This window comes from Mesoplodon densirostris, chromosome 7 (genome assembly GCF_025265405.1).
Source record: "Mesoplodon densirostris isolate mMesDen1 chromosome 7, mMesDen1 primary haplotype, whole genome shotgun sequence".
In the NCBI taxonomy this organism is placed as follows: domain Eukaryota; kingdom Metazoa; phylum Chordata; class Mammalia; order Artiodactyla; family Ziphiidae; genus Mesoplodon; species Mesoplodon densirostris.
The window spans coordinates 4,939,358-5,009,007 of NC_082667.1; the positions used below are offsets into that span (position 1 = coordinate 4,939,358).

Consider the following 69,650-nt stretch of genomic DNA (forward strand, 5'->3'; position numbering starts at 1 on the left):
TTCTTTCCCAGGCTGTCATTTGGGGAGACAGCCTGGAGTCATTTAAACCGAGCGTGTGTCAGTCCCTCAAAGTGAAGCGGCGGGAGTTGGGGGCTTGGACAGCTGGGCATCCTCTCGGGCCTCCGGTTCTGCAGCTGACACCTGGGGAAAGGGCTTTCTGCAGAGCTGCTGACCTGTGCCAGTTTATATGCTAATTCCAGAAATGATTCTTCCTACATTAAATAAAAGCTGAGGAATGTTCCAAAGGTCTGAACAGATTGTACCATTAACAAACAGGGGAGCGGTGCGCGTGTGACCCCAGTTCAGCACAGACTTGCCTAAATTTAGGCCCACGTGCTCCTTCAGCTGACTTGGCCCAAACGAAACTGCTTCGGCATCTAAAGCATCCAAGTGCCCATCTTGACCTTGAGGTCCCCTTTCAAAGCAACCTTCTGAGAAAGCAAAGACTGCGAAACAGACCTGGAACAGCCCGCGCCACCAGAGAGCTTGACGGACTCCGAGGAAGTCAGTGGCATTCAGGAGGTGCAGGAGAGGGACCCCCCGATCCGAGGCAGGGCCGGCCCCCCACTCCCCTCCCCCCTGCACACTGCTTTCCTCTCTGTTCTTCCCACCTCCCCAAGGCCTTCCTGCTTCAGAGGCTGTGCACGTTCTCTTCCCCCTGCTCCACTCTCTTGACCAGTTTCCGCGACTCATCCCACTTTCAGGTCTCTTCCTCAGAGAAGCCCACCCTGACCACCAGAGGAGGCAAGTCCGTGGTTATACACTCAGTGAGAGCTGCATCTTCCCTCACACTTGTGATCCTCACAATTCTAGTGCAATTCTTATCTGTGTAATAACTTGTTCGGTGTCTTTGGTTACCATTCAGTGGTGAGAGAAGGGACCAGGTCTGTCGTGTATCCCCAGGGTCTAGAAGGTTGTTTGCCATAGAAAGCAGAGGGAGGGAGAGAGGGAGGGATAGATGGATGGATGATTAACTGAATGGACAGGTGGATGGATGGACATAATGATTGGGTGTTGGATGGATGACTGGATGGATGGATGACAGATGCATGAGTGGATGGTCCTCCCTGAGCCTCCATTTCCTCCTCTGTAAGAAGGGGAAGTGGCAAGGATTAAGTTTGGAAGCGTGCAGTGCCCATGCAGTGCCTGGTACACAGGAGATGGATGGATTGAGCTGAGACTCTGAAGGGACTGATGTTCTTCAGGGAAGCCCGGCCAGAGATTCCTTTAAACATGGCAGAGCCCTGTAAACAGAACCACCCTGGTCCCAGCACTGCCTCTCGGCTCCCGGTCTGTGCTGAGCCTGACCCTGCCTTTCAGTAAACAAGGAAATGGCCACCCCTCCCAGCTTTGGTTTCAGTTGTTTCTGGTGCCTGGTTAAAGGGATTGTCCTGACATCTCAGAAACGTTCTGGAGCCCAGGGTCACAAGGGGCCCCTGCGGACACTCACCTTCAGACTGCCCAGCTCACAGGCAACGGATGTCCCAGCCATCAGGGAGAGCATTAAAAATGTGCATCGGCCCCCATCCCTCCTCCACTCGAACACTGCAGGGGCTCCCTGTCTCCCTTTCCCACAAAGTCCCTGTGTCAGCCCGTGACCCCTCACACCCCAGAGTACCTCTGCCCCCCACGTAGCCTCCTTGGCGAGTCTGCACACACCAGGCAAGCTCCCCCCACCCCAGGGCCTTTGCATATGCTGCTCGCTCTGGCTCTTCCCCCAGATCTCCACCTTTCCTTCCTACAGGCCTCTGCTGAGATGGCCCTTCATCAGAGAGGCCTTCCCTGACCCACTGAAAACGGCAGCACCCCTGGCCTGGCCTGAATCTCCAACACTGTCGGACACAGCAGACACTTCCTCTGCTTCTCTCTGCCCACTCACCCCCTACTAGAACACCCGCAGAGGCAGGTGCTCCTGTCTGTCCTGTTGCCAGCTGTACCCGCAGCCCTGGTACCCAGGTGGATGGATGGGTGGGTGGAGGGATGGATAGATGGATGAGAAGTTATTCATTCACTCATTCATTGAATAATAATCAAACTAATAATAGTGGTGAGTAAGTGATGCCACATGGATCCATCGGCGATAGGGAAGTGCCTGGTCACGGGTTGGCGTGGGGTTCCTAGGTGGGTGCTCGGAGGGCAGCAGGGTGCCCCTCTCTCAGGAAGTGGGGCTAGGCTGAGACCCAAGAGGTGCACAAGAGGGTGCGTGTCAGCCAGAGGGAGTGTATGCCGTGTCCTGGGGCGGCAGTCCCAAGGGACCACAAAGCGGGGGCTCAGAACAGCAGAAACCAATTCCCTCCCAGTCTGGAGGCCAGAGTCTGAGATCAAGGTGTGGGCAGGCCATGCTCTGCCCCCTAGGGGAGGATCCTTCCTGCCTCTTCCAGCTTCTGGGGGCTTCTGGGGCTCCGGGCATCGCTGGGCTGTGGCCGCGTCCCTCCAGCCTCTGCTTCTTCCCCACGGGGCTCCTCTCCCTGCATCCTCCCCTCTTCTGTCTCCTCTGAGGATGCTTGAGGTCCCCTAACTTGGTTACATCTGCAGAGACACTTTTCCAAATATGGTCACATTCACAGGTTCCTGGGGGGCAGGGGGACTCAGGTACATCTTTCTGGGGTCACTACAAACATCCTGGACAAAAGCCCCAATGGGGGGCTTCCCTGGTGGCGCAGTGGTTGAGAGTCCGCCTGCCGATGCAGGGGACACGGGTTCGTGCCCCGGTCCGGGAAGATCCCACGTGCCGCGGAGCAGCTGGGCCCGTGAGCCATGGCCGCGGAGCCTGTGTGTCCGGAGCCTGTGCTCCGCAACGGGAGAGGCCACGACAGTGAGAGGCCCGCGTATCACAAAAAAAAAAGCCCCAATGGGGAAGGTGAGCGTGACCAGGTGTGACCCTCCCACAGGGCTGACGGGTGGGGACCGCAAGAACCCTGTCCCCTGGATGTGACCTGATGTGGAAGAAGCCGAGTTGCCCAGAGCAGCATCTGGGCAGGGGTCGCACCTGACATGTTCACCACAGCATCCCAGGTGGGTGCGGTGCTGATGTGGTGCTTAGCCAACCCCGGGCTCAGCAAACACTTGCAGTGTCAATGGCAGGGCCTTCCTTGAAGTTCCAGCACAAACACAGTATCCCAGGCCCTGAGGCACCCACTGTAAGGGGCCTGAGGACCCTCCCAAATGAGCTCTTGGCATGGGGGCCAGGGGTGCCCCCCGGGTGGTGTGCCCTGGGCTGCTCCCTGCGTCCCCGGGTCTTGGCTTCCCCAATATCGGAGATCTGAGGCAGAGGTCCCCAAAGGCCCTTCCTACGTTAAAGTTCTCCTGTTCCAAGAACGTGCGGGGCTTGCCTGTCTGGAAACCCACTCACCTGAGACACCACCCACCGCTCATCAGCTTCACTTAGCAGACAGCTCATCCCCTGGGCATCAGCCGCCAGGCCTCCCTGTACCCCCTCCCCAGCCACACATCCCCTCCTTCCCCTCCGCCTGGACCCGCCCTTTGAACCATCCATGGGGTCCCCCTTCTGCCGCCCAGGGGCTGCGGTCCTTGAAAATCCCTTCACCGCTGGCTGCCGTCCCCCCGTCTTTCTGTGGCCGGGCCCCTCATAGCCAGATGCTGTCGCTGTCCCATTGGTGAGCAAGGGCTGGCCCGGTAGCTGTGGCCTCCGAGTGGCCCCAGGCAGGATGATGGTGAGAAGGATGCCTGTGTCCACGGGCGGGGCGGGCAGGAGGCTCACACAGGCTCAGAGAACCGCCCAGGGGCACCTTCCCACAGAGGCCTCCCTTGGAGGCCAGGCCAGCCGGCCTCGGGGGAACTGGACAGTTTGGTTTGCTTTGTGGATCTGGATGGACTGGAAATGCACAGCTCTGCACGGGGTGTACCGAGCCGGGCGACCTGGAAATGCTTCAAAGGGCTGGGAGCTGGGCCGGGCGGCCAGTTCACACACCCATGGTCACTCATGCCACCTGCCAGCCGGTGGTCCCCCCAGACCCTGCACACAGGGCGGGGCCTCCGAGCGCCAGCTCGTCGGCCGTGGGACGCTCCCGACAGCCGAGCGCCGGCCTCTCTCAACGTCAGATATTAATCAAACACTTCCTGATAATGATCGATGCAGGCGGCTTGGCAGAGCGGCTCTGGCAGGGCTCCAGGCCCACCTCCAGCCACAGGAAAGTTGAGGATGGCAAAAGGGATCCTTGGCAAGGGACAGCACATTGTCCCAGGGCTGTGGGAAAGTGCTCCGTGCGCAAACGTTTCCTTAAAGCCAGCTTACAAGGAAACATTTGCGATGGCCTTATTAACCACTGCCAGCCTGGCTGAACGGGACACAAATAAACTAAGGCCCCATCCGCGGCCCAGACTCTGAGAGCCCGTAAGTGGCCCGATGGAGCCTCGCTGCCCCGGAGCAGGCGGTGGTATTTCTTTTGGTTTTCACACACGTTTCCAGGTTGCCGCCAGGGAAGCCCAGCCCCCTCCCACCCCAAGTGCACTAAAGCTCCAGAGGGCTCTGGCTGGCATAGGTGGGCAGTGGCTGCACACGGTGGGGGGCCTTGGGGCCGCCACACAGGAATGTCGGGGCCTGGCGCAGGTTCTGAACCTGCCAGATGGCCCTGCATCCAGGGACCCAGGCTGGTAGCCAAGGAGGAGCCCTGGGGCTGGGTCCACAGCCCTCCAGGCCTCTGCACAAAGCCATTTGTCAAAGGTGTTTCCCAAACGTCTCTCGAAGGAGCTGCCCTTTGAGAGGCTGGCTTGGGCTCAAGCCAGGCAGAGCCGTCTGGGGCTCTTGGCAAGAGTACCAGCCGTCCTGAGATCCAAAGCCCCTCTCCTGCTTGTCCCCGCTTCTCTGGGCCAGGTGAGCGAGCCGCAGGGCACCAGGGGCCGGCGAGGCAAGGGTTGTCTGACCCAGATGACCACACGGGGGTGGGGCCCCCCGGACCCATGCAACCCCCCATCACACAAGCTCCACGGCGGGGCCCCCTCAAACAGGAGCTTTCCCAGCACCCCACTCTGGGTGGGATCATTAGCTATTTGGCAGAGAGGCCCGGAGCGAGGGGGTGTGAAGCCAGAGGGAAGGGAGACCCTGCCGGCTGACGTGGCGTCGGCATCGAGAAGGAAAGACGGTCATGCAGGCAAGAGGGGTACCATAAAACCAACAAAAAGTGAACTCCTCTCCACGGGGCCCCGTTTCTGAACAAGGAGACTAGGTGCAAACAGATGCATGCTTTTCGCCATGCGGCAGGGGCGCTGGCAGCCTGGTGGTCACACTGCCCACATTTGTCTTCTGCTGGTGGACATGCACGGCCCAGTGTCCTAGCAGCCCAGCATCCGAGGAAAGACTCTGGGATGTCGCTGATTCCGAGAAAGCCTGCATTTCCCACTCCCAACATCACCTGTGCCACCCTTCTAGGACAACTCATCTCTAAAGGTGTCTGATAATTATAATAGTTTCCCAGGTTCGTCCTGTTGGCACTCACCATTAATAATGCCAATAAAACCTATGCTGGACCAAAGCATTCAGGAGAGAGACAAGGTACGCGAGACTCCCCTCGACCACCTCCAGGGGCCGGGACCCAAGCCACACACTCAGCGAGGCTGGTCTGTGCTGAGCGCCGACCCTGGGCCAGGCACTGGGGGCCGTGGCGAGGAGGGGGCTTCCTGCTGGTCTCTGGTCCATCCTCACTGCAGGCCGGCCAGGTGGGCACGATCGTTATCGCATCCTGCAGATAAGACAACCGAGGTACAAGGGGTTTGTGCAGCCACCGGGCGGCAGGACGGGACCCGTGGCCGTTCCCGAGGACGCTGCTCCTGGTCCCACAGTAACCGTCTCTTCTCTGTCCTCTCCATTTCCTTCAGAGAATCAGGCACTGACGTCAGTGTGGTGGTGACGTCAGCAGACCCATTTTACAGATACAGACACTGAGGCCAAGCAGGCTCAGTAACTCACCAAGACCAAACAGCTACCAAACGGCAAGGCCAGCATTGGAACCCAAACTGGGCACCAAACTCCAGCCCTGATTCCTGCAGCCCCTCCACGTTGAGTCCCCTTGTGCCTAGCATGCAGCCACTGGAAGTTCTGCTGGGTTCATTCACATCCCCCAACCCCGGAACCTCAGCACGTGACCTTATTTGAAAACAGGGCCTTGGTGGATGTAACTAAGATGAGCTCAGCTGGGTTAGGGTGGGCCCTAAAGCCAATGAGTAGCATCCTTATCAGAAGAGAGAACACAGGGCTTCCCTGGCAGCGCAGTGGTTGAGAGTCCGCTTGCCCATGCAGGGGACACTGGTTCATGCCCCGGTCCGGGAAGATCCTACATGCCGCAGAGCGGCTGGGCCCGTGAGCCATGGCCGCTGAGCCTGCGTGTCCGGAGCCTGTGCTCCGCAACGGGAGAGGCCACAGCAGTGAGAGGCCCACATACCGCAAACAAAAAAAGAAGAGGGAACACAGACAGAGGGACACTCACGTGAAAACAAGGCAGAGGTTAGGGGGATGCAGCCACAAGCCAAGGATTGCCGGTGGGGCCCCAGAAGCTAGAGAAGGCAGGGAGGATCATCCCTCAGCGCCCTCGGAGGGAGAGTGGCCACCACAACACCTTGACCTAGGACTTCCGGCCTCCAGGCTGTGAGAGGAGAAACCTCTGTTGTTTAAAGCCACCCAGTTGTGGTGCTTTGCTCCAGCCTCCCAGGAAGGCAGTACTTCACCCCAGCGCCCTGTGTTCCGGGAGGAGGAGTCATGCAGGTCAGCTTCCGCGCTGCCACATGACTTTTCTCTTCCTGCCACGTTACCAGTTGACTGGCGATGTGGGTGAGCTTGGTTCTGGAAAAAGAGAAACAGGTGCCAGAACTCTCCCCTAAGGAGCACGGGTCCCAGGCCATGAAGGATGGCTGATCCTCCCACCAGGACCCAGGAGGGGCCCTTCTCCAGCCTGGGTGGCCTCACCCCCATGCCCAGCCCCCCTCCCCCGCTGCGGTCCACCCGACAGGCAGGGGCAGAGATCCGTCCTGCACACCTTCGCGGCCATGTGGTCAAGCAGTCACTGCCCTTTAGCTATGCGGCAGAATTACATACCCAGTGGAAAGCGGGGCCATCCGGTCCCAAGCGCCCCCAAACACGTTCCTCATGTCTCAAAACAGTGCCAAAGGCATCTGATCAGGGTGAGAGCCGTCCCAGAGCGGGGTCTCCCAGCCCTGCGAAACCCTCCTTGAGGCCCCAGTGCCGGCCGGTCTCCTGCCCCTGCCAGCGTGCGTCGGGCTCTGGAAGGGACTCGGCCCGTTTCCCTCAAGCCCCTCACCCCACGACACCTCTGGACGCCTCTGACGGTAACAGTACCCCCCTCCTTCTGAGCTAAAATCAGTCTCACTGGGGTGACCTCTAACCCTGGACAATCCCCAACATAAGCAGCCAACACTTTGGTTTCCGGAAGCAGCCAGCCAGGCACACACAGTGGGTGGGGTGTGGATGTTGGGGGGAGGTGTTCTGGAATGTTCTCAGCCCCAGTTCCCTCCTCTATAAGACAGAAATGAGGACGCATGAGCCTCTGGGGGCAAAGAGGGACGCCCTTGGCAGGCACCCGTGTGCCCTGATGCTGGCCGAGCCCCCAGAGGTTTATTTAACCGTTTTTCCAAGGATGTGAGCTCGGGTCCCTTTCACTCCCCTCCGTGTTGATTTCCCTGGAGCACAGATGGCGAGCCAGAACCTCTTCCAGCCTCTGGGGCTGGACAGAGAAGAGTTGGGATCTGTCCCCTTGTTTCCTCGTGGTCCATCGTCCTAGCTACATCCTGGTACCTCCCAGGCACCACGGAGCCACGCCTCCAGGGCCTGGGCCCACCTCACGGAGCCCCATCTTTCGCTCCAGGGGGCAGGAACAGGAGTTGGGCCAGAGACAGTCAGCCCCCAGGGGTCTCTGGGCCCAGAGTAGACAGACTTGAGTCCCTCTGCCAACCAGGTGTGACTCGGCCCCGGTGCAGGTGACAACAAGCCTCTCCAGCGAGAGGCACAGCAGATCCCACATCTGAGCACAGGAAACACAGCCCTGGCAGACGACCAGGGACCTCCCCCCGCCTGACCCCGCCTGACCCCACCCGGGCCAAGTGGCCACACCTCCCACAGTGGGGGACCCGGGCAGGACAACGGGGTGCAAGGAGGGGGCTTCGTCCTCTCACCTCACCTCTCCCCCCTCCACCCAGCCCTGCGGCTGCTCAGAAGTGAGATGGGGCATCCCTGAGGGCGGGGCACGGGGTCAGGCCGCCATTCATTCATTCAGTCATCAGATGCTTACACAGCACCCACTACGTGCCTAGCAGTATTCTGGGCACCGGGGACTTGGCAGAGGATACAGTAAAGTCCTCGCCCTTGTGGAGTTTACATTCCGGTAAGGAAGGCAAACAACAGACAGATACCACACTCAAGACACTGTGGGGAAGGGTCCCACTGAAGAGACCTGGGGAGGCGGGGGGAGCCCACCCGAGACCCAGGATCCTGGGAAATATGGCTGCACGGACCGAGCATCCATAGAAGCGCGAGGTCTTTCCAGCCACGACAGAGGGCCCCTCACTGCCCACCCCCAGCACCCAGACTCTCCCTGCAGGCAGTTGAGGCAGACACCTCCGCTGCCCCTGCGGGGGAGACGGGGCTCCACGGTGCCACCGGAGCGGCCGGCAGGCGGGCCCGGCACCGGGGTCACTCCAGACCCACCCAGAAGGGTTCCTGCAGCCAGAGAGGCCTGGGCCACCACCCTGCGGCCAGACGGCACCACCCGCCGAGCGTGGTCACGCCATGCCCCCACTTTCAGGCCGGATTGCCCTCCGTCGCATAGCCTGCAATTCAGCAGGTGTTTACTGTCAGCCCAGACACATCACTGCCACCACCCGGGTCCCCTGGCGTCCCTCAGACCAGCTACAGCAGTGACAAGTGAGCCCTAAAGGAGGTAGTGCCCGCCAGAGGACGTTCCCAGCACGGGCCTGGGAGCCAGGAAGGCTGCAGGAGGAGGAGACCCTTTGCAGAGAAGGAGAGAGGGAAAGTTCCAGGCTGGGGCACCTGGCCCCGGGCTGAGCGGGGCGGCACTGGAGTTGGGGTGGGGCTGGGGGTGGTCTAGGCCAGGCCTCCGGGGACCCCCGTCGCTGGAGCTCTGCTGCCCTCTTCTGGCCAATTCTGGTACTGCGTACATGCCAGGGAGCGTCTCCGGGCGTGTCCTACCTGGCCCTCTACCGGGCCCTGCCTCTGGATGCCCAGGGCCTCTGTCTCCAACCCCGACCTGTATGCAAATCACCTGTGGGACCCCCAGCCCACTGCCAGCAGGGGCAGCAGGAAGAAACTGCATTTCCTGTCACCTGAGTGTCTGGTGGATTGACAAGGTGCCCGCTCCAGGCTCACAGGCAGCCCTTCCGTCCTATCTCGCACACCGGGCAACTAAGGCCAGAGGAGAGAAGGGGCCCCATCACAGAGCAGGGTCTTACTGGGCTGGGGTCAAGCCCTGGCCTGTGTGACCTCCAAGCCAGATGGTCACCTGTGCTCTGCCGTGGGTCAGCAAATCTCCCACTCAGTCAGTGGGCCTCCTGGGAGGTCCCCTAGACCCTGTGGCTTATGGGGCCACACTAGGATGGCTGGTAGCCCACGGGTGGCTGAAACGCCCACCTCCATCGCGCAGCCGCAGGCCTGACACGTGGACCCATGCCTTAGAGCCCAGGGCAGGCTGTTTGGATTATTCCCGTGGTACCTGGACCCCAAAAGTCACAACGTGCATCTTCTTCCCGGCTCACCCAGGCTCACCCTTGGGGCCAGACCCAGGCTGCTTGGGCCTAGATATGTCCCAGAAGCTTCTTTGGGTCACCTCACTAAGAACAGCAGGGAACAGGACAGTGCATCATCTGTTTTGCCTTTTTCCCCTTGAGCACTGGCCCCACTGGATGGGTCTGGGCCACCTGGAGCCTGTGATCTGAGGTCTCAACGAGCTTAGCAAAAAAGAAAAGCTGCAGCCGCTTCGCACACTGTCAGGGGCTGTGTCAGTGACCTGGGGTGGCCGTGACGAGGTATCACGAGCGGCGCTTTGGGGGCTCCTACCAAAGGCTCTAGGGGAGGGTCCTTCCTCCAGGGGCTCCAGGCATCCCTGTGCTTGTGGCCACGTCCCTCCAGCCTTGCTTCCGTGACCACGTGGCCACGTGGCCTCTCCTCCGTGTGTCACTGTGTCCTCTCCTCTTCTTGTACAGACACCTCATCCTGTTCAGGGTCCACCTTCAATCCAGGGTGACTTCATCTCAAGATCCTTAATACAATCACATCTGCAAAGACCATTTCCATATAAGCACACCTTACCAGGTACCAGGGGTAAGGACTTGGACATATATTTTGGGAGAGGTCACCATTGATTTCCCTACAGTGGTGCCAGGGAAGGGAACACCCCCAGTGGCTCCCAGAGTCCTGCCCCTAGCCAGCAGGAAGAGCATCCCCTAGGAACTGGTTAGAAATGCAAATTCCCAGGCCGATCTCCCCAGGCCTGCTGAATCAGAAACTCCAGGGTGGAGCCCAGCAGGCTGTGTTCCGTAAGCCCTCCAGGCATCCTGAGATGTGCTCAAGTTTGGGTACCACCTAAATGATACCAGAAAACATCCGTTCCTGCCTCACTAACCCATACGCACAAGAGTCCTGCTTGGGGTTGCACTGGGTGCCACGTTTACTGGGACTCATTTTACTTATTGGGATTGAGGAGACATGAGACATCTCGTTCCCAGGCCCACACCCACCTGTGACTTAGGGGTGAGGTCAGTGGTGGAACAGAGAGACAGGGCAGTAGGAACTGGGGAGGGGGTTCATTCCTGTGGGGGGACCAGAGAGGCCTCCTGGCAGAGGGGGCTGGGACAGCCCCCCCAGCCACGGCCGACATCAGAACTGAGCTACTTTCATCATCCTAATTCAGCGACCACGGGGAAGAATCCTGCCACGGTTCCGCCTGTGAGCGTGCGTGGGAAAAATCAAACTCTGAGGGCTTCCCTGGTGGCGCAGTGGTTAAGAATCCTCCTGCCAATGCAGGGGACGCGGGTTCAATCCCTGGTCCGGGAAGATCCCACGTGCCGCGGAGCAACTAAGCCCGTGTGCCACAGCTACTGAAGCCCGCGTGCCTAGAGCCCGTGCTCCACAACAAGAGAAGCCACCACAATGAGAAGCCCGCGCAGTGCAACGAAGAGTAGCCCCCACTCACCGCAACTGGAGAAAACCCGTGCGCAGCAACAAAGATAAATAAATAAATTTATTTTTTAAAAAAATCAAACCCCATTGTGTCATTCCCTTCTATATGAACACAGGCCACAGGCCAGGGTGACGGTAGGACCACCGGCCCGTCATCAGCAGAAATCACAGGCACATTCCTCACTGTGGCCACTGTTGCCCATGTCCCAAAACAGGCTGTGGGTCTGCTCTGTCCCACGTGTGGGTCTGTTGCTGTTTTGTTGACAACTTTTCAATATCATTTCCTTGCACCCGTGATTTTTAGGTTATGTTTTTGGCGGGTGCCCAAGGGCCACTGGCGTCACGAGGGCTATAGGCTTTAACCCTCTGTCCAATCTAGAACTTTCCAGTTCATTTTAAAGCAGTTTGCCCCTCCTTTTTCCACAATCAGGACATAGTATGGAGGGAAGGGTGGGCATTCAGTCCTTTCTTCAAACATCTCTCACGTTCCCGCCATCCAGAGGAAAGACCCACCAGCCCAAGACTTTCTGGGTTTGCCTCTGTGCAGACACACCAGCGGGGGATGCTACAGATGATGTCTCCACCTGCACCCGAAAGGCATGACATCCCAAGGCCGGAGCCCTTTGGACGTAAAAAGTATCGACAAAGGAGAGGGATAAAAACCATCTCCCAGATTCTTAAGCCCCCTTGTCCACTTGAGACTAGAAAGCGCCCAGAGGGGGGAGTAGGTAGGATTTGCACCGCTGTGCTGCACCCCTTCCCCACATCGGACACCACCACACCTGTACTGGGCTCAGGGTCCCCTGGAGGGCTGCACCCCACAACTGGGGACCAAGCACCGAGGCCAAAGCAGCACGGCAGCACCCGCAGACTCCAGTCAGTGGGGCCAGGACCACCTGAGGCTTCCCGGGGCCAGGTGTGGGTGATGCGGGAAGGGGAGAGGATGCTGGGATGGAGCCGTTTGAAGATCTGTCCAAAGGGACCTCTGGGAGGACAAGGGTCTCCAGCGGCGAGTGACACCCCCAGGGATAGGCATGGCACCTGTCACAAGAGGCACTGGACGGGTAGGAGGGACCCAGCAGAGCCCCAAGGAGTCAGCTCTGAACTTGTAGCACCTTCATCCACCCGGGAAACCGTGTCCTTCACCTGGAGCCTCCTCTCCCCTGAGCCCCACTGCAGGGCGGGGCCTCCATCCGCAAATCAGGGAGGAAGAGCCGGGGCGGGAGAAAGCAGTGACCACGACGTACCAGAGCTCCAGCACGGACTGCGGGACGTGGCCAGTGGAGCTGGGAGCACCCCAGCCTCCTCCCTCCCCCTTCCCTCTGCTGTGCACTTCTCCAGGCGATGCTGTGGGGCAGGAGAAAGCAGGGCACGCGAGCCTGTGCTCGTCCACATCCTCGGACACAAGGTCCTCCGTGCCTCCCTCCCTTGAACGGTGGGACACCTGTGTGGACTTCGGAAACTATCAGAGCCAGAGTTTTACTTTCTTCTTGGTTTTTTTTTCTGGTTGGTTGGTTGGTTGGTTTTTTCTTTTTCTTTTTTTTTTTTTTTTTTTGGCCGTACCACGTGGCATGTGGGATCTTCCCCGACCAGGGATCAAACCCGTGCCCCCTGTAATGGAAGCACGGAGTCTGAACCACTGGACCGCCAGGGAAGTCCTATTTCTTTTTTGTTTTACGTTAAGAACCTGTGAAATTTTGGAAAGGCTAAATTGACCATGTGCCCTGGGTGTGCCTCACGACCCCGTCTGTGTCCAGGGCTGGACCCTGTCTTTCTCCTAAGTGAGAAAGGGAGCTCGTGAAAGCTCACAGGTGGGGCGGGTGAAACTCCCAGACAGAGGGAGCCCACTGGCCTCAGTGACCCAGCCCAGGGGCCTGGACTCTGTCCCCAGGTGGAGGAGGTGGGGCTGACGGGGCCTCTGAGGATGCTCCTAAACAGCCAAGTACAGGTGATACACTAGGTATCACCGGGTACCCGGCACTGGGTGGGGGGAAGGGAGGGGGATCCCCAACGGAAGGTTCAGCCCTTCCAGGTGGGGCCCACCCAGAGACCCTCCTTGCCTCAGCCACTGCCAAGCTCAGGGTGACAAGGTGCTCACCGAGTGGCCCGTTGACAGCTGAGGACATGAGTACAGAGAAGCCAGTGGTCCACTAAGACCCACAGTCATTGTGGTGGAGCCAAGGGCTGGAAACCCAGGAGCCAACACATGGGGAATTCATGGCCACAGCCATGGGGACAGCAGGCTGAGAGAGCACCTGGCCTCCCAGACAGCCCTGAGCTCATACTCTGCCTTGCCGCCTGTGGGCTTGGGCCCCTGAATCTCTTGTGCCTCAGTTTCCCCACTTGCAAGATGAGGACAATGACCCCCACCTACGAAGAGCTCAGAAGTGCTATTTGCACGTCTGAAGTGCAAATACTGCACCTGAGCCAGCACAAGGGCTTCCTAGACGTCATTTCTCCAGCCGCCTACCCATCTCCTTTTCCAGTGAGGGAACCAGTGCCCAGGAAGGCCAGCCACGCATCCCGGCGTGCAGAAGGCAGGATGCAGACCCAGACCTAGATTTCAGGTGCCCTGGGCTACTTTGGATAGTGGCTAAGATGGGAGAAAGTCACAAGAAGCCCAGCCTGCACCCTGAAGGTCACCTCATCGTGCGTGCCACCTCCCACCTCCTGTGGTGACACATGGAGCTCACCAAGGCCTCAGTGACTCTGCCAGTCCCGCAAGTTACACCTGACACTCCAGCACGTGCTCTGTGAATTCTCCCACTGATGCACAGGGGGACGGAAACAGAGACAAGCCTGGGCCAGGAGAGAAGGCAACGCCATCACCAGCTGTGTGGCCATGAGCAAGTTACCCAACCTCTCTGTTGCCTCAGTTTCCCCACCTGTCAGGGGTGCCACAGCTGGGGACTTCTCAGGATTAAACTAGCCAGTGTAAAGTGCTCAGAAAAGCACCCGCAGAGAGCAAGCACTCAAACCGTGGTTTTTATTGTGACTAATTATCACTGTAACTATTATTCTCCCGAGGGTTCCCTTAAGGGAAATAAAATGCTGACACCTTCTGTGTGCGCTGCTTCACAGACTTGAAAGGAGGTGTTTTCACATCCTTACCTTGTGGGGCCCCCACGAGGAGCCCTGAAACATGCAGATGACAAAACCAAGGCTAGGGAGGCTGCTGTGGGTAGGGGCTCATTTCCCTTTTCCCAGAGGCTGCCAGGAAGCTCGGAGCTGGCCTGCAGCAGCAGAAGGTCCTCAGGTGTGTTTGCAGTCCCTTCTCTTCCTCCTGGCCCCGCCTCTTCTGTGTTCACCCCCTTTCACTTCTCTCTCCCACTTCTCTTGTTGGCTGCCAGCTTGAGTGTGGCTGCCCAGGCTCCCTGCTGTTCCGTTTGTGTTCTGGTATATAGCGGCCCCCAGGACATATTTGTAGAGCAAATGCTAGTGTTTGACGCAGGACTCCTTGTGTCCTCTCCTGCATTAGATGGTGTGAATAGCTGCGGATTCTTTCACGCACAGATGTTGGCTGCGCGCCAGCTACACACTAAGCACCGCAGGCCTTGGGGACAGAGGAGGGAAACACCCCACTGTGGGCAGGGGGAGTGCAGGGGGACAGCGTGAGAACACAGGACTGTGGACCTGGGAGCGGGTGGCTGGACCCCCATCTCTCCCCACTTCTAGCCCGGGGGCCCTTGGTGCTGTCCCAGCCCACTACACCCAGCCCACCCGAGACTGGGCAGGGCCCTCAGGGTCCAGCCGGCTCTCCACGGCCAGTCACGCCGTTAGGGCACAGACCCTGAGCCGAGGATGGGCGGCACCGTCTGCCTGGACCCTGCTGACCAAGACGTGCGTCCTGCTGAGCTGACATCTTTCCCTGAATCCTCTTCCCAGAGCAGACAGTTTGGGCAATTCTGACCCCCCAGAAAGGGGTCCTTTCTGTCATAGCCCCCTCCCAAAACGTTACTTTTAAAAAATTTACCAACAGCAGCTATGTGTGCTCGTTACATACGTGCTAAAAGAAAGCAAACAAGGGAAGGGGTGGGAAGTTCTCTACCCGTGGCCTCTGGACTGGCAGCAGCATCACCTGGGAACTATTAGGAATGCAGGTTCCCAGGCCCCAAGATGCTGTGTGGTTGGGGCCCAGGACTGGTGTTAACAAGCCCTCCTCCATGGGGATTCTGAGGCTCCCGCAGGTCAGAGCCAACGGCAGAGACTCCTGCTGGACGCTCAGCCCTCAGCCGGCGCCAGGCTTCAGCAATGGGTGCGGCTGTAGAACGGCCTCGGCCGTGAATTCTGGTGTCAGCAGCTCCCGTATCCCCACACATCTTCCTGACCATTAACTGCAATGAAAAAGCAAAGGCCAGGCAGGTCTGGCTCACCTGTCGACAGGTGTTGCAGGGCCCAGGCACGGATTAGCCAACTGCTGTTGGACCCAGGGCAGCAGCCGGGCCGCCCAGGTCCCACAGGTGTGGGCCAGCCACCCTGGGGCGGCTCCGATTGTTTCCCAGGAGAATAGCTCAGCCAAACGTGAGCAGAGGGCCGGGTGGACACAGCATCTGCCGGCCACTTTGATGTGACGGGCGTTGTGAGCCCCACGCCCCCTTCTTTGGTTTTCAAGAGTGGCACAGCGGGCCTGCCTTCCACTTTTTTGTTTTAAGCGAGGAATTGTTCTCACGTTTTAATAAGAACCACCAATTATCAGCAAGGCAGGAAACCAAACCCTGGCTGTTTTGGTGAAAGACAAGGTTCGGAGGAGACCACGTGAAAGACCCACACCCGCCTGCTGGGACTCTGCTCCAAGGTTCCACCGACAGATCGGGCCCCGGGCCTGGACCCTGCCCGGCTGCCAGGGCTGGGAGACGGCACGTGGGAGGGGGCCCGGGAAGGGACCTCGGTGGCCGCTGTTGCTCCCACGAGGAACCTGGGCCTGCGGGGCTGGCAGAAACCCCACACATAGATGCTGCTGGCTGCCTCTAGGGCGCACAGAACCCCCCAGCCTGCCCCATGCCCCCGCTGCTGCCCACTGCCCTCGTCCAGGGGGCCACGCCTGTCCCCCACTCAAAGCCAAGGCTACAGCCACTCCCCTTCTCACCCCTGCGTCCCTGGATCTTCCCCATAGTCCACACAATTTCTCCCACGTAAATAACCGACGTTGTCTGGACCCCCCTGCCTTCCAACCATCGCTCCCATGTCTCTGCTCCCCTTGGCAACAAAACTCCCAGGGGGAGCTGCCCATACCCTGTGTCTTCAACTCCCCTTCTCTTGTGCTCTTCCGTTAGTATATTTTAATATATTACAGTTTGGTATGGACAAAAGAATATACAGTAAGTCCCCTACATACGAACGAGTTCCATTACGAGAGCGCATTCGTAAGTCCAGTTTGTTCGTTAAGTCCAACAAAGTTAGCCTAGGTACCCAACTAACACAGTCGACTATATACCGCTACTTTTACACTTGCTTCTGGACATCCTGGGCTTGACATAAAAATACTGTACTACTGTACTCTATACAGTAAAGTACACAAAAGCACAGCCACTTGTAGAGGATGCATGCACGTGACAACGTACACCAGACACATGAACTTATGTGATTGGACATATGAACGCACATTCGCATCTTTGAAAGTTGGCAACTTGAAGGTTCACTAGTAGGGGACTTACTGTATGTAAATGTGTGTCCATTAGAAAGTTAATGACACACCCGTGTCACCCAGATGGTCCTTCTCACCCTGCCCCCCTGCCCCCGTCTTCCCAGCGCTGACCCCTCTGCTGGATTACAGGCTGCCCCTGTGTTTCACTTTTAAGTAATCCTACTGCCAATGTGTACATGCCCACACTATAGGGTTTAACTGTGGTTTTGAATTTTATAAATACGGTGCCACATGGAGTCTTCTGGAACTTGCTTTGTTCACTCGACATTGTGTTTCTAAGATTTGGTCACGTAGTTGTTTGTGGCTGGAGATCGTCCATGTTCACTGCTGCATAATATTCCACTGCATGAATAAACCTCAGCGTATGTGCATTCTGTTGGGGACATCTCTCTGCAGGGCTCACTTTGCTCTTTTGGACATTTTACCACCTGGCACACGTGGGCAGGGGGTTCTCTTGAGTGTGTACCTTGCAGGAGAAGAAGGTATGTCATATTCAACTACAATAAATAAAGCCAAATTGTTTTCCAGAGAGATTGAGTCCATTTATATTTCCTCCAAGTATATATAAAAGTTCTAATCATTCAGTTGGTTAGACTTCAATTCTGACCTTGTAGTAACAGTGAAATTATTGCAACATGGTTTTACTCTGCATGTCACTAATTACTAGTGAGATCGAGCATCTTTTCACATACTTGCTGGACTTGGGAGTTTGCTTTTATGTGAAAAGCCAGTTCAAGCCCATTTTTTTTCCATTGGTTTGTCTTTTCCTTGCTAATTTGTAGGCGCTCTATATGTGGTCTACATACAAGTCCTTCATCCGTTATATCTGTTACAAATATGTTCTCCCAGGTTGTGCCTTGCCTACCTTATGGCATCTTTTCATTTGGCTGCGTCAGGTCTTAGTTGCGGCATGCGGTTTTAGTTTCAGCATGCGGGATCTTAGCTGCTTCCCTCTGGTGTGGGCAGCCTCGGGCCCAAGGTCCAGGCCACGGGCACCCACACCACCCTGCCCCACCGGTGCCCCTGTGCTGCCCCACAGCCCTGCCCTCCTGCTCCAGCCATGCTCCCAGGGGGGTGCCAACCCCTTCCCCCTCCCCCCAGGCCTGCTCCCCCCACCAGGCCATCTGTCTTCAACCTACTTCCTGCCAACACCCAGCCCAGGGCTCCCCAGTCCCTGGAGACACAGGCCCCACCTCACACCCTAACCCCAGGCCCCAGGGCTCCTCCAGCCACAGCCACCTCCCAGCCCGCTTCCTTCTGTCTTCATCAGGGCAGACACAGCAGCTCCCGGTGTCCTCAACTCCTGCCACTGTGCTGGGCAATCCCAGGGTCCTACAGGGCTGAGCCCCCTGCACCTGGCACTCAGAGCCACTGCAGCACAGGAAACAACAGGAGACCTCACCAGGGCCTCAAGGGTGTAGTGAGACATGCAAGCATGTGTTCTTTGTCAAACGCATCTTTGGTGGTATCTTCCTGAGCTCCACGGAGCGCCTGGCTGAGGACAGAGGACACCGGGAGCACGGCAAACCGGGGGACCCCCACCAGCCCTGCCCCCCTTAATGAGCAGCCGAGCCCCGGCTCAGCCTTCTCCTTCAGACAAAGGCTCAGAGGCTGACATCACTTGACACAGGGAACTGACGCAGGGATGGGTGCCCCGGCTTGTGTTCAGAAGGCACTGGCACAGCAGGAACCAGCACCGGCTTCAGTCGTGCCCCCCACCCCCCGAGGGCAGAGCCCGCGTCTCCCAGAGCCCAGCGTGGGCTGTCCGGAATTATCTGCCACAGGACAGCATAATCAGAGGGGGCCTCTCTGCACAGAAGACATGGAACGTGGACCCTCTGAGGTGGACCCTCAGCTGGGACCGGCACAAGGACAGGGCAGAGGGCACGACGCCCACGAGAACCAGGCTCACTCTGGGTGGACAAGCTTGCAGCCTAGTGAGGCCGGGCTCCCAGCCTCGGATCACAGGTGGGTCACAGGGGAAGCAGGCCTCCAGGGGGCCTGGGAAAAGCAAGGAGCTATCCCTTGGGGATCCCGGGGTCCAGCTTACACTGAGTCAGGTCAACTGAACCTGAATCCACCACTAGATGGCGCTCAGATCTGGGTGGGGGGTGGACATACAGTCAGAAGGCACAGCAGCTCACCAGACAGGCCTCACCCTTGTCCCCAGAAGAGCAGGGCCTTGCTGAGGCACGCTGGGTATCGACTTCTAAACCATGCTCCATGAGAGCCTCCCCACCCAAAACCAGCCCTCCAGGAAGGCAGCTTGCACAGGGGGGCAGGTCTGGGAGAGTCCTGTCTACCTCCAAAAGTCCCCAAAACCTGAGGAATATTGGGTGAATGCCCACAATTTCAGAAAAATTCCGGGATTAGAAACCCAATGTGCTTGGATACACAAAACGTTACCAGCAGTTAGAAAACCTCAAGCAGTTGGATTTCGTGACATTTTAGAAGTGCCGTTTTTTAGTTAAGCTGTCCTCTCATCCCATTTCCCAGACAAGCTGGGGAAGATTGAGATCACTTCCTGCAGTGGAGTCAGCATCTGTACCCTAATTTCCCCTTCGGTGCCCACAGCAGACATCACTAATAGATCCCAGCACCCCTCCCCATGAAGATTCCAATCCTTCTCAACAGAACCACCAGGAGCTACCACCAACCACTTGAACTGGCCCTTGAAATGAGAAACCCATTTATCAACCTGGAGCGATGGCAGACCAAGTGGCAACGTGGCCTGCCACGCACTGCTCACTTTCCCCTCCTCCCCACCCCAGCCTCATCTGTCACACACCCTGAGGACACACAAAGTAGGGCCACCACTGACTTATACATGTCTTTATGCAAATTAGAAAAAGGTGTCCCCTCCTGAGGTAGACAGTCAATGCCAGGACACAGCCAGGTACCCTTGTGCAGTTCACAACCTCCACAACCATACCCAGGGTAGTGTTAAGCCCCGACAGTTGTTTTCTTCTTTTCTGTAATGCAAGTACCTGTCTTCAGCTTTGATTGCAGAGGCATCCTCTTCAAACACGGCTATCTCAAATAAACACATTGGCAGCCGCTCGATGAGATAAAGAGCCAGGCCACCTTCCTCCACTGAGGCTCCTTTATTTTAGAAATCTTGGTTGATTTTGATAACTGACCATTTGGACCACTTTTTTTTTCTTCCTTGGCTTTAAATTCCTGCTCTTATGTTTTCAATTCACCAATAAAGAGTGAGCCCCTGAAACCCTTGATCCCAACAAAAGCATAACCCCAGGCCCACACTCTCTCTCTACCCGAGACCTCACTGCGTGGCCCCAGGTGTACTATGTAATTTCCAGGTCTTGTAAGTAATAAACCTTTATTTTTTCAAAGTTTCCTGATGGTGGTTGCTGAAAGGCATCTTGCTAACACAGTACGAACCACAAGGGCTGGTCCGACCACAGCACTGGCTTCTGACAGGCTGAGACCTGGTGGCCCCGTTCCAGAGAAGCACAGTCGTGTTGGAATAAGGACCACCTCCTTCTTTGCAAGACTTATTGATGAAGATGACTGGCGTCCTCACCCATAAAGACACGCGCCCAATCACACTCACACGAGACATAAAATAATAAAACACAGTCCAGATTCTTATCATGTAAAACCAGGATCCCAAGCTTAATGCCCTGGAAAGCTGCCGGTTGGCCTGTGCGGGCCTCACGTGGGCCTCTGGTCCCTGAAGGCCACCAGCAGTGAAGGCACCACGGAAATCACAGGGCACAGGGGGAGGGCTGCTGCATCTCCCTTTCACACTGTCTCAAAGGTCTCTGTGGAGTCACCCTCTTTCCACATTTAGAAAAATAAGTCTCAGGGAAACAGCTTATAAAAGAAAGTGGCGTGGGGCTTCCCTGGTGGCGCAGCGGTTGAGAGTCCGCCTGCCGATGCAGGGGACGCGGGTTCGTGCCCCGGTCCGGAAAGATCCCACATGCCGTGGAGCAGCTGGGCTCGTGAGCCATGGCCGCTGAGCCTGCACGTCCGGAGCCTGTGCTCCGCAACGGGAGAGGCCACAACAGTGAGAGGCCCGCGTACCCCCCCCCAAAAAAAGAAAGTGGCGTGGACAGCGCCCGAGGGGCCACGGAGGTGGTCCAGCTCGGCTCCCAACCAGGGCCTGCGTGTGTCCCAGCGTCGGCGCGCACGGTGGCTCTGCCCAAGGGAGAAGCCTCTCCGGTGGGCCGCGGCCGCCTCCTCCCCCAGCCGGCGCCCATCCCGAGGCCGCATCACCTGCCGCCGCCCCAGCCAGGAAGGCGTCTGGACGTCACCTGCACAGCTGCAGGTGCGGGTGGTGGCTCAGCTTCTCTGTCAGTTCTTCCTCCGTGGGCTCCTCCAGGACATCCCTGCGGGATGGGGGACAGCATGGATGGGGAGCCTGGGCACCCCCAGAGGAGCAGGTGAGCAGAGCTGATGCAGAAGGCCCGTCAGTGCTCGGGACAAGGGGCCCCTCAGAACCACCCCCGGGGACTCCGGTCCACCTCTGGGATGCTTACGTGGTGTCCCCCAAAGCCCGGGAGGACACCTCTCCACGTGGCTGTAACAACACAGCAAACGCTCCGAGACGGCAGTTTGACCACCCGGGGCTGACTCTGGGACGACTGTCACTTCTCTGCACCAGCAGAGGGACAATCTCCAGGTTACCGTGGAGAAGAGACGGGCGAGGCTTCCTCGGACCACCTGTCTACACCCACCAACAGAATCACCTGGAGACCAACAGAACCTGAGGGTGCTTCCCTAAAGACGCTCACCGGAGAGCAGGAGAGAGGCAGACGCCGGGCTCGTGGGGACCAACCGCCCGCCCACTGCCCCTCCACCCTCCACGCACCTGAACAGGAGCTCCACGGTCACCTCAGAGGTGGCCTCTAGGTCCCCTGTGAGGGACTGCAGGTGACTGCGGCGGTCCCACTTGTGAAGGAAGTTCTGGCAAGAGGGAGGGAGGGACGGGTGGCCAGTAGGCGTGGGCCCTGCGTGGAACCAGCCTTGTCCCCCCACCTCAACCCCACAGTGTCGGCCTGGCTGAGAAGCCCACCCCGGACACCAGGATCCAAGGCCACCAGCTCCTACGGGAGCAGATGCCTGAGAGCCCTCCTCCAGCCCCCCTCCCACAGGTCAAAGGTCAGGAGCATTCCAAGAGGCCCCCAGCAGCCAGGGCGAGCAGCCCCAAGGGAGGACTGAGCCTGAATCCACCAGGGCTGCCCGAACCCAGCACGGCCTCTTTGGACCAAGCTCCGGGTGGGCCCCCTTTAAGCGAGTTAGCAACTCCGACCGAGAAGAGCCCGGGCAGGGTCGCCAATACCTCCAGAATCAGAGCCAGGAACAGGTTGACCCAGATGACAGACGACACCAGCCACCACAGCACAAAATAGATCTTGGACCACCTGCGGAGAACAAGGAGGCCACCGGGGCCGCCCGTGAACCGAGCACAGCTGCTCCCCCGACCCTGCTGCCCCGCCTGCGACATCGCCGTTCCCGCCCTCGAGCTGGCCCAGCCTGGCCTTCAGGGGCGCTCGGCCAGCGGCCAGGCGGCACGGCCGGCGAGAGCGGGAGCCGGTCTGAGCTCTGCAAGCTGCAGGCTGAGCCCCGTCACCCCACGAGCCCCGCTGTCACGGCCCCCAGAAGCCACCTGCTCCTGCCCGTGCCCCGCCATCCCCGGGAGGCGCAGACCCAGACGCGCACCCAGTGCAGAGCCGCGGCCTGGGCCGCCAGGACGGGTCACTCACGGGCCCGCGTAGCGCCGGAAGGCGTCCAGGAACACCTGCCAGTTGTTCACGACCATCACGTCCCACAGAGTGACCAGGGCGGCCTGTGGGGCGGCAGACGCAGGGTCCAGGAGGCCGCGGGAGGTGGAGGCGGGGGTCCCGAGGGGTGGGGGTCGCAGGACTCACGGCAAAGTCGTCAAAGTTGTTGGTCCAGTACTCCAGCTGCTCGAAGCTCCCGCAGGGCGCAGAGCCGTTGTCAGGGGCCAGGCTGGGGGGGCACAAGCTGGGTCGGTGGGAGGCGGGGGCAGGACACACAGCCAGGCGCCCTGGCACCGCCGTGGCCCCTGCTCGGCATGGACCCAGCTGGGCCCCTGAGGAAGCGGGGGAAAGGGGAGACGGCCCCCGACCTTGGAGGTGCTGAGGGCGGCGAGGAGGCCAGCACTCTGGACACACACGGCCAGCGGCCGGCCCGGGGGGGCCCTCGGCCCTACAGTTCAGGCCTGGCCCTGGACGCACCCCCCGCCGCCGGCACGCGGCCTGGCCTGCAGGCCCAGAAAGGGGCACGGCTGGGGGCTCTGAGCCGGCACGGGAAACACCCTCAGTACAGGCTGGAGGGAGGGCTTCAGTGAGGGGCAGGCGGGTGGAGAGGCCAAGGAAGAAAGGGGCCTCCTGGATCTCTCCTGGAGAGCCGCGCCTTACCCCTCCACACCCCGCCCGGCCCGTCGCCCGCGGCTCCAGCGCCCCCAGAGGCGAGGCGCTCTCTGCACCTCGGAGCCCCCCTCACCTGCTGTTTCCAGGAGCCACGATGACACCTCGGAACAGGATGATGCCGATGACAGCAAAGACGTAGTAGACCACCTAGGGAGGCAGGCGGGGCCTGTCAGCACCCCCCAGAGGGACCCCCGCAAAGCCAGGCTGAGGCCTGCGAGGGCAGCATGCCAGCAGGGATTCCCAACTGCGGGCACTGCCGGCCTCCCCGGGAACACTGGGGTTCCCAGGCACCTGCGCCAGAGGGAAGCGGGGAGGAGCCACTGTGGGGAGCCCCAAGATAAACCGGGGGCCCAGGCGTAAGAACGGAGGCTGTCCACCCCTCCTCCAGGACTGGTATGACAGGAAGAGGGTGCCACTGAGAACAGGGCAGCGAGGGCCAGGGGACGGCGTGCCATGGAAGGGTGGCCGGGGGCTGGCCAGGTCCCTCCGGAGGAGTCCCACCACTCTCCCCACGTCCATCAGGAGACATCTGAGGGCACCACTGGGCAGCCTTGTGCCACAGTCAGAGAAGGGGCTGCTGGCTGCCCCAGACCTGTCCCCAGCATGCCCGGTGGGGGGTGGAGGGGTGCAGGGAAGAGGCGCACACCCCAGGCTAACCTAGCCCCCCTCTGAGCCTCAGTTTCCTCCACTGTGCAGAGAGGGGTATGGGGGGCAGTGCCCGAAGCAAGGTGCCACCTCTAGCATCCCATGACAGCCCAGAGCACCACAGGAGCCCCCTCTCTGTCCAAAACAAGAAGCAGCAGGGCTTTGTCACCTTCCCTCCTGCCCTCCAGGCCTCGTGCCTGGAGCAGCACCCAGGGCCCCTGCTCACAGGGCAGCCCCGCCTGGGCCACAGGGTAGAGTCAACAGTGGCGGCGGGGGAAGGGCTGACCCCGGGGTTGGGGGGACATCACGGCTCTGTCAGCAAAAGTGACTGTGAGTTCCCAAAATCCTTCTGAGCAAGGACGGTTGACCAAACCCCACTGGGGGCTCTGTGGGCCCTGAGGGGCCCCTGGTGCCTCTTACATCTTACATCTTCTCAGTGTGGCCCCTGGCCCAGGACACAGGAGGGATTCAGAAGTGACCAAGAGGATCTCTGGCACGGGAAGGCGTGTGGTCAGGCGGCGCCTCCAGGCGGACCAGCCCTGAGCTCCTCTCTCTGGCTTCCTGCCCCGCCCTGAGCTTCCTGGGCCCTGGTCACTCGATCCCCGAACACAGGGACCCTCCTTCCGAAGGCCACCAGAGCTTCCTGTTGAGCTCCGGCTCCCCATCCAACAGTCCAGCTCCACTGCCCCGAGGGGCCAGCGCAGGCGGCCAGACTCACCGCCAGTATCCCGCCGAAAGCCCGCATGTTTTTGATCAGGTCCAGGATGGTACTGGCCACCACAGCCATCAGCTGAGACAGGGAGAAAGCACAGACCCGGTTCCTCCTGGTCCCACTGAGGTGACACCAACCCGCCCACCCCCCAACGCTGACCTGGAAAGGCAGGAGGAGACTGGTGACTTCCCAACCCACACACCTGTACACAAACCCCTCAGGCATCCAGACACACCCCACCTGTACATACACCTGTACACACCCACAGCCCCCATACACACCTGTACACACACACCCAAGGCCTCACACACACACCTGTACAAACACCCACAGCCACCCATACACGCCTCACCTGTACACATACCTGTACACACACCCACAGGCCCCCATACACACCTGTATACACATATCTATACACACACCCCACAGCTACCCATACACGCCTCACCTGTACACACACCCATACACACCTCACCTGTACACGCACCTGTACACACCCACAGGCCCCCATACACACCTGTATACCCATACCTGTACACACACCCCACAGCCACCCATACACGCCTCACCTGTACACATATCTATACACACACCCCACAGCTACCCATACACGCCTCACCTGTACACACACCCATACACACCTCACCTGTACACGCACCTGTACACACCCACAGGCCCCCATACACACCTGTATACCCATACCTGTACACACACCCCACAGCTACCCCTACATGTCTCACCTGTACACACACCCATACACACCTCATCTGTACACGCACCTATACACACCCACAGGCCCCATACACACCTGTATACCCATACCTGTACACACACATGCTCATACCTCCATGCCCACCCAAACATACTCACACTTGTATACACCCACCCATGCAGATGCATATACCCCCTCCCCTGCAGATACCTCCACCCACCCAGCCTCAGATGGGTCTAAGTCCAAGACCCTTGGTGAAGCCATGGTGTGCAGGGCCTCGGCCCACACTTCCCACCAACCCACTAAGGCTGGGTCAGCTCCTCCCTGGTCTGGAGGCTCCTAAGAAATGCCGACCTGGAGACGGCCAGTCAGCCCCGGGTGATAGGGTTTGAGATGGGGCCTCAGAGACCCCATCAGGAACCCCGGCTACAGGCCACCCTGAGCCCCGAAGAAGGGCTTTCCAAGCAGCCTGGTTCCCCGACCTGGTAAGTTAGGAGAACACAGCGCTGGATGGTAGCAGGCGGGGACCATGCTGTACATGTGTGCACATGTGATCTATGTGCACATATGTGCATGTGTGTGTGCATGTGTGTACAGGTGTGTACAGGTGATCATGCATGTATGAGTGCACACGTGTGACTTATGTATATACAGTTGTGCTTGTATAAGCATATATTGTGTGTGCTCTAGTGTATGATTATGTGTGATTACATGCACGTGTGTGTACAATTGTGTGGTTACACATATACACGTGTCAGTGTATGCACGTGTATAGTCATGTGTATGTGTGATTGTGTGGATGTGTGATTACGTGTGCGTGTGTATAATTGTGTGTGCTTGTGGGTCTGTGTGTGATCACATGCCTGCGTACACTATGTGTATGCGTATGTATAATCGCACAGGTGTGTGTGTGTGTGTGTGTGTGTGTATGAAGGCCTCAGGGCAGCAGCCCCCCTCTGCACCCAGGACCCCTGAGCCACCTTCAGATGGGAAATACCCCTGGGTGACAGGTCACTCCCCTGACAGGCCAGGAGCGCAGCTTGGTAGGAAGGACAGACATGCACAGGGGAAGGACCTGGACACTCAGAAAGGGGTCAGATGTCCTCCGTTTCTTTTCTCCTGAAAACTGCTCAGGAAAGCAGACGGTAGCCTCCGAGCCAGGCGGGAGCTGGGTCTGAGCACCCGACTCCCGCCTTCCCTCCCCTCAAGGTGGGTGTTACTCCGGTGGGAACATTAAGAGAAACCGAGGCTCAGAGACTGTCACAGCCCGCCCCACTCCTGCTCTGGGGGTCCTGGAAATGAGCACCAGTAGCCACCAGCAGCCCGTGCCGAAGGCCTTTCAGAAACGCAGGATGCCTGGGAGCACACCAGTTCCTCGCAAAGGTCAGGGACCCCAAGGAGCACGAGGCCACCCCTGCAACTGGCCGACAGGCCTCACATGGGTCTCGCCTGCACCCCCTCGCTGTCCTCACCCACAAAGCAGGGCTGGACACTCATACTTCCAACCGCCGCCAGCATGGCCCAGCCACAGTGCAGGGCGGGGCCGCAGCCCGAAGGGCCCCAGGTGGTGGGGGCAGGTGGGCAGGGTGGACAGTGCCCGGCTCCGGTCCCTGCCCGCCAGGCACACCCACTCCCAGAGCAAAGCCACAGCATGTGCAGGCGGGGGCAGTACCTCCACGCTGGGAATGATGCGCAGGAAGCGGAAGGCTATGAGCGTGTTCACGAGCCGGGTCATGTCCCACAGCGACAGCAGGCCCAGCATCTCCGGCTTCCTGCGGAGACACATGGAGACGGGTTGGGGGAGGCCGGGAGGCCAGCGAGGAGCACACGGGAGACACATGGTCCAGAGACAGAGACGCAGAGACGCAGAGACTCAGAGAGAGCCACAGAAGTGCCGGGAACGCGCCCCGTAGCCAACACCAACCAGAAAAGCTCCATCGTGACAAGAGGGCAGAGCCTGAGCCGCCCACGTCTGCAGCCCCAGGGCGGTCACGGCAACACCTTCCAGGGCACAGCCCCGTGCAGTGCTGCAGGGCTACCCGACCCCCGTCCTACACGGGAGAACACTGAGGTTCCGGACGCCCAGCTCAGGTCCCAGCAGAGCTGGGAGAGACGGGGCCCCGACCCATCCCCTATCCTGTGACCCCGTCCTCTAACCTCTGAGCCATCCCGAGCCCTGACCCTGTCCCCTTGGCGTCCCTCACGGCCTTACTGGCCTCTCATTTCTATTTAAATTTAAACCCATTCTCACCCAAGATGTTACCCCCCCACCCCAGCCCACCCCGCCTCCCCAATGTGGGTTTTAGCGCACTTGAGAAACAAGGTGAGCCGGCCCCAAGGTGCCAGGCAGGGCAGCAGCCCCACAGCTCCCAGGGCGCAGGTCCCCGCTGAGGACCGCACGGCCCCCGTCTTCCCGACACAGACCCTTCCCGGGGCCCCATCCCCGTCTCGGGCAACTCCCAGCTGCTCCACTGAGACGGAAGCAGCCCAGGAGAGGGACCAAGACAGCAGGGCTGCCCAAGGGCCCGAGGTCGGCACGCGTGCTTGCTGGCGGCTGTACTCCGGGCAGCGAGACCCCAAGGCTGCCACAAGCCACACTGAGAGGCGCCCTGGGACCCCTGGCCAGAGGTCCATCGCTCTGCGCGGCTAGAACTGGTGGCAGCGTAAGTTCAGCAAGCCCCGGGCCATCCCTGCCATCTACAGGGAGGTGAACTGACACCCAGAGTGGGAGGTGACGACGCCGGGTCACAGGGCCTCCAACCAGAGGAGGGCCCCAGCCCGATTCCAGTGCCCCCAGGACCTCCCTGCTTCTGGCCCCCAGCACACCTGGGGCCCGTGTCCCATCCTGGGGTGGGGGTTAGGGGGCGCTAAGCCAGCACTGCAGGCAGCACCTCCACAGCTTCCCGTCCCGGCTCTGGGAACGCTACCCTTCTGAAGGCGGCTACAAAGCACCAGCAGAGTCCCCAAAAGCGATGAGAAGGGGCCTGTCCCCATAGGCCTCAGCAGGGCAGGAGCCGCGGCCGCGCCCCATGACAGTCGGGCGTTTGGCTCTAGAACTGCCCGGGCCAGCGGCCGGAAGCCGGGTGCACACCCTTCCCCAGGGCGCTAGCCAGGCCTCCCTGGGCCCTCCACAGTCACATACCAGCCCGGGTGTGGGAAGCGGTACACAGCCAGAGTTGAGATCTCCAAAACCTTTAATCACAAAAGAAAAGAAGCTCGCTCAAGGCTCACTGGCAGCTCTAACACGCTGTCCCCAAAGGGGGTTCCGGGGAGAACAGGACCAGGGGGGTCCTATCCCCACAGTGGGTGCCACGTGGGGACATCCTGCAGCTGAGAAAGACACCTGGCCTCAGGCGTCGGGCTGCACACACGAAGGGCGGGGCTCGGGAAGGGTCGGCCGAGTCCCGGGCACGGGAGAAGCTACTCGGTCAGCTGTCTCCCTCCTGCTCCCAGGGGCCCACGGCTCGAATCCATCAAATACGAATACGTGTCATGCCAATATCGCTGCCGTGACACGCACACCAGGCGTGGCCCCTCACTCCCCCAGGCCCTGGGCAAGGGTGTCCCGAGACCCGCGGTGCCGGAGAACCCCTGCCCCTCCCGCTCCCACGTCGAGGCCCCACTGGCCAGCGGGGACTGCGGGTTCCCTCCAGGCCTCCCTCAGGGGTCAGGAGAGGCAGCCTGCCACCGCTGCACACCTCCACCCACGATGCGCAGATGCAGCAGAAACCAGCCTCCTGTAGCCGCCCGCCAAGCAGCTCAGCCGGGGGAAGCCGGGCCCTGTGTCACCGGAGGCGGGAGTCCCAGTGCCCGCGGCCCCGGGCCCGGCCAGACGCCGAGCGCTCACCGCCCGCCCCGAGAGCGCGCCTCGGCCCGTCTCAAGACTTTACCAGCAGGACGACGGTGAGTAGCCCGTCGAACACGTTGCTGGAGGAGACGAGGTACCCCTGCAGGCCCAGAGCGAACACCTTGAGCAGCATCTCCAGCAGGTAGTACAGGATGAAGACGCAGTTGAGAACCTGAAAAGGGAGAAGCGGGACCCGGGGTTCAGTCCCGATGCCGCCTGGCTCCCCAACCGCCCCTGACCCCTGCGCCCCGCCCCCCACCGCAATGGGGCCCAGGAGGGATCCACGCGGCTTGGATGCCACAGGGCCCCTTGGATGCCGCCCTGTTCCCCTGCGGCACACGGCGAAACCCAGCACGGGGGCTGGCCGGGGAGCAGACAGCCCCGCCCCCCCCGAGCCACGTGACCCTCTCCTCCCACTTCTCTGCTGCTCCTCGGCCCCTCTGGGCTGCTCTTCCCGACGCCCCCGCACCCCCAGACACGGGCATCTTCAGAGCCCCCTTCTTGCTCCATACCCTCTCCTCGGGTGACCTGCACCCCGTGCACAGCTTCAACAACAATTCGCACGTCTGCATCCCCCGACCCAGGCTCCCCCCTACCATCCGACGGGCCCTCAACCCCCCAGGCCCGGTGTCTCCCAACCCCACATCATTTCTATGCTGGCAGGGCCTGGGTCACCCACACCTGCCCCGTCCTGTTCTGCCCCATGGCTCCCTCCCCATGGCCACAGCCGGAGCCCCACCCCCAGGCCTCTGTCCCCTGGCCTCCTCGGGGGTCTCCGCCTCCAACCTGGCCCCTCTGGTCCAATCTCCTAGGGACACTGGGCAGTGTCCCTCCCTAACGGAAACTCCTGGCTCTCAGCAGCATCCTCCCAGTCGCTGGGGGGATGTGTTTAGGAGGCCTCATCATCAAAGCTGGTCTCAGGCTATGGGGTCACTGTCTTTTTTGGAGCCAGTAAGTAAAGTATCAAGTAGCTCTTCCCTTAAAGGGGGCTACGTCGGGGTGGGGTGAGGGGGGGCATGGGGTCAGCTGAGCACTGCAGTCACCTTGCCCGGTGTCCAGTCTAAATTCTATATTCTTAGCCAATGCTGTCCCATTCACACCTACACAGAGATCACCGTTAAAGGCAGAAGAATAAACATCTCTGACCCTGCATTATGAGCAGTTATCGAGGGGCATAAAATGATGGAATTCTGCAAAGTCACCTCAAGAACCCTACGTGGCACTGATCTGACCAGAAGTCTCTCATAAGCAATCAAGCTGACTCGAGTGCTTAAAAAAACTATTGCTAAAAGGATGAAATACAGGTCAACTGTAGCCAACTTGACATTTGTCAGGAATAAAAACCAGCCACCTCTGCGATATGTGATCCACACAGAGGAGACTGAACAATTCCTGTCGAATCCAGGAAAAAAAAAAATTAGGAAAGTAGAAAATTTGATTTTAAGTGTAAAACAGAGTGATTTCAAATAGCAGGTCAAGAAGCCATTTCTTCCATTTTGATGCTGTAAGTTTAACTCTATGTTTAATATACATGACCTAATGTGTCATTTTTTAATTGGACAAATCAAGCTTTTCTTATATAATTAGAGAACATTCAATGGTTTTCATCAACTTAGTATCATTCATAATATTTTTCATTAAAATAAACTTTAAAATACATGCTTTGTGAAGGTCTGGCATTAAGTAATATGGGGGGCGGGGGGCGCAGGTACAGCTTTTTGCTTAAAATCCAAAACGGAAAAATTGTTTTGAAGTTCCTAAGGAGTCTGACAAGACCTCAGAATGTTAGGAAAGGAATTCTCTCTACACAACCCTCCCTCCGCCGTCCGGCCCGCATGCCGGTTCACCCGGGGCTCTGCATGGGCTCCCGGCTGCCCTCCCATGGCCAGCACCCCGACCCCTGGGCCGGCCATCCCTGTGATGCACTAGAACAGCCCAGCCTCCCAGGGACCTGGGGCCCCAGGTGGGGAGGCTGTGCCCTCTACCCCCCTAACTCCCCATCACCCCGCACGGCTGGAAAGCTCACCCCCAGCACGAAGTCATCACGGTCCTCGGGCAGCACATCTGCATCCAACACCAGGAACACCTATGGAGCCAGAGTGGATGGCAACTCAGCCCCGAAGCCAGGAGGAAGGGCAAGTGAGAGATCTAGGGGGCAGGAGACGCCAGGGCAAATCTTCACTCACACAGATGGTCACGAGGTTTCCAAGGGCCATGAGGTTGCCCAGGTAGTCAAAGTAGTGGTGGCCGAAGAGGAACTGGGCGTTCTGCAGAAACGGAGACCGGTACTCGGGCCGCGGCGGGGGCTGGGGGGACACTCTGGCTCAGAAACATGCCGGAGGTGGCCATGGCCACAGGGGCCCAACGATGCCTGTACCCCCTTATCCTGGGATTTGACCTCTTCCTACCTTACATCCTACCCCAGGCTCTCCAGCCTAAGGAAATCGTCTCAAACACAGTAACGGTTTTATGCGCAAAGATGTTCATCACAGTCTTTCTAACACCAAGAGAGGTGGAAATAACCCAGACGGCCATTGATGCTGTACGTAACGCGTGACGGACTATCACACAGTCGTCTTAAAGGCATGCAAAGCGCCATGTGAAAATACATGTATAAATTACAAGCGAATAACTACGAAAACTCAGCACAGAACGAAGGGACCTCACACACTGTGACCAGGCTGGAGTGGAACTCAAAGGAAGGCAATTAGGCAACAAATACTCACGTGAAGACACCCGTCAGACCCAGCACTCCCATGCTCGGCACCCCCCAGAGCCAGGACAGAGGCACAGGGCGGTCACCGCAGCATGAGATGGACCGCGCCTGCGCTGTCCCACGCAGGGGCCGCTCACTGCATGTGGCCACTTGATTTAAATTTAAATCCGATCAAATTAAACACTCAGCTTCTCTGTCACGATAGCAACATCTCAAGTGGGATGAGGACACCCAAGGAGCTCTGACCCAGCCTCACACTCAGACACATAGTCCCTCGGTGCCAAACAGCCACAGCCTGACCCGGTAAGAATGTTCCCTATCTTCCCACAGTCCTCCACGTGGGAACTGGTGCCCAGAGGCACCTGCCCACACTAGGACAGTGCGGGTGCAGAGAGAATTAGGTACCAATTCCCTCTGCACCCGCACCCATCCCTGCTGCACCCCAGAGGGTGGCTTCCTGCTTGCCCAGTGACTGCAGACCAGCTCCAGGCCGGGTAAACCAGCAAACGTCTCTTGTCACCCTGAGAGCTGGACCACAAGTTCTCCAAGGGAGTGTGAACCCTGGCCTTGGGGAAGACGCCCCCTCCCAGCTCTGCTCTTCCTCAGGCATCTCCCTCACCCCTCAGGTACCACAGAATTTCCTCGTATCTTATGGTTACTTTTTTATCACAGTTGACACTTCTTAATGTTAAACTTCCCCTGCTAAACCCACTGTGTGGTTTCTGTCTCCTGCTTGGACCCAGACTGATATACTGGCCAAGAGAGATTTCAGCATTATCCATGATGTTTAAACGGTTACAAGAAGTATGGACTCATAGATTACCTTGTTATCAGGAAATAACAAACCTTGAGATGATTTCGGTGGTTGTCTCTGGGAAGGGGCACAGCTGGGTGGGTTTTTCTATTTTTCTCTACTACCTATAACGAAGGACTGCCATGCTTTTAACCCAAAAAGCTTCTTATTAAAAGAACAACAGACTTTCAGAAGCTGGCACAGTGCCTTCTCTACAACCAGTTAGCAAGAGCTGACCAGTACTGGAGGCTAGGCTGATGGACAGGGGTTGACCACACATGGGAGGGCTTTCGTGGAAGGCTCATGTTTTCCTGGTATCAGCCTGCCTGGAGAATGCCTCTCTTCAGCAGCGATTCCAAATTCACAGGCTGCCAGGGCACCTGGGACAAGCCCCCACATGCTAACAATCTGTGAAGCACCTGCCTGCCCCCTTGCAATCAGCATTTCGGGGTAAGAGGCTGTCATAAAACCAAGGCAAGAACACCACAGGTACCCAAACCTCTAGCACTCAAACTCCCACCTCAAATCACAATTCTGGACTTTAGACCCATGGAGTTGTGGGAAGAGAGAACATCCCACGGACCACACTAGGAAAGGCCCAGTGGCCAGAGCAGGGGTGTGGTTAGGGCAGGGGCGTGGCCTGAGTGTTAGACCATCCCTGAGTCCGTGCCCAGCATGTGCCCTGCTCCGCCAGTCACAACCACAGCACCTCCTTTTTGATATCATCAGATCCTGATGCCAGAAAAGGAAGGAAAAGTCAGTTTTGGAAGACCTGGACCCAGCAGCATCCTACAGGCCAGCAGGCAAGTGCCCAGGGAGAGAGCCTGGCTGGCCCAGTGGACCCCACCGAGCAGACCCTGAGAAAGGAGCCCACCTTCCCAGACATCTTCCTGCCCAGGTCAGCCTGAACCCAGAAAAGGGCTGGATCACATGACAGCTGCCAAGAGCTGCGTCCTGGGCCCAGCAAACCTCCTGCCCCAGGATGAGGACCATCATCTAGAAAGGTGCTTCCTGATTTTCTATCGTTTGAGGGCCACTGTCACAGTTTCTGCAAAATCTGCATCTGATGGCACACACTTACTATTTCCTTCGAGTCACCTGGAAGCAGACACTGTTGCCTGGCCTCTTCCCAAGAGAGGTGCGATGTGCACTAACATACAAAGTGTCCGCCTGTGTGTCCCTACAACCAACTCCCATGCCCCGAGGGTGCCACGATGAGGATGCTGCTGACAACAGACATGCCACGTACGCACCACCCAGAGCTCCAGGCCCAGCAGGGCCTGCCTCCAGGTGACCTGGAGAGACCTCAGGAAAACACGTTCCTAGGAAAACCACCTCTGACCGGGGCCTGAGGCCACAGAGGCTGACCACAAGACCTGGAGAAGCTGACATTTGTTGTGGGCTAAGATGTATCCCCCACAATTGTATTTTGACATCCTGACTCCCAGAACCTCAGATATGACTGTATTTGGAGTCAGGGTCTCCTAAGAGGAAATTAGGGGGAAATGAGGTCAATGGGGTGGGGCCCTAGTCCAACGTGACTGGGGTGCTTATAAGAGGAGGAGACCGGGACACAGACACACACAGAGGGACGACCCTGTGAGGACACAGGGAGAAGACGGCCGTCTACACACCAGGGAGAGAGGCCTCAGGAGGACCCAGCCCTGCCCACACGGGGATCTCAGACTTCCAGCCTCCGGGACTGGGAGATAATAAGCCCTGTTACTTAAGCACCTCCAGGCTGTGGTATTTGTTACAGAAGCTGAGCTGACTGACTCAACGGTGACACAGAGCTGCTAGGAGTCCGATCAGCAAGAGATGTCCGATTCCACCTCTTTACTCCAATCCCCGCTCGAGTCCGGCTTGGCCCTCTCAAGGCCACGTGGCTGCAGTGGCTGCCCCCCCCGCTGCCCCCCACGGTCTGCCTGTGAAAGCTCGGCCGTCTCTCAGCACCTCTGCCACCCCCCTCACCCACCCCACCCCATGCTCCCCCGCTCCCAGAAACCTGCTACAGAAAATACAGGCAGTCCAGGGTCTTGTGGACACAGCACTGAGCTGGATGCTGAGGCCCATTTGGTAACTTTAAAACTCAGTGCCAAGGACAACAAACAAAGGTTTTAGACAAACTCAGGAACCTCCCAGGTTAGGACACATGGGAAGAGGATAAAAGTCTATCACAGAGACGAAGAAAACTGTTTGGAAAGTTCCTCTGGGTCAGGACAATAGTCCCTGTGGTCTGTGAATTTCATGAGGTCAACAAAATCTCCCCAAGAGCCACACCATCTCTGTTCCCACGTACCATCCTAAGGACCAGAATCCCTGGGAAGGCAAGTCCTGGCAATGGTCACTAAGCGTGACCCAGATGATCAATGCCAGCAGACACCGAGGACTTCCCCCTAACCCTGGGTGGCCCTGGCACTGGGCAGGTGACTCCAGTCTGGCCCGTTACCTCTTTAATCACCCTTTTGTCAAACTCATCGAAGAGCTTCTGAAACTCGTCAGCTGACAGCAGGTCCCCACTGCGGGAATGCAGCTTCTGCAAAGCAGGAAAGCACAGGTCAACGGAGCAGCTGGGCTGAGGGAAGGAGGAGGGAGCTGCCCCTGGCTCCACCCAGACTGGGCCAGCCCGGCTGATCCGAAATGACACCCACTTGACGCCCGGAGCCCAGAGGCACTGGCAGGGGAAGGCAGGGGGCGGGGGGACCGGTACCTCCATGATGGCCTGTTTGTGGTCACTGTCCAGCTGGACTTTCTGAAGCACCTGCAGGAAGTCCTGGGGCTTCACCCGAACTCTGTGGGGAAAACACCCCACTGTGAGCCCAGCCAGCTCAGCACCCTCGGGCGCCCCAACCTCTGGCCTGAGCAGCCCCGGGCGATGACAGGGCCTCCAAGAAGGAGCACCTCATGGTCCTCCTGTCTCCAAAACCCCGAGACCTCATCTTCCACCTTAGAGAGTAGCAGCTGAAGCTGGGAAAGGGGTGCAATCCGACAGGCCCCGTGGCTAATGAGCAGGGGGTACTGAAGCTTCCCCAGTGACACGGCCTCCAAGCCAGGCGGTAGAGTCGATGTGTGTCCCAGACCCTTCTGGTCCCAACACAGGAGTCACAGCACCAGGGTGTGGGAAGGGTGCCCCTGGAGGGGGACAGGTCAGAGCACACGGCCCCTCACCAGCCAGGGATCTCCAGCGGGTCACGAGGACACACGAGTTAACTCAGACGCAAGGACCATGGAAAGAAACCCTGGAGCCCAGGGACGTCTTCGTGATCCCAAAGGAGCCTTGCAACCTGCTGCCAGCAGGGAGCTCGGCACAGAGCAGGTGCTCAGGAAACATCGCCCCCGTGAACACCCCCTCCCAGAGCAGCCCCAGGGGAAGAAGGCTGCAGCCCCACACTCACCCCTCGGGGTGGGCTTCTCCCTCTGCCGTCATGGACGAGAGGACCTTGTAGGCAGCCCGGATCCCCAGGCGCCTCCGCAACAGTGAGGTCTGCAGAGACTTCTGCAAAGAGTACGGCTCTGAGGGGCTCAGCTCAGCCCTCTCCCCAGCCACCCAGCCCCTTGTCCCCGGGCAGCCCCCGCCCGCCGGCAGCCTGGGGAGCAGCTCCTTGCCCCGTGGGCATCAGGGGGACAGTCCCCGACAACAAGGGCTGGTCCTGCCGATAGCCACTCGCTGTGTAATTCACTAAAGTATGCGCTTCTTCTCGGCAGATTTGGGGTCCCTGGCCCCCCTGCAAGGTGGGTTTGGGGTCACTGCAAGAAGACTGCAGCTCCCTCTAGAGGAGGCGGGGCAGGGGAGGGACCCCAGGGTGGCGCTGGGGACAGCACTGCCTTGGGGGGGCAGGAAGGGAGGATGGGCCCAGTCCCCCTCACCCATAAGAGGGAGCTGGGGCAGTGCTGAGGCCACTGCGGACCCTGTCCCCCCAGCCCCCCCGCTGTTCAGCTTCCCGCCAGGCCTCCAGGGACAGCTCCCCTCACAGCCGGCCAGGGTGGGCAGCTCAGCTCACCATCAGGTAGCCCCGGAACTGATTGTAGATGATGGCCGTCAGCAGGTTCATCAAAAACAAGCTCCCTTGGAGAGGAAAAGGCCATGGTCCGTGGGGACCCCTGTCCGTGGGGACCACACAGGCAGGGGCAGAGTCTGGAAGGAGCACCAGCGTTGGGGGCCCAGAGGGGCGACATGGGCATAGCAAGAAGGTGAGCAGCGAGAAGGGCCCAGATGGGCAGAGACAGGGCCTGGGGCCTGGGGGCCTCGTCTGCGGATGGGGGCGCCACCTGGCCTGCCCAGCAGGGACACGGAGGACAACTCATCGGTGGTCACAGAATGGAAACCACGGACGGGGAGGCCACGCCGAGGTGCGGTCTCAGGGTTAGGGGGTCCACTGAGGTGAAGTTGCGGGGTCTGGGGAGCACACCCAGCCCCCGAGTTTTCGGGATCTTGTCTGCCCCACGTGACCCTGCAGACCTGCCCAGACTCACCTATCAGGGTGAAGGCTATGAAGAAGATGGCGTAGAGCCGGTTCTTGGAATAGGCAGGAATCATCACTGAAAGAAATTAAAGGAAATAAAACACACCCACAGATCCAGTGTCCAGTCTGATTCCCTTCATTGTCTCACACCACTGCCTTCTCAACAGAAAGGAGGGCCCTGTGTTAGGAGAGCTGGGAGGTCTTCTCGTCCAACTCTGCTCCTCATGCCTCTGCTTGCACACCCACAGGGACAGGGAACTCACTACCGTTCAAGGACGCTCATCCTCTAGGCTTCCCCATGACCACGCCTCCCAGACTGAAAGTTCAGCTCTCCCTTGGGTGACTCGAGGACTCACAGGACACGTGGGGACGGTGCTCAGGGTCCCAAGCGCAGATCTCCCCAGGTATGAGAGCCAGTGGCTACCCTCCTGGGAGGGTCTCTATGGTCAGTGACCATCTGAGCCCAAGATGAAAGGCCTCAGCCAGGGCGGCCAGGCCGCAGCTGAGCCCCAGAGGACCGTGACCAGCCCACCCTGGCCACATCCCCGGCCCGAGCGAACAGAGGCCCCATCAGCAACCCTGACACAGTGAGTGTCACGGCCACCGGAGACCCCAGGGCCTCTCACACGCGGCCAAGCCTCCCCCCACAGCTGGGCCTCCAAGAGGAGACCACCAAGGCCCCCGCTGAGCACAGCTTGATCCATCACCACACAAAGAACACCGGCCATCTCTAGCTTCTCAGGACGCAGACAACAAGGGGAAGAGGAGAGCGGAACAGAGAAAGAAAATTGGGAAGAAAAGGGAAGAAAAAGGGAAAAAGTAGGAGAGAAGGGAAACTAGAAAAAGAGAAGAAGAAAATCAAGAAGGAAAGGAAGGTAGAAGGGAGGGCTCCAACATCACACTCTGATTTCCCAGCTCTCGACAAAAAGGCTTTAGGGGCTCCCACCCCCTGAGCTGGGCTCTCAGGCTCAGCGCTGACTCCGCCCACCCCCCGCCCCACCCAACAGGGCCCCTCGCCCGGCCCCACCCTCCTGGTCACGCACCATCAGGGTTGTTGGCCGTGGTGAGCAACACCAGGAGGGAGGTCAGAGCCTCGGGCAGGTTGCGGAAGTAGGTCAGCCGCTCCCTGTCCCGCCTGTCGTCCTGCGGAGCAGACGTGGCAGCGCTGAGGTGAGGCCCGGGCCCTAGGCCACCGGAGCCCAGGCCCGGGACCCAGCAAGCCAGGACCACCCAGCGAGGCTCAGCAGCCCCAGACCCGCGCCTCCCCATCACCTCCCAGCGGGCTCCGAGCTTGAGGCCGGACAGGACCTAACTCAGGACCTCTGGGCCCAAGGGCCAGCGTCCGGGAATGCCACACACCCACACGGTCACCAGCCACTGCAGCAGGTGAACAGCTCTTGGCCAGCCTGGCAGAGAGCATCACAGCCTAGACACAGAGAGGGCCCACGGGGGGCCAGCCAGCCCGCTCTCAGCCAGACTCTCCACACGCCGTGCCGTGTGACTTACACCCAGTGTGGGTGGAAGGCATGGCGCCCAGACACACAGAACCACCTGATCACTTAGGGAGCCTTGCAAAGCCACTTTGCCAGCTGCCGCCCAAGGGCCAGCCCTCCAGCAGACACCCTGGAACCCTCAGCGTTCCCAGGCCAGAGGCCCACCCCAGCCCCCCGCACCCAGCGCACCCACCCGCCCTGTCCTGGGCTCCGCGAACAGCAGGGTCGCTGGACAGACACGCGGGGCCTGAGAGTCTGTTAGCCAGTCCCACACCTCACAGGCTAGGTGCCCCCGACACCCAGACACGCACACACACACAGCACCCACAGAGATATACAGAGACACACACACACACACACACACACATGCGCGAAGCGGAACTCCTCCCCGGGGGTCTGAGGGATGGTCTTCGTCTTCCCTCACGGGCAGCACAGTCACAACCCCCAAGCGTTGCCACGAACTCACTGCAGACCAGCCCTGGCCAAGCACCGGGCACGATCCCAGGACAGAGGCGCACGACAGCCCCGCCCCGAGGAGGATGGTGACCCCGGCCGGGACAGGAGGGAAGAACACGGGACGGCAGATGCAAGGCAGGCCCCACGGGTGACACCTCCGCACAGCAACAAGCTGCCGGGGGCCGGGCAGCAGTGAGGGGCGGGGAGGGGAGGAAGAGGTGGGAGGTGCCCTCTGGAGAGGTGGGCAGGGGCGGTGGGAGGGGCCATCCTGATGGCCAGACTGAGGGGCCTCCATCTAAGTGAGGTACGGAGAAGGCGGGTCAGCAACCGGCCCGGGAGAGAGGGGCCTTGGGAAGGGGAGAAAGAGGCAGCCAGGCAGAGCCGAGTACCCAGAGCCCAGGAGGCCGGGGCAGACACCCTGGAGATGCGGCCGCTTGACGAAAGATGCCTGGAGTCCAGGTGGGCCACTACTGACCTCCTGGTGACGAGGCGGGCGGGTAGCCTAACCCGGTCCCCATCTCTGCCGGCCCGAGAACCACCTGGCAGATTAACTAGGGGCGGCGCCGTCCATCACCCTGCAGGGAGCCTGCCCGGCTGGGGACAGGGCAGAGAGCAGAGCATGGTACCTTCTCGCCGGGGAAGAGCAGCATCCCAAACATGGTGAAGAGGCACAGGTGGATGGCCAGCAGCAGCCCAACGCTGGGGGCGAGAGCGGCACTCAGCGCCGGGCAGACAGGGGTCCAGGACAGCTGACCTGGCCAGGCAGGGAGCTCCCCGCAGCCGAGGCCCTGGGCCCGGTCCCTCCTTCGCCCCAGACCTGCCGCCCTCCCGCCCAGGGGTCCTGCTCAGGGGAAGAGCGCAACCCCAGGGGAGTGTCCCAGGGGCCTGGGAGAGGCAGCGTCCCAGGACCCCCGGACTCTCAGAGGGGAAAGGCCACTTCCATTAACCTGGGCCGGACGGGAAGGGTCATCCACATGAGTCATGGGGGTGGGGTGGGGGAGGGCGGGGAGGGCAGGGGTCAGAGCCAAGGTGGGAAGCACCCACAGGATGGAGCAGGGGGCGGGGCTCAAAGCAAGGTCATGTAGGGGGCCGCCCTGAGTGTGAGACAGAGACCCCCAAACGCCCACCCACCGGCCTCCCCAGATCAGGGGAGGGGAGCCCCCACCCCGCTCTGCCAGCCCACCGGACACCAGAGCCCACCTGGCCATCTCGGGCAGCGACCACCGGATGCACTTGAGCGTCTTCTTCATCATGGAGGAGTTCTGCATCAGGAAAAAGGGGCGCAGGAGCCGGCGCACCCGCACGGGCTGGAAGAGACCAGGACCCGGGACCCTGAGCACAGCCACTGCGGGCTGGCAGACGGCACACGGGCCCAGAGGCCTGACGCTCTGCACGAGGATGGCCACGGCCACGGCTGTCTGCGGGCTCCCGGCGTGCCCGGCCTTGACCTCGCAGGCTCAACACCCTCCCTGCTCCCTCCCGGGGCCCGGCTCGGAACCCCAGCCCCCAGACCTGCCAGCACCGGGGAAGGGGGGCGACCAGCGTGCCTCTCCGGCACCCCGCTCCTGCTCTGGCCGCGGCCGGGCACCCTGCACTTGTCTATGAAGCCAGCTGTCCTGCCTTCTGGGGGCTCTTCAGGCCTCCTCTCCGCAGCCCGCAGCCCCTCTGCTCGGCTCCGGGCCTCAGCCTCCAGCACAGATGGACAGAAACCGAGCAGGAACCCCACACCTCCACTCACATACACACGTGAATACACACATACACACACACACACACACACACACACACACACACACACTCACACACTCCTTCCTCTCCTCCCTCCTGTCACAACCAAACAGTCCTTCTCCCCGCGCTCAGGACCCCGGCCCCTCAGAGGCTCCCCTCAGGGGCCCTTCCTCCCTCCCCCACATGGACACCAACACCATGTGTTTCCACAACCTGCCACTCGCAACAAAAATGACACTCGCCCCTTTGTCCACCCGTTTCCCGCTCCCACCCCAGCCAATCTGTCCTCCTGTCCAAGGGCAGGGGACCCACCTGCGGTGACCGCCAGGCCTCTGGGCCCAAGGTCACCTCCCGTCCTCCTGCCTGGATTGGCAGCTGCCTCTCCCACCACCCAGTGCCCTGGCCGCCTCCTCTGTGCCCGACCATGTGCTGGACGCCCTGAGCCCTCGCCTCCCCGCCCTCTGGCCTCACGCCTCAGGGAACATGTCCGTCCTTGGGATATTAAGGGTCACAACACGTTCCATCTCCAACCCAAGCTCTCAACTCCAGACACATCCTAATGGGCATCTTGTCTCAGAAACGCGAGGCTGATGGAGTCGCCTCCCGGCCCAGACCTCTGGGGCTGCCTGGAGGCCCAGGGCACCCACCCCTCCCCGTCCCACTGGCTCACTGGCCTCCGCGCTCAGCACCGCCATCCCCCACCACCACCCCGCTCAGCAGGCTGCTCGCACCCAGCCCTCCCGTCCCGCAGTCAATACCGCCTCCGGCGCTGCATGGCCGACCTTCCTTCTCACCACTCGCCTCGATTTCTTTCCCCCCCGCACCCATCTGGTGCTTCCTGGTACCGTCAGCCCCTCTCACAACAGAACGAGGCCCCGCCAGCAGCAGCGCACAGTAGGCCCTCAGGATGTCTGCAGCGTGAGCGTCCCAAGGACTCACTCGGCCTCCCTGGGCTGCACTCGCCCTCAGAAGGGGCCCCGGCTGCCGACAGGACTGAGAAGGGAGAAGGAAACAGCGGTGAACGGGCGAGGCTCAGGGGTCTGCCCCACTCCCAGGCTGAGGGACCAGTGCCCCAGCTCACCCACGACCCGCTCCTGGGCAAAAGCTCCAGTCTCGGGGCCCATATTGAGAGTCTTTCAGCCCGTCCCCAAGGCCGAGCAGGAGCTAGAGGTCCAGCCGCACCCACTCCCCGGCTGCTGAGCCCTCGCCTGTAGTCAGACACAGACCAGAGCACGGCTTCATCCAGACGCAATCACCCCACCCAACCCAAGCCACCGAGGGCCTTCCCGATGGCTGGGGCCACATCACTGCCACGGATGCAGGGAACACAGGTGAAGGGTGGGAAAACGTTCCCACGTGACCTGCCTGCAAGGAGAGCCAGCCCAGTGCCAGCTAAGCCCCTGACGAGGCTTAAATCACACCGAGAATCACAGCCTAGGCCTCTGAGCCTTCAGAGAGAAGCTACCAACTCATCTGCAGAGAACTAGTCTCTTATGAGAGATAGTCACAGCAGTCACGACTACGCCCATCACCTGACCAGTAGACCACGTGTGACCTGACCCTCCAGCCACAGGGCTGGGGGAGCAGGACTCCATCCGGTGCAAAAGGACAGGAAAGACCAGACTGGAGCCGGTCAGAGGCCCCAGTCCTCCCGCAGGCCCCGAGGCCAGGGGAGCTCTTGAAGACCAGCCAGCTGGCCACGGAGCAGCACCTTGGGCTTGGTGTGCAGACAGTTCTGGGTGATGGGCCAGTCCCAGCCAGAAGTGGACGGCGTGTGGCGTTACAACCTCCACGGGAAAGGACCCTAGCGACGGTCCCACAGGGGGAGCTTTACAAAGGGCAGGGTCCACCCTGTACGGACCAGAAAGGTAATGACTCCCAAGGGGTCAGGGCCATGGAAAGAACAGTCTGGGTGTCTGGGGACGAGACCGTCCGAGAGGACACGTGTGGGTGGGCAGAGTGCCCCCACCACGAGGCAGGAGGAGGAGGCTCTCTGGACAGACGACACGTCTGTGGACGTCCTCAGCCTCTCCCCTGGCCACCCCGCACCAATCTCCACAGGCCACAGACAAAGTGGCCACAGAGCAGGGACGGGGGTGACTCCCGGGGCCAACCACATGGACCCCCCCACCCAGGCCACTACTGGGGGCCCACCCTGCCAGAAGCAGAGCCCAGAGCCGGCCCCCAGGCGGCCCCCGTGGGGACCCACCAGCCCCTCCCCAAGCAAGGTCCTCAGCTGTCCTCAGCGGACAAGCAGGCGGGGGTTCTGGGCTCTGCCTGCCCTGCCCTCCATGCCTCTCCCAGGACCACCATCTGAGCCTCAGGACCAATGCTGCATCCAACCCGGGCACGGCCCACAGCTCCCACCGGCCTTACCACGGCCCTACCCCGAAGCAGCTGGCCTGTGGGAGGGCCTGGTGACCCTGAGGCGGGGCAGGGGGGTGAGGGGGACAGCCCTTTGTGGGGTGGGAAAACCAGCAGACGCTCTGAGCACTAGGACAAAATGGGAGCAGCAACACCTCCACCCCCCACGCCACAATCCCGGGCCCTGCTGGTCTGGAAGCATCCGCTCCTGAGGTGCTTCTACCAGGGACGCACGCTGGGCCCACTGGGCTGGACCACAACTGTTCATGAAAAAAGGGTTGGGGGCCGGCGTGGGCAAAAAAGCTCCAATTACCAAGGACAGATTGGGATGTTGCTGCCCAGAGGGGCAGGGAGGTCTGCGTCCAACATGAAAAATTATCACAAGACTCCAGTACTAAAAAGCCAGGACCACTGAGGACCCAGGCCCCTTGGGAAGGAAAGTCTGGGTCCCCGTACGAGGGGGCCCAAGGCATGTGGGGCTGGGGCAGGGGGCAGCTGGGCTCCTGGGCCACTAACCAAACAAGGCCTGCGGGTCTTCATGGCCAGTTACACAGACACGGGTTTGTACACAGCAATGGCCCTCCTTCCCCTCCCCCTCTTCCTGACCTCACGCAAGGCCCCTTGGTGGTGCTGAGGGTCACAATCCAGCCTTAAAGTGACAAATGCTCAGGTGACATGAGATGGTCACTCAAAAGTAGAGCCGGCGGTGGTTAGGCTAGTGTCTGTCCCCTTTCTGGGGGCGGGTGAGGGCCTCCTCCTTGGTACGAAGGAGGCAGCGCCTTCTCAGGGAGAAGCACGCGCTGTCGCGCTCCTACAGGGCCACGGCGGAGGCATGGGGGCTGCAGGGGGCGCTGCGCCCTCCACCCGCCCTGCGGCCCTGCTGGGAGCTGGGCCAGGACCCGCCACGGACACCTCTCCTTCATCGGCCGGCCCTGCCTAGCGGGAAGGAGGCAGGAGGCACGGGCTGGGGCCCCGCTGGCTCCCGTCATCTTGCTGCTCCCGCCGGCGGCACCCAGGGTGTCCAGCGTCCCCCTCCTCCAGCACCCCCAGAACCAGCATCAGGGTCACGCCTCCTGGAGGAGCCAGCACCCCATCCCCAGAGGGCAGGGTCCCAGCTCTCGGAGCCCCTCCCCTGAGCTTCCAGGCTCTATAACCCCAATCTCCTTCCCTTCCTCCCCTAGCCCCAGGTTAGGGGGGCAGCGGGGTTGCTGCCTGCAGTTCCATGTTCACCGGACCCCCTTCTCGATTTCTTGCTTACTCAACCCCTGTCTGAGGCCCTATGTTAAATTCTCTCGACTAAAGCACCTGATGGGCTTCTGTGTCCCCGACCAGCCCTGATGGCTCAGGACGTCTCCAAACTAACTGCTCCCAGCTCTGCTCTATCAATTCACAGGGCGATGCTTCTGCGTGTTCGGGGGGAACAAAGATGCTGTCGTCAGCAAGGCTGGGGGCTGCCAGCTCGGCTGAGGCAGGGCAGGAACCCCAGAACTCGCCCCCAGGGCCCCGCGCCTCCCCTAGGCCTCAGTGTCTTCATCTGCAAGATGGGGACAAGGCTCCCTGGCCCGTGGGTGACTGACGGGCTCTGGAGGGCGGGCAGAGCCGGGCAGGTGGGCCAGACGGATGCAGGCCCTCGGGACTCCCGCCCACCGTTCACCTGGGCAGCTGCGTCCCCCCAACCCCCAGAGCGCCCCGCCTCCCCCCTCAGAGTCGCCTCGCCACCTACCTCCTGACACATGAGGCTCAGCGACACGATCCAGTCCACGAAAGACACGAGCAGCACCACGAGGTAGGCCAGCAGCCAGGGGTTCTTCCGAAACTGGACCCACCCAACCAGGTAGCTCTGCAAGAGGGACGCGGCTGAGCCGGGGGGTGGCCACACAGACCACAGCCGGGCAGCCGGTCTGAGGCCCACGATGCACGCAGGCGAGGCTAGGCAGCCTCAGAGAGGAGCACAGTCCCCACGTGACTCAGAGCAGGAAGCTGAGCAACGGTCAGAAGGCCCACGGTCCTCGCCCAGCCTGCTCGTGACCCCGGGCAACCCGTGACCCCGGGCAGCCCGTGACCCCGGGCTCCGCACTGACCGGCTCCAGCCCGTGTCCTCACGGGTAACGGGGTCCCTGCCTGTCCTGCCTACCCAACCACCATTGTAGCTTGTGCCTAGGAATCGTTCCGGAAAAGACTAGGAATCTGACCAGATGCACGGGGGACGTGCCTTGGGAAGGCGGGAGTTTATCACCTGTTCAGCGCACCTAACTGCCCTTTCCCATCACTGACCCCCGCCAGAGGTCACAGCTTGCAGATAAAAACATGTGCTCTCTCTCACCTTTCGAGACTTCCCAAATGGACCAACCATTCCAAACAGGCTAATGAGAACTTCTAACCAGTTTCAGTTCCAGTTTAAAAACCCCCAGACCTCCTAACCACATTATAGGCTAAAAAAGAAGAAATAAGAAACTGCCGAGGCCCTCAGTCACACACACATGCACCAACGCTCACCCACGTCCCTCGGGGTCAGGCCACAGAGGCCAAACCACCCTGCAAGGGGGTGCCCTGCAGGCACGGTGTGGACGTGCACATAGGCCCGGGGCTGGAGCAACGGAATCGCTGTTGTTTGTTAGAAGTGACAGAAGGCGTGGCCAGTGGTACACCCTGCGTCCCAATGGGAAGTCGCTACAGCTCTGAAGCCCTGACACAGCTCAGCTCACGCAAGCAAGGCAGGGCCCACCTCCAGCTTCTAGAAGGACCTGCATCACGGAAGCCAGAGCTGCACACGGCCGGGGGCGGGACAGCAGCCCCTCCCCTCCGGGCTTCTCCTCTGTCGGGGCAGGAACGTGGGCCATGGAGAAACGCCCGGTCCCCTCTTGTTCAGCGGGGGTCCCTCCCTACAGTGGCACTGCTGGACCCTCGGCCACTCTCTCCCGGGGTCCTGCAAGGCTGTGTGCCCCCAATGGCTCGGCCGTCCCCCATCGGTGGTCTGGGAGCGGGGGGAGCCGTCCAAGAGGCAGCCTAGGCCTCTGCTCTATGGGTCGAAGCACACAGTGGGACAGGCAGCTTGCTCCAGGAGCACGAAAAATAAACCCAGGAAGCAGCAGCCGGGCCAGGAGGGCGCGGGTCCCAACCTCAGCACCTGTGCAGCCCCCTCACCTTCACGGAGACGTCGGCCGCGAAGACCAGCAGGCAGAGTGCCTCGACGCCCTCGGTCAGGCCGCAGGGCGGCTCCCAGGGGGCCGGGCGGTAGCGCACATCAGAGGTGCTGGTGAGTGAGGAGGGGGTCTCAATAAAAGCCAAAGCCAGGATCAAGAAAATGGTGAAGCTCAGAAACCTGGAAAAGGGACCAAAACTGGTCAGAAGGCAAGAACCACCCACACTCTGGGGCCAAAAAGGCAGATGAGCAGGCGGGACGCCTGGAAGGCAGCAGGGCAGACTCCGCAGGTCCAAGGCCGGAGCCCACACTTCCTGCTCCGTGGCCACTCGTGTGTGTGGTCAGATAACTCGTATCGGCGCAAAACTCAATTGCCGTGGCTGGCCGGAAGGTTCTAGAAAGGAACTCTCACCACAGAGGGGCCGGGCTCTGCTTCGATAAGGAGGGGAGATGGCGGGGAGGGGAGCCTGCCTGCCCCCCAAGACCAGCCCCCTCCCCCAGGCCCGGCTGCGGGAGCCCTGCGGCGCGCGTGCACTCTCACCACTGGCTCATGCTGGAGTAGTACCATCGGTACAGCCACAGAGACCTGGCGTCCACGCGGTGGTTGATGGAGCGATACTGGAAGTGAAGGTCACGCGGGGCACGTGAGGGTCCCCTCTGTGCCACACAGCACAGCCAGCCCCATGCAGGGCACCCCTCTCACCCACGACAGGCCCGAGGCAGGGACACAGGCTGGGGATCGCAGGGTCCACCTCCACTCAGTACAGGGACCAGGGGCTCGTTGGGACCCAGCAGGGTCAGACCCTCCCAAGCTGCAAGGTTTCTCCAGGGCTGGCAGGTGGACCCTTGCTGGCTGGATGCACAGCTGTGCCCTGTCTGTGAGGCTCTCCCGTCCTCTGTGCAAGGCTGACCCCACCCCACCTCAGCTGTGTCACCATGCAGGACGCCCCCGGCCTCATCCCCCAAGTGGGGCACTGATGGCTTCTATAGTCCGTTTCCCTAATTAAGCCTGCGTGTCGTCTGCAGGCAGGGGAAGGTCTTGCCACCTTTGGGCACCTTTCACGGAACCAAGATCAGGGCAGCACACGACAGGCCCTCGGCAGGTGGTGAATCAGTGAAATGAGGGACGAGGGACCCAGAAGAGCACCCAGCACATGTCTCCTTAAGGGGGACCCGAGGGGACCACGCCCCAAAGCCCAGTCATCGCAGCTACAATGGCCACACGGTCCAGCAACCGCAGCCCTGGCCCCAGGATGGCAGGAGTGAAGGGGCCAGCGGGGCAGCCATCGTGCAGTCCCCACGAGCCCCACGGACAAGCCGCCGGGAGCAGGCGCCGCCCACCTGGATGGCGTCTTCGATGAAGACCACAGCCTGGTCCAAGCACAGATCCCGCCTGGCCACGGCACCTGCGGGCGGAGGGGACATGTAGGGTGAGGAGGGGGCTCGGGAGGCGCTCACCCGCTACAGGGCCACTGGGAGCAAGGCAAGAACCCGGCTGCATTCTTTCCAAGGCTTTGGAACGAGACGCCTCTTGCCCGGCAGCGTGTGTGTGCACGCCCACAGGGCAGGACCCCCCGAGGGCTGGGCCCCAGGTCGGGCACGGGCTCTGGGCCCAGAGGAAGAGCAGTTCCCACGGTCCCCACCCCCTAGGGTGGAGTGGCAGAGGGCACAAAGCAGCCAGTGAGCCGAAACCAGACTCAGGGGGCTCAGACCCCGGCTCCCCACCTACTGGCTCAAAGGCTGAGGGCCGTGGGCTTAAGCTCACTGTGCCCATCTCCCCCTGTCAAATGGGGGTGTTTGGGCTTCCCTGGTGGCGCAGTGTGAGAGTCCACCTGCCGATACAGGGGACACGGGTTCGTGCCCCGGTCTAGGAAGATCCCACATGCCGCAGAGCGGCTGGGCCCGTGAGCCATGGCCGCTGAGCCTGCACGTCTGGAGCCTGTGCTCCGCAACGGGAGAGGCCACAGCAGTGAGAGGCCCGCATACTGCAAAAAAAAAAAAAAAATGGGGGTGTTAACAGCCACACAGCCTGGCCCCCAGTGCACGTGCGGGACCCCCAGGGCTGGCCCGGCACACAGAACGTGCTCATAGCCACCCTTCTGCACCATCCCGCCACCAGCCTCCAGGAGACCTTTGTCAGGACGCTGCACCCCAGCTTACGCGACTGTAAGGTGGGGCAGCGCTACCGGCCTACCCCCTCACAAACAAGATCACAGATTTAACACTCACACAGGAAGATGATATCTAGAAGCCTGAGGCGCTGCGGGACCCTCCATCAAACACTGAGCGCTAAGAAGGACCTTCTGAGGCCATCGTGGCCCCCTGCTTGTGTCACGGGCCCACAGGGCCAGGCGACCGCAACCGAGTGACCCCGAGGGTGGGAGCCGAGGAAACCTTCACCAACCAGGGACTGGGGTCCTCAGGGCCAAGGAGGCTGGGGTGGTGCAGGTTCCTGACTAGGAGGGGCCTTCAGGACAAGTCACATGGCTCAAACCTCTGGTCTGTCACCTTGGCCTAGGGTTCTGCCCACCGCGTGGTGGGCAGCTTTGCACAGAAGCCTGATGTAAAGGGCCAAGAAAGGCATGAGGAGCCGCAGCTCACAGGACAAAGGACCCCCCCCCACAGAGAGGCCCCGGAGAGGGCGCAGCCCAGGCCCCCGGGGGAGCACAGCCGGCACACAGCCCCCAGCAGCTCCCAGATCCGGGCTTGGAAACGAGGTGAACAGGCCTGTCAGCATTTCTGTTGAAGATTCTACTTTCACATCTGCCCTTGAGCCCAGCAGCTGCCCAAACCGCCCTTAACCGGTACCGAAAGATGCAGAGATGTCGAGGCCAGAGGTGGGGGAGGCTGGGCACCTGGGCAGAGCTCCGGGCCCCTGCCCACTCTGCCTGCCAACCCCAGGGACGCAGCTGCCGCTGTCCTCAGGGCCTGTGCCCAGCGGGGACGCGGGGGACCCTGGACAGAGACAGGAGGCTGGACTCTGTCCTGTCTCTGCCATCACCTTGCTGTGTCACCCAGAAACAGCACCCTCCTCCGTCTGGGCCACAGATTCCTCCCATGGACGACCTCCATGCTCACGTGAGGGGCCGAAAAGTTCTCCCACGGAGGCTCTGAGGGTGGCGACTGCCTGCTTCCCCTGGAAGCGTCCCGGGAATGCTGTGATGTGAAGGCACCCTGTTTTGTCCCCTGCTGTGCCCACAGGACAGCGTGGGGCTCAGCACACAGCAGCCTGCAAGTCCCACTGACCGACTGAATGAACAGCCGAGGGGAGCCTGGGAGGGCAGGGTGGTCTGAGGGGCCGCAAGAGGCCCCATGTCACCAAATCCCCGGGTGAGAATGGGACTCAGCCTGGAGAGATCCAAGGAGACAAGCTTCCTGGATAAGCAGAGACAGGCAGCCAGGGCCCCCAGAGCTCGCTCCAGGACCAGGACTGGGTGCAGCGGAAGGGGCTCCCTCTGGCCACCCGGCCCTCAAGGCACGAAACCTCAGGAAAGCCATCCCACGCCGCTCTGCGGCCCCGACACCAACCTCCCTTTCCCATCCTGTGGTGGCCGGAGGGATCCTGTCACAGACCCTCAGATGGCAATCACAGCTTTCCGTGGGTCCCCACTGCTCCAGGATAAAGTCCACACTCCACCCCCAGCCCGGCAGCTCGGGGGCACCCCCCCCCCAGCCTGCCCGCCTCCTCCCCTGCTACTTCCTCCACCCTGTGCCCTCTGCGCCACTCACCCTGAACTTGGCTCCGCCAAGGCCAAGCTCTCCAAAGCCTCCCAGCCTGTCAGCCCTACCAGGAGCACTGTCCCCCAGCTTGGCGCCTAGGGACTCATTGCCTCAGGTGGCGATCAGCTGTCAGCGCCCCCCCACCACCGTAGAATGTCGGAGCACAGAGAACCTAGGGGCTCGAACACCTCAGCCCTGCACTGGTCCCCCTGCCCCAAGCCTGCCCTCCCAACATTCCAGAATAAAGCCCCCTTCCCCTCTGACTCCAGCCCCTGCCCACTCCCCACTACCTGGGTGCGGTCCTGACTAGCGGCCTCTGTGACCCTGGACAAGCCCCTTACCCTTTCTGTGCCTCAGTTCCTGCAGGCCCTACACAACAGGACTGATGGGCAGGCTGAATGGGTTACTGTAGCTAAAGTGCTGTGCACAGTAAGCTCTTCATAAACATTTGCTACTATCATTATTCTCAAAGCCTCTTCTATGGCACAGTGACCCCTTGTCCTCTGACTTTTCCATAACCAGTAAGAGGGTAATTCCCTGACCAGGAACAGGAAGAGTAAACGAGTATCCCCACCCTGTGGTCATGGCCCATGAGGTGGGGCTGGGTCTGGACCTGACCACCGGGCCCACTGGGGTCCACGGGGCACCCAGCAGCAGCCCTCCCCCACCCTTGTCGGTAGGAGAGGCCAGCTAGCTGCAGACAGGCGGACCCTGAGCTCAGGGTCCCATCCAGGAGCCTCGCACGGGAGCTGGGCAGAAACTGAATGAGGGTCTGCAGAGCCTGGCTGGACAGCCTGACCAGGGAAATCCAGAACACAGAGTGTCCTGTCCATGTCCTCAGGAGCCCCCACCAAGGCCACGGCGTCGGGACAAAAAGCCGTCCCCAGGCTCCCCCCTCACCAGCGACACTGCCTGCCCCGGCTCCTGTCTCTAGGGTGGGTCTCATCTGCCCTCCATGCACTCTCCCGGGGCTGGACCTGCAGTGGTCACAGTTCTCCACCCAGAATGGCCATCAGCACTGACGCGCACCAGCTCTGCCACCTGGCCGGGCACCTGGACTCTCTCTGATTCCTCACAACGCCCCGACCACCCCCCTTTTATTGAGACTCAGAAAGGTTAGGCAACCTGCCAAGGTCACACAGCCGGGAAGTGGCCTCCCGGCGCAAAGGCTGCATCCCCTGAATGCCACCATGTCCAGGGCCACGGGAGGTCTGGCACGGACTGGACGGAGAACTTTCCCAGCACAGCCTCTCAGAGGGGCAGGTGGGCATGTTTTCCATCTCCTGCCAGGGACCCGCCCCAATAATCCCAGGACAGGCACACACTGCGGACCCCTCCCCAACAGAGGAGGAAAGTGAGCCCAGAGACAGAAGGTGGCCTGGAAGGAGCACCCAGTGTGGGTGCCTGCAGCGGCTGAGACAGATCCCAGGTCTGTGTTCTTGGACAGGTCCTGGACACTCTCTGGGCCTCAGTTTCCCCCTCTGCAAAACGAGGCTGAGGCCCTTCCATCCGTAACCCGGCACCCAGTGTCCTTGGGGTCTGCCAGGGACAGAAGACTTCACCCTCCCCGCCCTCCTTGGGATTCAGCAATCTCTCTGCGGGTAAACAGGAAGAGCAGGATGGAGCTGCAGAGAAGGAAGGAAGGAAGCCGCCCCGGTCTTGGGAGGCCTGCCCCAAGCCGACGCTGAAGGAGGAGCCTCACAATTCACTCCCAGCTGGGTTCGAATCCCACCTCGACCACTTCCTGGCTGTGTGACCTTGGGTAGGGGAACGCCCCTCTCTGTGCCTCACTTTCCCCCTAAGAACTGGGGAAAACGGAAGTGCTTCCTCCAAGGAATCACCAAGGCGATGCACGGAAAGCACGAGGCCCCAGGCGCACCGAGGGGGCTGCAGGGGCCTGGCTGCCCCTGGGCTGAGCGAGGCGTCTCAGCCCGACCGGTCGGCGGCAGGGCGCGACCCCGCAGAATCTGGCTGAAGCCCGCGCCCTGGCCTGGGCCGGGGTCCGCACGGCGCAGCCGCCCCGCCCTCGGGAAGGCGGCTCCCTGGCGCGCCGCGCCGCCCGGGCCCGCTCGGACCTCGGCCGGGGGAGCGGGGCGCGCCCGCAGGGACAGCAGTGACGCGGCGCGGTCCGGCGGGACCCCCACGCGCCACCCCTGAGCGGCCCGGCCCCTCCCCAGGCCGCGGCTCACCAGGGCCGACTTGGACGCTGTGACAGGAAGTTACGCCCTCCGAGAAATCGCGGCCACTGCTGCCGCGGGTCCGGCTCAGAAGGGGCTCCGATTCCTCCCGGGGGTCCGCCATGGGGTCACAGCCGGCCACCCGGACCTCACACAAGCACAAGACGCGAGCGCCGAGCTCCACTGCGCAGGCGCAATGTCCCCGCCCCCGGGGTTCGGGAGGAGGCGGGGACAGCCCTGTGATGTACGGGACGCTCCTTCCTACCAGCCAATGAAGATGGAGATCTTGCTCTTGGAGGCGGGGATTAGCCGACCGCGCCTCCTGGTAGGTGGGGCTCAGCTTCCTTCCATCAGGGAAGGGCTCTAAGGACCCTCGTAGGGCTGGAAGGAAGGCCTTCTCAAAGGGTGGTCCCCGACCAGCTCCGTCAGCATCACGTGGGCACGGGTTAGAAATGCACATTCTTGGGCCGCCTCAGACCCGCTGAATCGGAAACTCGGGGCAGGGCCCAGGAATCTGTGTTTTGCATGTGACTTTTGGGTACATGGGAGTGACGCCAAAGGTCATCCCCCCAAATGGAATTTGAGTTTACCCTCTGATAATGAAATTAGGGAGGTTAAGTATAATTGAGGGTAAAGTTTATAATGACAAGTGATACATCTGAAAAAAATATTTACACTGTATATAAAAAGTATTTCCAACATTAATATGTAAAGAGCTTTTTTTCTATTGCTGCAGTGACACATTACAACAAATTTAGCTTAAAACAACTCCCACTTATTATCTCTAAGCCCTGGAGGTCAGAAGTCCATTGGCTGGGCAGGGTTCTCATCTCAAGGCCTCAGGAGGCCAAAGTCAAGGTTTCAGCCCACCTGGGCTAGGCTCATCCAGGTGGGTGGCAGATTCACTGCCATGGGGCTAGGACTGAGGTACCCATTTCTTCTCTTTTTTATAAAGTTATTTATTTTATTTATTTATTTTTGGCTGCGTTGGGTCTTCGTTGCTGTGCACGGGCTTTCTCTAGTTGCAGCGAGTGGGGGCTACTCTTCCTTGCAGTGCGCGGACTTCTCCTTGCAGTGGCTTCTCTTGTTGTGGAGCACGGGGTCTAGGCGCGCGAACTGTAGTTCAGTAGTTCTGGCACGTGGGCTCAGTAGTTGTGGTGCACAGGCTTAGTTGCTCCATGGCATGTGGGATCTTCCTGGACCAGGGCTCAAACCCCTGTCCCCGGAAGTGGCAGGCAGATTCTTAACCACTGTGGCACCAGGGAAGCCTTGAGGTACCCATTTCTTTCTAGGTGTTGGCTGGGGGTCATTCTCGGCTCCTAGAGGCTACTGCATTCCTTTATTTATGGCCCCCTCCATCATCGGAGCCAGGAAGAGAGCACTGAATCCTCCCATGCTTTGAATTAGATGCTTCAAGATGCAGCAAGGTGCTTCCAATCCTTTTGACCTCCCCCTCTGCAGCATCTCTTTGCTTTTAAGGGCTCATGTGATTACACTGGACACATGGGTAATCCAGGATAATCTCCTTAGTTTAAAATCAGCTGATTAGTACCCTTAATTACATCTGGAAAATCTCTTTTGCCATCTAACTGACCATAACCACAAGCATGATGGGGAGGGGGAGGTCATGGGGCCCATAATTCTGCCTCCCATAGAGCTCTTAAAAATCAGTAAGAGATTATAAAGCAGAAACTAACACACCATTGTAAAGCAATTATACTCCAATAAAGATGTTTAAAAAAAGGAGAAAAAAATCAGTAAGAGGGACCTCCCTGGTGGTGCAGTGGTTAAGAATCCACCTACCAATGCAGGGGATGCAGGTTCGAGCCCTGGTCCGGGAACTAAGATGCTGCGGGGCAACTAAGCCCACCTGCCACAACTACGGAGCCCACGCGCTCTGGAGCCCGTGCACCACGACTAGAGAAGCCTGCATGCCGCAACGAACTTCCTGCGTGCCACAACGGAAAGATCTGAGGCAGCCAAATAAATAAATTAACTTTTTTAAAAAATCAGTAAGAGGGGCTTCCCTGGTGGCGCAGTGGTTGAGAATCTGCCTGCTAATGCAGGGGACACGGGTTCGAGCCCTGGTCTGGGAGGATCCCACATGCCGCGGAGCAACTAGGCCTATGAGCCACAACTACTGAGCCTGCGCGTCTGGAGCCTGTGCTCCGCAACAAGAGAGGCCGCGATAGTGAGAGGCCCGCGCACCGCGATGAAGAGTGGCCCCCGCTCCCCACAACTAGAGAAAACCCTTGTACAGAAACGAAGACCCAACACAGCAAAAATAAATAAATTAATTAATAAACTCCTACCCCCAACATCTTCTTTAAAAAAAAGAAAAAATCAGTAAGAAAAAGACTAAATTCCCCCTAGGTGGGAAAGGGGCAAAGGGTAAGAACCAGAAGTACACAAAAGAAGAAATATGAATAATGAATGCTCGAAGCAAAGCTCCACCTCATTAGAATACAGGCATGCAAATTAAAATAACAATGAAATCCTTGAGCCCATCACTTGGCAAGTATTTAAAAGATGATAGCTCTGGAGGGCAGGAGTGTGGTTACCCCAGGAGGGTAGAGAGAAATCACAGGATGCATTCATGGGTTTGGTTTGTTTTTTCCTTAAACAATCTGCATGCATTTTAAAACCTAGAAAGGGCTCCCGCCCTGTCTCCATCTTGGAATTGGGAGGAAGAGGGAGAGAGACACTGGGACGAGACCGGGGCTGTGGTCAGGAGAGAGGCCGAGACTGAGAAGAGGAGAGGGGCAGGGGGCATCGGCACCGCCCTCAGCTACGATCTTTCAGCTGTCCTCGGGAGAGAGAACGGGAAAGGGAGGGGGCCGGGGCGGGAGTCGGGGCTCTCACCCTCCGACTCCGGTGTGAGAGGGGCTGTGCCGTCGGAAGTCCACGGGGGAGGCCCCCTATCAGTGGCCAAAGACCTGGGGCTCAGTCCCCTCCGTCCCGAATTTCCGGGCCTGACCCCACACTTCTCAAATATCTGGGTCTCAGCTCCTGAGATTCCAGATATCTGGGACTCCTCTCTAAACCTGGGGCTCTGTTCCTCAGGATTTCAAATATCTGGGGTTCAGGACCCTGCGTGCACCAGTATCCAGGGTTCATTGCCCACGAGTTCAAATATCAGATTCGGCCTCCCCCCACGTTCAAATATCTGGGGTTCAGACCCCACAATCAGAAATCTGGGATTCAGCAACCGGCGCCCTCGAGGAGGAGGAGGACTGGACCACGCACGAGGTCAGACCAGGTTGTCACCCCCTCCCCTCCAGGGGAAGCTTCCCCGCGGGCCCCTCAGGAAGGAGCGGGAGGATGGGGGAAGAGGCGGCAAGGGGAAAGCTCTCCTTGGCCCTCTCCCTGCTTGGCAGAGCCGTTGGCGGACCCCAGGAGGAGGTGGAGGCTCTGGGCACCAGAGTGACCCCAACAGGTCAAGCCCCACTCTCAGGACCCGCAGGGGCCACCAGGCCGGGCCCGGAGCCTGAAGGACCCCTACGTGGCTGAGCTCTTCTTCAAGGACGACCCGGAAAAGCTCTTCTCTGACCTCCGGGAAATTGGCCATGGCAGCTTTGGAGCCGTGTACTTTGCCGGGAATGTCCGGAATAGTAGGGTGGTGGCCATCAAGAAGATTCTACAGTGGGAAGCAGTCAAATGAGAAACGGCAGGACGTCGTCAAGGAGGTGCGGTTCCTACAGACGTTCCAGCATCCCGATGCCATTCAGTACCGGGACTGTTACCGGAGGAAGCACATGGCTTGGGTGGTGGTGAAGTATCGCCTGGGCTCAGCTTCTGACCTCTAGAAGTGCACAAGAGGCCCCTTCAGGAGGTGGAGATTGCAGCTGTGAACCACGGGGCCCTTCGCGGCCTGGCTTACGTGCACTCCCACAGCGTGATCTGTAGGGACGTGAGGCTGGAAACATCCTGCTGTCAGAGCCAGGCTTGGTGAAACTGGGGGCCTTCGGCTCTGCATCCGTCATGGCACCTGCCAACTCCTTCGTGGGCGCCCTGTACTGGATGGCTCCAGAGGTGATCCTGGCCATGGATGAGGGGGCAGGATGATGGCAAGGTGGATGTCTCGGTCCTGAGGCACAACCTGCGCCGAGCTGGCGGAATGGAAACCACCGCTGTTTCACATGAACGTGATGAGTGCCTTATACCACATTGCAGAGAGCGAGTGCCCCGTGCTCCAGTCAGGACACTGGTCTGAGTACCTCCGGAATCTTGTCAACTCCTGCCTTCAGAAAGTCCCTCCAGACAGACCAACATCAGAGGTTCTTCTGAAGCACCGCTTTGTGCTCCGGGAGCAGCCACCCGCAGTCATCATGGACTTAATCCAGAGGACCAAGGGTTCGGGACCTAGACAACGTGCAGTACCGCAAGATGAAGAAGATACTATTGCAAGAGGCGCCCAGTGGCCCTGGCGCTGAGGCCCCAGAGGAGGAGGCCGAGCCCTCCATGCAGCGGGCCGAGACAAGGGCCGGTCTAGAGAGCCCTCCAGCCAGAGCAGCTCAGTCAACAGCCTGGCAGACACCTCTGACAAGGAGGCACGAGGCCCTGAAGCCCGGGACACGGCCACGATGCAGGAGGGCGAGCACGCCGTCGTCTCCCACAGCTCCATCGTCCACCGGCTGCCGGGCTCTGACAGCCTCTGTGACGACCCCTACCCGCCAGCGATGAGCCCGGGCCCTCTCCAGCCACCTGCAGCCCCGGCTCCCACATCCACCACCGCTTCTGCCTGCCGACGGGCCTACTGCCGCAGCCGGGACCGCTCTGCCACCATCCGGGCTGCCTGCCTGCTCAGCCGTCAGACCCGGGAGCGTGGGCAGGACTCAGCCCTGCGGCAGCAGCTGCAGGCAGAGGCGACGACAGCACGGGACACCGCTGCTGGCGCCGGGGCTGAGGTTGAGGGCTGAGCCTCAGGAGCAGGGGGTCGAGGCGCGGCGGGCTGGTTTTGGGGCTGAGGCCGAAAAGCTGTCAAGGCGGCACCAGGCTACGGGCGAGAAGGCGGCGCGAGCTGCCCAGACTGAGGCGGGTAAGTGCCAGCAGCACGTCCGTCCTCGGGCAGCAAAAGGAGGAGCCGGCCGCCCTGCCGGAGGCGCAGAAGCGAGCCTACAAGCTTCGGTAGGCAGGTCCAGCTGAAGGAGGTGGGCTGGGGCTGCAGCGGTGGGTGGGGTTGACGGAGGGTGAGGCGGGCCCTGACCTCCTTGCTGCCCCGCTGCCCTCGCCGAGGAGCGCCAGAAGCCCAGCACTCCGAAGCGGGAGAAGCCTGCGTGGCTTTTGCGGCCGAAGGAGCAGCTACAGCAGCGCCAGGCGGCGGAGGAGGCTGGGCCGCTGCGGCGGCAGCGCCAGGCCTTGGAGCTGCAGGGTCGCCAGTACACGCGCGAGATGCTGCTGGTTCGTCACAGCCTGGACCGGGACCTGCTTCGAGAGGCAGGCCGCCCCCTCCCCTGTTCCCCTCCCAGATCCCAGACACCTGCATCCTTTTCCCTTTGCCTCACTTGTGGCGGCCTTTCCCCTCTACCCTCATTCGTGTTACGGCTCGGCTTCTTTTCCACACCTCTTGCGCTTCTCATGCCCGCCAGACCCTGCTAGGTTCCCAGGCCCGCCAGGAGCTTGGCTTCCTTTCACCTCTCATCTGCACCCCGCATCTCCCCACCCTCGGCTCCCTCTGCCAGGGAGTCCTGGGGCTCTCACTTCCTTGACACCAACAAGGCTTTCGGACCAGTTTCTGGGCCCTGCCTCCCTTTTGCCTCAGGACTTGAACAAGAAACAGACACAGAAGGACCTGGAGCGTGCATTGCTGCTACGGCAGCATGAGACCACACGGGAGCCGGAGCTACAGCAGCCCCAGGCCGTACAGCACACACGGGCCGAGCTCACCCGCCTGCAGCAGCAGACGGAGCTGGGCAGCCAGCTGGAGTACAGTAAGCGGCGTGAGCAAGACCGCGGCAAAGCACGCGGCCCAGGTTTGCCAGCAGCCCAAGAGCCTCAAAGTACGTGCAGGCCAGTGTTCCCCGGGCCTCCCACTCCCCCTCCTGGGGCTCTGGGACCACCTAACACAGGCACCCTTAAAGAAGAGCAGCCCTGCTAATCTGGCCAGGAGGCAGACTAAAGAATCCTGGGAGGGCTTCCCTGGTGGCGCAGTGTTGAGAATCTGCCTGCCAATGCAGGGGACGCGGGTTCGAGCCCTGGTCCGGGAAGATCCCACATGCCGCGGAACAACTAAGCCCGTGCGCCACAACTACTGAGCCTGCGCTCTGGAGCCCCCGAGCCACAACTACTGAGCCCACGAGCCTCAACTACTGAAGGCCGTGAACCTACAGCCCATGCTCCACAACAAGAGAAGCCACCGCAGTAAGAAGCCCGCGCACCGCAATGAAGAGTAGCCCCCGCTCACCGCGACTAGAGAAAGCCCGCACACAGCAACGAAGACCCAACACAGCCAAAAATAAAATAAAATAAGTAAATTTTTTTAAAAAGGAGAAGAATCCTGGGAGAGGAGGAGGAAGCAGTTCCAGAGGGGAGGATTCTGGGGAAGGAAGGGGCTGCCTTGGAGCCAGGAGAGCAGAGGATATTGGGGAAAGAATCAGGAACCCCTAGTCCCAGTCCACAAAAACAGGGGAGTTTGGTTGATGAGGAAGTTTGGGGGCTACCTGGGGAGGAGATAGAGGAGAGGAGAGTTCCATCCCCAGCACCCCAGGAGAGGAGCCCCATGGGCCAGGAGGCATCCGGGGAATGGAGGTTGTGGGGGAAGGAGGATGGTAGCCTCTTGGATGAGGAGTTGGAGCTTGGCTGGGTCCAGGGTCTAGTAGTGACCCCAGTGCCTGAGGAGGAGGGGGCTCTGTTTAGGACCCCGAGGGATCCTGGAGATGGCTGTCCCTCACCAGACACGCCCCCCAAACCCCTCCCACACGCCTGAGGCCCAGCCCTACTGGCCAGCTCCCTGGACTCCTGTCCCATGGCCTCTTGGCTGGACTCTCCTTGCAGCGGGGTCCTCCTCTGGCCTCCTGCCCCTGCTACTTCTGTTGCCGCTCCCACTGCTGGCGGCCAGGGCGGTGGTGGCCTGCAGGCAGCCCTGCTGGCACTCAAGGTGGGGGGCTCCTACCTACTTCTCTGTACAGCTCTGCACCTGCCCCCCTCCCCCGTCTATTCCTACTCCTGGCTCAGGGCAACGCACTGGGGGCCGTCCTCAGTCTGAGCTGGCGCTGAGGCCTCATGGGTGTCCCTCTGGGCCTTGGGGCTGCCTGGCTCCTAGCCTGGCCAGGCCTGGCTCTACCTCAGGCAGCTCTGGAAGCTGGGGGCAAATGGGTGCGGCAGCAGGGCCCCCAGATGCGCCGGGACATCTCTCGACTCTGGTTGCGCGCTCTGCTGCGTCTGTCGCCCATGACCTTCAGGGCTCTATAGGGCCGTGGGGGACCTGGGCCTATTCGCACTCTACCCCAAGACCAACGAGGATGGATGGCTTCCGCAGCCGTCTACCTGTCCCAGGGCCCCGACAGGGTAATCCTCTCACTGCCCGACACCCACTAGCCCTGTTGGCAAGGTTTGGGGCCCCATGCAAGGGCTGGAACTGGCGCCTGGCACAGGCCAGCCAGGGTTTAGCCACCCGCCTGCCCCCCTGGGCCATCCACACACCGGCCAGTTGGCCGTGAGCGGCCCAGCCATATCCCACGGCTGCTACCACGCAGCCAGCGCCGGCTAAGCCCCACTGCTTCGCACCAGCCACCACCAGTGACCCTAGCTGCGCAGAGATCCTGAACCCGCCAGCCCCGGGGCCCCGCCCCCTGGAGGTGTGACCAACTCTAGCTCCTCCCCAGCGCATATCTAGAGCATTGAAAATGCACTTCATCTGCCACTACTCTGAAGTTTCTCCAGTCCCAGTCCCCTCCTCCCTCTCAGTGCTCCTTCCTCGGTACACTTGCCCACCTCACCCCTAGCTGTTTGGGCCTCTAGACAGGCAGCGTCATCTGCCGTGGAGTCCGGAGATTATATCTGGGGTTCTCCTGATGCCCCCCCCCACCCTAAGTTATTTCTGTTCTGCCCCGTGTGCGCTCATCCTCGCCCGGGGGTGGCAGTGGGTGGGAAGAGTCATGTGTTTTTTTTTTCTCCCTTTGGTTTTGTTTTTCTGTCTCCCTTCCAACCTTTCCCCCACCAAAAAAAGAAAAAAGACAAACACACATAAAATACCTGAGCAGAACTGTAAAAAAAAAAAAAAAAAAATTAAATAAATAAATAAAACCTAGGAAGAAGTAAGACATTTTTGTTCTGAAAAAGGAAATAATAGATGCACACAGCCCTTTGCAAAAATGGCCCATCCCCCAAGGACTTGTCTTTACTGCAATTAAAGAATCCCTTTGATGTTCGCACAAACTCATGAGGCCTGAGTGGAATGCAGCGCCGGGTAAGCATTTACGTGGACTTTATGGAGTCAGTCAAGGCTGGTTTGGATGCAGGTGGGGTTAACAGAAGGAGTGCTCATAAAAGGGGAGAGAGAAACAAGGTTTCTCAGGTGCCAGTGTATGCCCCTGTACCACCAAACTGACCGTGGGGTGCAGACAGATGGCCTCTGCGCCAAGTCCAATACTAGCTTTCAGTAAGTAAGTCAGCCTCACGCTTGGAGGTGCCCGTGGGGAGAGAAAGGGCTGGCGGGGCCCTCTGGGTAGCCGGGTCCTCACGACAGCCTGGTGGTCCCATGTGTGGGTCTCCTGGAGCCCAGGGCACTGACTGAGGGGGACAAGGCCAAGGGAGCAGAGCTGGCCTGGGAGTGAAACCAGAGGGGCACCAGCCTGGCCTCGATGTGACCTCAGGCAAGTCACAGCCCCTCTGCGTGCCTCAGTTTCCTCTTCTGTGAAGTGGGATCATAACAAACCCAAGACCGCTGTGAGGCATGAGGGGGATGGCACTGGCCCTCAGGACTCTCTGGGCACACACAGCCCCCCTAGCGGCCATGTAACCTCCGCTGAGGTCCAGCCCCCAGGTGAGCTGCCTCCTCAAGGTCCAGCCGCTCTGTGAAGTTGACCAGGAGCCACCACTCAGCCAGTCCTGCCCAGCAAGTTTCTACTGAGCACCTACTGTATGCCAGATACCAGTCTGGTCTCTGAGATACAGCAGTGAACAAAACAGGTGCTTTGGGATGCCGGCATCCTGACCCTGCTGCTTCTGCTCCTAGGCTGGCCCAGCTCTGAGGCCGTAGGCATGTCATGCCCCTCTCTGAGCCTGTTTCCCCATCTCTAAAGTGGGGGGAGAATTACACCAGCCTCACATGGCTGTTGGGAGGATACAAGCAAGGTGACACGTGTCAGGCGCTGAGCAGAGGGAGGCACTCAGTGTCAGGGGCCAGGTGGCCCTCGGAGCTCCTCGTCTGTCTGGTCCAGTGGAGGACACAGACGGAGCTGGGAAAGAGGATGCTGTGACAGGCTTGGAGGAAGGGAGGCAGACTCAGTGGGCTCTGGCCACACCCCCCAAAGGCCATGGGATGGGGAAGCTGAGACCAGAGGTGACAAAGGCTCTGCCAACATCTCCCCTTGTCTGTGGCTGACGTTGGATGAGGTCACCAGGCCTCCTCCCAGCTCTGCCCATGGGTCTTTCTGGTGCCCCAGATCAGGAAGCAGGCCTGCAGGAAACCCGGGGTGTGACAGTGACATCATCTGACACCCCTACCACCATCTTCCTCTCTCCTTCCCCTTCCTCCTGTGGACCTACTGTCCCTCCTCCTCAGCCCACAGGCAGGTGACGGCCACAGCCAGAAGCTGCCCTAGGGACTTCCCTGGCGGTCCAGTGGTTAGGACTCTGCACTCTCACGGCCAAGGGCGTGGGCTCAATCCCTGGTCAGGGAACTGAGATCCCACAAGCCGCATGGTGTGGCCAAAAAAAAAATTTTTTTAATAAAATGAAATTAAAAAAATAAAAGAACCTGTCCTAGAACCAGGGTTCCCAGATCCTCGGTCCCCTCAACCCACTGGACACTGGGCAACAGCAAAGAGGCCACAGAGCCACTCCTTCCCCCTTGGGGATGCTGCACCCTGCGTAGGCTGTGGAAGGGGGTAGTAACCGGGGTGATCTCCTGTGCAGTCTCAGCACCCTCAGCAGAGCAGAACTCAACCTGGGAAGAGGCAGCCCTTGCTGCACCCTGTAGACAGCTGCACCCAGACACAACCCAGAATCATCTCTGAACACACCTGCTGTGGCGTCAGTGACCCTCCCGTCAATATCTCAGGGCTCTCGGAACTCCAGTCAGTCATCTTCCTCCTCCCGATTTCTGCCGTCCCACACCCATCGGTACGTTTATTTATCTTATCGGTCTCTTCAAACTGATTTAAATGGATTGCTAGTCCCTGCTTAGTGTCATTGCAAGCGATAAATGTCCCAAACCCAATTTCACGTGCTACTTAGGTTTTTCCTAAGACACATTCAATGAAATCTTTGTATTGGTTATCTATGGCTGCATAACAAGTAACCCCAAAACATTATGGTTTAAAATGACATTTGCTGTCTCCCAGTTTCTCCCAGACTGGAATCCAAATACAGCTTAGCTGGATGGCTGCCTGCGTCTCTCCAGGCTGCAGTCAAGGTGTGGCAGGGGCTGCAGGCCTCTCCAGGGACCGGGCTTACTCAGCCCCAGCAGTTGTGGGCTGGGTGCAGTTCCTCACGGGCTGATAGACCAAGGGTCTCCAGTTCCCTGCCCCATGGCCTCTCCATAAGGCAGCTCACAACAGGGCAGCCGGCTTCATCAGAACAAGAAAGTGAGAAAAGTCAGAGAGGACTAACGCGATGGAGATCACCGGCCTCTAGAACCTAATCTTGGAAGCACATCCATCACTCCGGCAACGGGGCAGTCGCAGAGCCGCTGGTATACAAAGCAGATGAGAAAGGACATCCTTGGCACAAACCCTGTTCCCTGCCCTGCGCCCAGGCAAGGAAACAGACCTGAGATTCATAAGGGGCCAGCGTCCTCCTGTCTCCTGCCACCCCCTACCCCACATACACCTTAAACGAACGAGGAATCCACCCACCACCACCCCACAGCTGCCTTTGCAGCATTGCTCTTGTGGTCCTTGTCCCCCGGAACCTGCAGTGGAGGAGGATGTCCTCTTGGTGGGGACACTGGCTTTGAGTCAGCCTGGGCATCCTTCATGCCATACCAGGGCCACTGTTGGCGGCTCGCAGCATCAACAGAGAGCTTTCTCTCCCAAGATACCCGCCCGTGGGATGCACCAAACGTGGTTCGAACAACAGAGATGCCCCCACGGCTCCCGAACACTGGCCCCCAGCAGTGTTATTTTGGGCAACGTGCCAACCGTCTTGGCACATTTCTGCATTGTTTTATAGGGTTATAGGGTTAGAGGCTGTCAGGGCATGGAGGAGACCCCAGAGGGGCCCAAACATCTTCCCAGCCTGGGCCCATGGCCGTCAGAGGTCGGCCACCCTGGGCCTGCTCGTGACGGTGCTTGATCTCATCCATGTCCTTCCTGGTCAGTTCAGGTCAACGCCCACCACGGGGTCTCCCCTGTCACCTGCAGGAGCAGAACACATGTGCCCATGGTTTATGTGCCCATAAAGCCAACGTAGCTTTATGGTTTAATTCATTCACTCACTCATTCATCCATGCATCTACTGAGGGCCTCCTGCATGCCAGGAACTGGCCTAGGTACTACTGAATAAGACAAAAGATGCTCCTCTTAACAGTTTAAATGATTTCTAAAAGCACATGGAAAAAAAAATTTAAATCACCTGTCCTCATGGTTACAAGCGAAAATCATGGGCCTGGAATCATGCAGATCTGAATTCATATCCCCACCCACGACCACCTTCCTGAGCTCGGGCAGCCCCACCCCCTTGCTGAGCCTCGGTCTGTGCCTGCATAAAACGCAGATAATGATGGCGGCAACTCCCATCTGCAGCGACAGGGGACACGCAACAGGGCCTCAGACCCTGGTCCTGCTCTCCTGGTCCCTCCCTTCTAGACCATCTCTGGGAGAAACATGACGCAGTGTTTTAAGATCACCAAGAACTCTCAAGTCTCTTGTTCACACTTCAGTCTTTTTTTTTTTTCTTTTTTTTTTTTTTTTGTAGTATGTGTGCCTCTCACTGTTGTGGCCTCTCCCGTTGCGGAGCACAGGCTCCGGACGCGCAGGCTCAGCGGCCATGGCTCACGGGCCCAGCCGCTCCGCAGCACGTGGGATCTTCCCGAACCGGGGCATGAACCCGTGTCCCCTGCATCGGCAGGCAGACTCTCAACCACTGCGCCACCAGGGAGGCCCACACTTCAGTCTTGAAATGACCACCAAGATTAGTGCAGCAACGATCCTCCTGTTGCACTTGGGGAAACTGAGGCTGAGAGAGGCCACATGCTTTGTTCACAGTCACACAGCGAGTGAGGGACACAGTGGACATCAAGCCTGCCCAAGCGTGGGAAGAGAGCACATCGGCTGAGCACGGGGCCAAAAGCAGGGGCGTTTATGAGCAAGACCTCGTCTGTGCCCTGGGGACCAACCCCTGGGAAAACCAGATCCTTCCCAGGCAGGGCACAGGCCTCACTGGCTATTTTGAGTTCTCCCACACATGACACAAGCAACAGGAATCTGGGGAGACCCGGATCACTGGTCGCATCGGGAACCGAGCTGCTCGTGTGGCGGCCAAGGGATGGGCTGAGGGTGACAAGGATCTGCAGGGCGGGGGCTGGAGAGCAAAGCCCAGATGCCTTCAGAGTTGGGGTACCTGCTGGAGAGAAGGCCCGTGGGGAGCTGGAGTGAGAGCCTGGGAGAGGCGGGGGCCGTGTCAGACTGGGGAGGAATCTGGGGCCTTTCCAGGTCAGACAGGCACACCTGTGTCCTCCTGGGCTGTGATCCTGAGACAGGGTTTGAGCAGTGTGTTTGGATGGCAATCCCAGAAGCAGGTCAGGGAAGGGAAGGAAGCCATAGAAGGTGCCCCTTCAACCCGTAGCAGCCAGGCTCAGTCCCCGTGGGGACCTCAGAGAAAAAACCTCAGGGTGTCCCTTCCTCCTAGGAGCAAGGAAGGCTCAGTGCTCCCCCAACTCCCCTGCGACAAGGCCATTGGCTGGAGCCATTCCTAGGATGTGAGTTTCCCAGCACAGAAAGGCACAGGTGCTGGCGGGAGGGTATCGTTGGCCTGGCCTGGATCCATGGGTCCACAGCTCTATCAGCCGGCACCAAAGGCATCCACTGAGACAAGGCTGGGCGGAGCTCAGACCATCCCACTCGGGGCGCCCTATTCACCGAGCACCCTGGTGCACCCAGCCCTGGCCGCGCACTGAGGCACAGCCCGGAGCACACAGTCAGGGCCTCCCTCTCGGAGACCGTGTCTCATCAAAGAGACCAGAAGTGAGAAGAGCATCGTGGGGAAATGAAAAGCACACACTGGATTCGTGCACAAAGGGAGTGAGGGACGGATAAACGAAACGTGGCAGATCCATACAAGGGCATATTATTCAGCCATAAGAAGGAATGAGGTGCTGAATCTTGACGGTAAATATGCTAAGTGGAAGAATCAGATACCAAAGGCCATGTAATGTAGGATTCCATTAATACGAAGTGTCCAGAAGAGGTAAATCCACGGAGACAGAAGGCAGGTTGGTGGTGGCCAGGGCCTGGGGGAGGGGAGGGTCGGAGAGACTGCCAAGGGGTACGAGGTTTCTTCTCTGGGTGAGTAGAGTGTTCTGAAGTTAGACAGTGGTGATGGTTGCACAACCTGGTGAATATACTGAAAATCATTGAATTTTATACTTTAAAGGGGTGAAGTTTATGGTAAGAGAATTCATTAAATCTCGATCCTAAAAAGCACACCCGGGGACTTCCCTGGCAGCTCAGTGGTTAAGACTCCACGCTTCCACTGCAGGGGGCCCGAGTTCGATCCCTGGTTGGGGAGCTAAGATCCCACATGCCGTGCCACGTGGCCAAAAAAAAAAAAAGGAATAAATAAAATTTTTTTAAATGAAAAACACACACAGAGGGGTCCTCTTTACATGAGATGGTCAGGGAGGGCCTCTGGGAGGAGGTGACATTTTAGCTGAGGTCTGAAGGATGAGGAGGAGCTGGCCATGGGGCAGGGCAGGAGGGGGCATGGTGTGCAGGGGCAGTGACGGCGGGCTGAGGACAGTGAGCTTGAGGGGAGGGGGCTGAGGTGCAGGCAGGGGGCGGCAGCAGACCCCATAGGGTTTGGCATCTGTGCTGATGGGTAGCTCGTTCTGACAGCAGCTGGAGGCAGCTGGAGGGTCTCAAGCTTGGGAGAGAAACATGATGGGATTTATGCTTTTAAAGTGTGGTGGCTGGACGGGGTGGACTAGAGGGGACAGGAGGCAGAACCCTCCAGGAGACCACATGCCTCCTGGGAATCCCTTGGGACTGGGGCTTACCCAGTACAAAGCTGTTGTCACCCCCATGCCCTAAGAGGGACTTGTGGGTGGGGACACCTTGCTCCGTTGTGGCCATTTGTATCCTGCAGTATCATAAAGGCACCCTTGCCCTGAGGTGATAAACCCCAGGGTGAGGGACAAAAGGCCACAGCACAGAAAAGGGGCTGAGCGGGTGACTGCCTCCAGCCGCAGGGAAGGTGAGAGCAAGACAGCAGGGCAGGGACGGAGGCAGACCCCCGGGGCGCCTGGAAAGCCACGTGGACTTTGAGCGTGCTGCCCGGCCAGCTGCCCAGGCTCCTGGGGGCGGGGAAGGGGGGTTGGGGGGAGCACGGGCCCAAGGGGCAGAGTCCACCAGGACCAGGAAACCTGACGGGGAGGAACTGGTGGTCTTCCGGGCTGGGGACGGCGGTCCTGCCAATGGATCTAAGTCAGGCCAGCGGATCTGGCAGGTCACAGTCAAGGTTTGTTCTGAGGGCGGAGGGGAAGTCCCCACAAGACTCAGGAACACGTGAGCTCCTCAGAGAGCCAGCGACGTCCCAGCAGCTGGAACAGGGAAGCATCTTGGAGAAGGATGTCAAGGGAGTTCACTGCCCACCAGAGCTGGCTGAGGGAGCCACACTGGACACATTCATCCCTCATCAAGTGTCTTCTGTGTGCCAAGTCCTGGCAGGGCTTCAGGGGAAGGCTTCCTGGAGGAGGTGACATTTGAATCGGGCCCTGAAGGATAGTAGGAGTTTTCCAAGGAACAGCAGGTGGAGAGAACACACGAGCACAGACCTAGAGGTTGGAAAGGGCCTGCACCAACCAGGGAACCGAGCAGCCCTTGCCTGGGCAGGGGTTGGAAAGTTGGGGGGACTCCTCCAGGAGGAGTGTAAGCCTGGGGTCTCTCCGCCAGGAGACCCCTCGAGCTGGGCCAAGCTAGGATGGGCCAGCGGCTCCCTACCTGGTTGATTCCTTTGACTCTCCCGGCTTTGCTTGTCCACCTGCCCCCCATCCCTGAGACCCTTCCCCAGGTGAGGAGGCAGGTGGCATGGTGACCACAGAGGTGAGGGAACCCCACATTTCTGCTGGGAGGGATTTGGTACAGTTCCGAGCCAAGAGGGCGTGCATTCACCTCGGCAACAGCTCCCACCATCTCAGGGAGAGGCCACTTTGCTGACCCCCTTGTAGGGGATCCCACTGCGGAAAGAGGCCCTAAAGACAGGCAGTCACGTCCTCCCTTTGGTCAGGGAAACCACCAGCACATAGCATGCATTCTCAGGGCGGAGGCTGCAGCCCCGGGACGGGACCCAGGGCTCGTGCATGAGCTGGAATTCAGTCCCACTTGCCCTCTCAGCCAAGTGCACCAAGGACATGTGACCCAAGGACAGCGCACGGTGGCCCCGCTTGCAGCTCTCTCTGCCAGGCCTCAAGGTCTGGTGACAGGGGCCTGGAAAGGCCCAGATCCCCATAGATGTCATGCTCTGCTCTTTGGTGCTGCTTGTTTCTATTGACAAACAGCCCACCTCGAGCTGCCATCAAGCCTGGGACTTTCAGAGCAGATACTTCTGCTGCTATTTCATGCTATTTCAAGAGAGCTTGAAAGCAGTCTGGGGAAGATGGAAGAGTGATGCATCTTTTCTGATCTCTCCAAATTCCCCTATAAAAATGGACAGAGCACCTAGGATAGCAAAACCCAAAACTCATGGGTTGCAGCCAGGATGGAACCACACGGCCAGGTGGCCACGGCAGGCAAGCAGGTGGAGATGAATCCCCAACAGGTGCAAGAGCCACGTGGTGTCAGCCTCTGCAAGAGAAGACGGGGAGGCAAGTCAACGGGGCTCTGATGGTCCTGAGAACTGAGGACCCCCCACCCCAGTTGCCAACAGTTCTCACTGCAAAGCGTGGTGGTCCCATCCGAGAGCCGATGTCAGTACCTCACGTGCAGGCTTCTATCTGTGGTGACCACAGGAGGACGGCAAAGAGGTCACACGGTGCTGGGGCAGTCTGGACCCTGAACCCATGACCAAGTTATTAAAGTACCAGAAAACTTCCATGACTGCGCTTCAAAAGTCCACATCTCTTGTAATCACAGGGTCAAGGTTTTAGAAAACCAGACCCAAACTCTGACCCCCCGTGGGGTCAGCACGGCCGTTTGAAATCGTGGCCACATGGGTTCCCTGGGGTGAAGTCAGGATATCGATGGGTAAGAGGGGAACTCCAAACATTGGAACGGATCCCATTTGGAAAGACTGCGGTGCTGCTGGACCTCCAAATCCCTTAGACACTCTGTTGCCTGCAGAAGCCGTCCCAAGTCCCCCCCCCCCCATCACTCCTAAGGGAGATGCTTCCTCTAGGGCCTGCCACCACCTCTTGCTTCTGGATCTGAACTCGAATCGCAGGAGCAGGGGTATAAAATCTGACCCAGGGGGACTTCCCTGGCGGTCCAGTGGTTAGGACTCCTCGCTTTCACTGCCGAGGGCGCGGGTTCAATCCCTGGTCAGGAACTAAGATCCCGCAAGCTGCACAGCACAACCAAAAAAAAAAAAAAAAAATCTGAGCCAGGAAGATGTACTGCATACAACAAAAGAAATGACAGGCATTACCAGTTTCCATTGGCAGAAACCTCGAGAATAAGCACGGCAATGGCCCTACGGGTGTCAGACCAGCATGGAAGAAACGTAATGTTTTCTGATACGGATGCAATCGCCCATCCAGACTCAAAGTGTTAACCCAGAGCTGGGCGTGGCTCTGATAGAATGCTCACGGCATTGACTGAAGTCTGGATCCAGCGGTATCTCCTCTTTTTGTTTTCCAAAATCAAAATTTAACTTTTTTGTTTAATGGAAAGAAAGATTCTTTCAATTCTACAGTGCTTTACAATTTTCAAAAACTTCACACACATACTCAGCCATAAAAAAGAACGAAGTGATGCCATTTGCAGCAACATGGATGCAACTAGAGAATATCATACTAAGTGAAGTCAGTCAGAAAGAGAAAGAAAAATACCATATGATATCACTTATATGTGGAATCTAAAATATGGCACAAATGAACTTATCTACAAAACAGAAACAGACTCACAGACATAGAGAACAGACT

General features: G+C 59.6%; 1 protein-coding gene and 1 pseudogene across 2 annotated transcripts; one reads left to right on the top strand and one right to left on the bottom strand.

Moving 5' to 3' along the window:
* Positions 1-20,128: 20,128 nt before the first annotated feature.
* Positions 20,129-52,368, bottom strand: TPCN2 (two pore segment channel 2). 2 transcript variants are annotated; one of them, XM_060104378.1, is made up of 25 exons: positions 52,205-52,368; positions 47,637-47,701; positions 46,837-46,913; positions 46,298-46,475; positions 44,877-44,993; positions 40,262-40,368; positions 39,688-39,760; positions 38,156-38,255; positions 37,123-37,188; positions 36,651-36,715; positions 36,045-36,145; positions 35,360-35,441; positions 35,099-35,185; positions 31,327-31,446; positions 31,167-31,226; positions 29,184-29,312; positions 28,436-28,485; positions 26,966-27,065; positions 24,588-24,659; positions 23,298-23,371; positions 22,700-22,781; positions 22,535-22,617; positions 22,111-22,192; positions 21,640-21,734; positions 20,129-21,157 (listed from the first exon to the last, which is right to left on the bottom strand). In XM_060104378.1, the coding sequence occupies exons 1-25, from the start codon at positions 52,314-52,316 to the stop codon at positions 21,079-21,081; spliced, it is 2,256 nt and encodes a 751-aa protein (XP_059960361.1). In that variant the 5' UTR covers positions 52,317-52,368; the 3' UTR covers positions 20,129-21,078. The 2 variants fall into 2 exon arrangements, with proteins under 2 accessions (XP_059960361.1, XP_059960362.1); XM_060104379.1 differs by lacking the exons at positions 20,129-21,157; positions 21,640-21,734 and having other exon boundaries at positions 22,153-22,192; positions 22,491-22,617.
* A 20-nt stretch (positions 52,369-52,388) lies between these two features.
* On the top strand, positions 52,389-60,004 carry LOC132494082 (serine/threonine-protein kinase TAO2-like; annotated as a pseudogene).
* The last annotated feature ends 9,646 nt before the right edge of the window (positions 60,005-69,650 follow it).

Coding starts and splice junctions, on each gene's coding strand:
- TPCN2 (XM_060104378.1), bottom strand. CDS start 52,316: ATGGCGGACCCCCGGGAGGAATCGGAGCCCCTTCTGAGCCGGACCCGC. Junction 44,994..46,297: donor CGGCCGACGTCTCCGTGAAG/GTGAGGGGGCTG, acceptor TCCCTCTTGCAG/AGCTACCTGGTTGGGTGGGT. Junction 31,447..35,098: donor ACAAAAGGGTGATTAAAGAG/GTAACGGGCCAG, acceptor GTGTCCCCCCAG/CCCCCGCCGCGGCCCGAGTA.